The following is a 72,089-nucleotide window of genomic DNA, read 5'->3' as shown; positions in this document are numbered from 1 at the left end:
CAGGACCTGGCCGGGCCCCCCCCGAGCGGAGGTAGCGAGCGCTGGGGCAGAGGCGCTTTGAAGAGAGGAGCGAAGTGTAAATAGCCGGTGATTGATGTGCTGGCTTTGACTGCGGAGAAAGCGCTATTTGAATTCAAGTGGCCAGGTCAGATGGTCACGGAAGAAGGTTGAAAGGTAGGATTTAATGAGATTAATATGGAGAAAAACGCGCGTCGCCTTAAAACATTCCGTATAAAATAATTGGGGGGGGGGGGTGGTGAGGGCAGCGCGGCGCTCCGCGCTGGAGGTGCGGACCCGTCCCGGGGAGCCCTCGCACCGAAGGGCACCGCAAAAAAAAAAAACCCAAAAAAAACCCCCAAAAAAACAAAGCAAAACTTGTGTGGGTGCGTCAGGTCCCTGCTGGAAGCCATTCCGCCAGCTGCACTCCTGCCCTGCAGGTGGAACCGGGGAGGGGGGGGGGGGAATATTCCTGCTAATTACCGGTTTTCCCCTCCTCAATAAACTCTTTAATTGCAAATGGGAGCCGAGGCCTTTTCAGATGCTACCGAGGAGCCGGCGTTTCGAGGGGAAGGGTGGCGGGGGGGAGCAGGAGGCCAAATAAAATAAATCCGTTTGAAGGCAACCCGGAGCCACGTGTCGCCTCAAAATGCCGAAGCGGTGCCTGTGAATGAATTCCTGCCTCGAGGACGCCGTTCCACGGCGCGCCGGGCACCCCGAGGTCGGAAAAACAAGCTCTTCCCAGCCTCACCGGTGAAACAGGAGCTCGAGTGTTCCCCACTCACTGAAATATTTCTCGCAGCCATCCCGGACTCTCGCTGTCGCCCACCGAGCCGCTCCCGGGACGGGTTTCAGTTTGAAAACGTCGTCCCGGGTTATTTCTCCCGGGTAGAGCCAGGGGAGGATGACGAGGGAACGAAGGTCATGGAGGGCTCGGAGCACCGCGGCCGTGCCCCCCTCAGCCCCAGCCCCGCAGAACCCCGGGGTTTTTTTTGTTTTTCCCCCAGTTCCCTCCCATTTCCATCACCCAAACTCCCCCAGGAATCAGCTCCTGCGGGGAACCCCCCGCTCGGGGATAACTGGGGAGAAGCAAAACGCGTTTGGGGGTGCGCGGTTGGGGTGACTCAAGGGCTTCCACGGTTTAGGGGGTGATTCTGCAAACGAAGCCAGCGAGAAGCGATGGAAAGGCGCCGTGCTGGGGCTGCCCCGCTTGTTCCCGGTTGTTCCCGGCTCTGTCCGTGCGGCTTCCCCGGCTCCGGCCGCGTTCCTGCCGGGCCGAGGCGGCAGCGGCCGGGCGGGAGCGGGGAGCGGAGCGGCAAGGCCGGGATGCGGCGCTTTGCCGCCTCAGGAAAGGGGGAAAAAAGGGGAAAAACCTACCTAAAATAAAAAATTTTAAAAGGTGGGGGAGGAAAAAAAAATAAATAGAGAACGAATTTGGAAGGGCAGGCGCCGCGGTGTGCTGGCCGTGGGCTGCGCTGCGTGTGGGGAAGGACACGACACGAGCGGGATCCCTTCCCGCAGCCGCTCTGCCCCCGGGAACGGGCCCGGTGTGCCCAGCTCGGGGCTGGCACCGAGGGCACGGCCCGGGCGCTCCGGGCTCAGCGCTCCGGGACGCGGGGCTGAGCCGGGGCCGGCTCTGAGCCCCCACGGAAGGAGAGGCGTCCCGGGGCTCAGCAAACCCCGGCAGGGAGAACCTCGCACCCCCCGGAATCCCCGAAGCCCCCCCGAGCATCCCGCGGTGGGCAGCGGCTTTTGCAGCCTGCACCTGTTTGAGTGCGTGTTTGTTCCACGGGCAACGGGAAATTCATGAGCGTGGAGAACGGGGAGAAGCGCCAGGAAGGTTCTGGGCGCTGCCGGGTCAAGCCAAGGAGCCGGGGCCCTGCTCCGTGCTCCGCCGCTTCCCCGGGAGCTCGGCCCACCCTGGGCATGGCTGGAGGGGAAAATCACCCCGAGAATTAATTAATAACCATTAATTAATGACCACAGAGCCAAGCCCCTCTGGGCAGCACACGCTGCCAGGGGACCCGCGGGCAGAGAGGGGTCTGGGTGGTCCCAAAACGAGGGTTCACCCCTCCGTCCTCGCCCCTTTTTGCGCCTCCATTCTGGTGTCCGACAGATTTCAGCGGGGCAGGGGGGTCCCCGCGGCTCTGGGGAGTGGCAGCGATTTCCTTGGGTGGGTTCCTTGGCACCTCCAGCACAAGCCGTGAGCTCCCAGGTGTTCTATGAGGAAAACACGCTCCAGGTGGGAACTGCCCAGCGCGGGCACCCACGGGGGTAAAGACGCGACACCCTCCGTGCTCGGCGAGCTGTTTTGCACGAGCATTCTCAAGCAGCAAAGAAGATTAAAACGCTTGAGCCCGTCCAGCTTGTCCGCACGCCCCGAGTCACCCCATCCCCTGCGAGGATTTTGGCATCAATCACCCCTTGTTCCTGCGCGCCGCGTTAAACCGGGAATTAAATATTTCAAACTGCGCAAGAAGCCGGCGGCGCAGGACGGGGCTGCGCTCCGCAGGGGTGGCGGATCGGCCGCTGCCAATGTCACACGCTTCCCTGGGGGATTTTCCCCGCTAATCTGCCGCTAATTAGCGGCGGGAGCGCACCCAGGGCGGGATGAGGAGCGGCTGCCTCGCACCCAGCGCTGCTCCCGAGGAATTCCGACACCTCCCCGAGCCCCGGTCCCTGCGAGCAGCCGGCGCAAGGGGGCGGTTAAGGACAGCGGGGACAGCGGGGACAACAACGGGGACAAGGCGGGGAGCCCCCTCCGAGCATTACAACGGGGACAGCTCGTCCTCCCAGCAGCGGCGCTGGGAGAGGCAAAAATCATAAAAACAACAAAAATTAACCTCTGCAAAGGTGGATGCGCCCCTCCTCGCTCTGAGGAGGTGGCGAGACACCAAGCCAGGTGCTCCCACCCGGAGCAGCCCCGGGTGGCTCAGGTGATGGAGCTCGGTGCGGGTGTCACATCCTGCACCCGCCACAGCCTTTCCTGAAGTGACCTATTTACACGCTCTCATTGGTTTAAATTTTTTTTTTTTTTTTTTTTACCCGAAAACCTTTGAGAAGCGGCGGAACAAGCGCCAGTGAGAAAAGGGAGAAATGGATGCGTTTTGTACAGGGGGAAATAAAATGAAATTAAGTCGCTCTTAGCGATGAGATACAGAGGGGAAGATTAATATTGCAGCATAACCTGTGCCTGCATCCACTGTCCTGCAGCTCTTCCCTGATATTCCAGCTGCACTGAAAGCCGTCTGTGCATCAAAATGAGATCAAAATGAGGTGATCAGACTATTTTTTATTGTTGTTATTTCTAGAAGAAAACACTGGCTTCTCTGGCCATGAATAAACACCGTGTCAATTGGCATTTCAGATTTTTCAAAAAACATGTTCAGCCCTAAGAATTCCTCCGAATTCGTTACACTGCGCCTTGCTAGTCCCAGCGAAGGTAAAAATTCCCGTCCTAAAATAAGGAAAAAAAAGGGGGGGGGAAAGAAAAAGAAAAGCACCATTTACATTTGAATATCTAACTTGAGCATGATTATAATTACAATCGTCAGACATCGAGCAGTGTTGTCTCCCATGAACAGACAGTTTTGAGGATGTAAACACAATTTTCATCGTGACGGTCTCTGGGAATGAAGGGAAATTAAGGACTTACAGCAATTTTTTTTTAGACGTTTGATCAAAATATTTTTGCCCGGAGATTGCTTGCCAAATGAAAGCAGAATGGAAACGACGAGCGCTGTAATTCAGCAGAGTTTTATCACGGGAAGAGCCCAAGCCTTGGCTCTGTCAGGGATTCAATCTCTCCTTTCCCCAGGGGGATTTTGGGCAGCAGCGAGTGGGCAGCAAGTTCGGCTGGGGCAATTTTCGATGGAGCATTTTCCAGCCGAAATTCCCAATTCTGAAGCCACCACAACGACCTGAGTCGCGTTTTCCCTCGGAATTGACGAAATTCCCCCCCGATTTGAGGCTGGCAGGGAGATGCAGCCGCTGGCGGGGCCGGGGCGCGTTCCCCTCCCGCAGCCCCGAATTTCGGGGTTCCCCTGCTCGGAGCACCCCCTGATCCTCACTAACCCCGAGCCAGGCCCGCAGCTCCACAGGGCTCGGGCCATGGGGGGTAATTGCGTTAATTAAATATTGTGGGGGGTGGCGATTTGGACCCCAAAATCTCCATTTGCTGCCAAATTTGGAGTTTCTTGAAGCGCCCGCTTTGGGGGTGCCCCCACCCCCTGGGGACCCCGATGGAGCCCTCGGGGGGTGTCCCCTCAGTGTCCCCTCAGTGTCCCTTCCTTCCTGTGCTCCAGGGTGTGGGGACTGCAGCTCAGCCCCCCAAAAACAGCGAAATTCCCCAAGGGGACACCCAAGGATGTGCCCGCGGGGTCCGCGCCTCATTCACTTGCGCTCCCCGCTCTAAGGACGGCTGCTGGGGCTGGCTGGCTAATTATTAGCTATTAATCGAGTTCAAGACCTTTTCCGGCGGCTGGGAAATGAGGAGCCCTCGCAGCCACCCCAAGGAAGGGGCTGAGCACAGCCGAGAGCAGCGGCAGCACCATGCGGGCCTGCCCCAAAACCCCCGGGGGAGCGGGGGGACAAAAATTCACGAGGTGAAAATGATAGAAACTTCAGAATCGGGGCTTGATGTCCGAGACACCTCGGGGAGAGCGGGGAGAGGGCGATGCCCGGCGGGGGCTGCGCTGGGGTCCCCGGGCAAGGTGAGGAGAGGGGCCCGGAGTGCCCCCCGAGCCCCAGCGAGCTCCTGCCGGTGTCGCTTTCTTATCTTCGCATGCCTCCACCTTCCAATTAAAGTCCCCCAAATCGCCAAAAGGCTGATTTGCATGCAAGGGACCCCCGCTCAAAGATGCTAACTTATTGTCTCCTCGCAGAACTTAACATTTCTCTCTTCAGTTCTCACTTGAAAGAAGTTTTAGAACAGTATTCAAAGACTGTCCAAACGAACAAAACCTTCCCCTTCGCTCGGGAGAGAAATCCGGTGTATTCAATACCAGGGCATATTCTCAGAAGTTTGCAGATTTGGGTTTAAAGGCGGTATTGTTCGTGCCTTTTTCCTGAAACTTCTTTATTTTTTTTTTCTTCTCCCTCAGACCACGGCTCACATGCCTGCAAAGGATTATTAAAATAAAACATCATAGAGCATTTTCTCTCCTTTTTTCCCCCCTCCTTCTTTACTGTTTAGAATTACTTTTCTGGAGGAGCAGCATCCCCACCCAACCCCGCAAGTCATAATTAAGAACACTTTTTTTTTTTTTCCCCCCCCCTTAACAAACAGAAAAAAGACTCAAACCCTTCTCCGAATGTTCCTTTTTCTTTAAACACCAACAGCGTTCTAAAATCGGAAACATTTATCTGTTCCCAGAACACCTGAAAACATTCTCGGGGCTGGACAGATGCTGTTCTTGTACAGCTGAACAAATGAAAGCAGCGAGATTTTGATACCAGAAGCATCTGTGAGAGCAGAAAATAAACGCAAAGCTAAATTCTTATTTGGTTTAGGGTTGAAAAACCCAAAAAATTGTTTACAAACAGCCGGGATCTCTACGTTCAAACACTCCATAGACAGGCAGAGGGGATTTTTTAGGATTAAAAGATGATGATCCAATGGGCTGAGGATGTAAAACTCCTCTGGGGAACGCGCTAAACTGCAAAAAGCCAGTGGCAACTCATTCCTGATTAACTCCTTTTTTATAAAGGGGCGGAATGGAAGCGAACAGGGACCCGACGGGACAAGGAACATATTTTATTCATTTAATACAAAGCAGCTCCTTAAAAAAAAAATAATAAAAAAAAATCTTTAAAAAGGCAGTTTAGAGCATAACTCACGGGCCAGGGGGGGAAAGCAAAAAAACCCTGATGGGGTGTGATGTGATGTCGCCGTCATCCCTCATTCCCGAGGGAATGCAGCGGGCACGGGCGGGATGCGGGACCAACCCAGACCCCCAGAGACCCCCAAATAATGGGGGATCCCCCCCCTGCTGACCTTAAAGGCAGAATCAATGGTGTGAGAGCAGAGAGCACAAAGAGCTGCTGTGCTCGGCTCTGCGGATCATCAGCAGAGATGGGAAAAGTATTTACGGGACTCTCTCGGAGCGGCTGGTCCATCAGCAGCAAAAAAAAAAAAAAATATTTTTAACCGCAGGGAAGCAAGAGTTCACGTAGATTTACAAACGGGGAGAAAGTAACTGTAAGAACATGTGTTAAAAAAAAAAAAAAAAAGGCAGCAGAAAGAATTCCATCGATTTCCATGAGAGGTGGATCGGGTCCAGGAAGAATGAGTCAACTTCATTCCTCGGGCAGAGCTGGCCAAGCTGGGAGAATTACAGCAGAAATGCCTCGGGATCACCTCGTGTCCCCCTCTCCGTGTGCTGCTGTCCCACTAAGAACCTTTTCGGTGTGGTTATGGCTTAGAACGAGCTGGGAATTCTTTTAAAAAACGCTTTTAATCCCCCGGAAAATAATGTTTTGGGAGATATATTTGGGAGAAGCTGAAAAGCTTCTCACACACCGACAGCATCCATGGCAGGACAGGACAGCTCAAGGGAGGTGAAAGGCAAAATTTGCACATCACAGGGGTCTGTCTATCTGTTCTGGCTGCCAAACTCCTCTCCCCACAATTTCGCTGCTGAACCATGCAAGTTTTGGGTTTATTTGCACAATTTCTTGCAAAATTTCCTCCCCGGTCGCTTCTCCCAGGGCAGGGGGACTCTGCTCACCCCCTCAGGAATGAGCAGGAGGATGAATTGAGAGAGAAACCTTTCTCCACTCACAAATGCACGTTGATTGTGGCTTTTTTTTACAGGTGGAAGAACAAACCGCTCGTTCCTGTCAGAAATTTGGATTGAAACAGCGATGGACAAACACTCCCAGAGTGTTTGCATTCATTTTCTCCTTGCATTCAGACACCCCAAATTTCACATAGACCCCTCCCCATTCTTCATTAACACAAAAATAACATCTAGCAGGGAGTTCATCAGGCTTTTCTACCTTTCTGTTGGCTTTTTAGCCCAGAAATTGTCCAAATGAGAGCTTGTGGATGCCAAGATTTTGTGAGGCTCACCCTGTGATAAGCTCATCAATGAATAGTTAAAAAAAACCAAGCTCCAGAAGTGTGGTTAGAAAATGAAATGCAAATATATACAAAATAGCCAAAGGTTCCTGTGCATAGAAATGCCTGCCTACCTCATGAGTGCTATTTTCCAGCCAGCTTTCCAAGCAGAGCAGCCCTTGCCCTCCTGTATCTACAATTGTGCCATTTATAAGCCAGGAGCCCACCTCACCCAAACCCTGGTTCCTGCAGTGACTCATGTTCCACTGCCTTATTCCTGGGAAGATCTGCGCTAAAACACAGCAAAAAGAGCAGAAATTCAGGGGAGGAGTGGCCCAGATGGGAAAGCACCAGACACTCGCACTATTAATTGTCAAAAAACCTGAAAATATTGCTTTACAACCTGTGTGAGAGAAAGGCTTTACAGTAAAATATTCCACTGACACCTGGGTCAAACAATAATTCTGGCTCAGAGTTATTAATCAGGATAATTCTGGCTCAGGGTGTGGATGCTCCATGCCCAAGGCCAGCTTGGATGGAGCTCTGAGCATGGTGGAAGGTGTCCCTGCCCATGGGATGAGCTTTAAGGACCTTCCCAGCCCAAAACCATGCTGGAATTTTGTAATTTCCAAGAAAATAAAGCTTCTGGGTAAAGGATGAAGGGATTTATAAAACAGCGGCAAACTTGAAGGCTATTTGTTAAGAAGCTTGTTTTATCAGGCCTTCCCCTTAAAATGCTGTTTAATTAAATTTCTGTGCCCAAGCTGGGCACTCTGCTGCTGGAAAAGCAAATTCCAGCCTCCCTGGTGGAAGAATACAGGACTGAAACACATCACAGTTGTAAACAGGTGATTTTTATCCTCCCTGCAAGGTGCTTGGGCAGAGCTCCTTCTCACAGAACAAACACCCCAAAATCAGCAGAGAGAGGCCAGGTACACATCCCTCCCACACAAACCCACCCCAGAGCTCCTCCTGTTCTCATTTTACTCCTTCCAGTGCCCTGGCACACTTCAGGAGCTGCCTCACTGCCGCTCAGCTGTGGTTTTGCTCCCTTGGTAGGGATGAGATGGGGAAATGGTTTCATTTCTCCGAATTATAAAGTTAAATAGAGCGAGCTGAGAAGCTCTGTGAGAAATAATGGAGTGAGATCATCCATACAATGACTTAAATGTGTTCAGGGAACTTCTCTGTGTGATCTGGGGCCCCTCTGGCAGTCACACCCTCTTTTTCCCTTTTCCTTTTTCCTTTTTCCTTTTCCTTTTCCTTTTCCTTTTCCTTTTCCTTTTCCTTTTCCTTTTCCTTTTCCTTTTCCTTTTTCCTTTTCCTTTCCTTTTCCTTTTCCTTTTCCTTTTCCTTTTCCTTTTCCTTTTCCTTTTCCTTTTCCTTTTCCTTTTCCTTTTCCTTTTCCTTTTCCTTTTCCTTTTCCTTTTCCTTTTCCTTTTCCTTTTCCTTTCCTTTTTCCTTTTTCCTTTTCCTTTTTCCTTTTTCCTCTTCCTCTTCCTTTTCATCTTCCTTTTCCTCTTCCTTTTCCTCTTCCTTTTCCTTTTCCTTTTCCTTTTCCTTTTCCTTTTCCTTTTCCTTTTCCTTTTCCTTTTTCCTTTTCCTTTTTCCTCTTCCTTTTCCTTTTCCTTTTCCTCTTCCTTTTCCTTTTCCTTTTCCTTTTCCTTTTCCTTTTCCTTTTCCTTTTCCTTTTCCTTTTCCTTTTCCTTTTCCTTTTCCTTTTCCTTTTCCTTTTCCTCTTCCTTTTCCTCTTCCTTTTTCCTTTTTTCCTTTCCTTTTCCCTTTTCCCTTTTCCCTTTTTCCTTTTCCTTTTATTTTCCTCTTCCTCTTCCTTTTCCTTTTTCCTTTTCCTTTTCCTTTTCCTTTTCCTTTTCCTTTTCCTTTTCCTTTTCCTTTTCCTTTTCCTTTTCCTTTTCCTTTTCCTTTTCCTCTTCCTTTTCCTTTTTCCTTTTCCTTTTCCTTTTCCTTTTCCTTTTCCTTTCCCTTTCCCTCTCCCTCTCCCTCTCCCTCTCCCTTTCCCTTTCCCTTTCCCTTTCCCTCACCAAACAAACAAATTTAATATTTTGCCCTCCCATTAAACACAAAGTGATGTGAAATTGTTCATTTTATCACTCAGGTTGTTGGAAAGGCCACAATTCTGGCCATTTCTCCATTTAGCCATTTTCTCACTGCTCCTCCAAGCAGACATTCCACAAAGGAACTTCTGGATGCTTCTATAGTAATAAAATCTGGAATAGAAATAAAATATAACATAAAATAACAAAAAAAAAAAAAGAAAAATAAATATAATAAAACTCCCAAATTTATCATACATCTGGTACAGATCTCTGGGAAATACAACCTTAGGTTTATAAACTGTCCCAAAGTCACAGAAGTAAGAGATGATCTATTAAAAAATAACCAAAACCCAGCTCACATCACCCAAGAACAGAATCACAACTCACTAAATTATCCAGTGGATAAATTCAGTATTTTTTTGTCATTCATTCAAGTGGCTGCATTTTAGCAAGGAGGGGAAAAAAAATCTCAATAAAAGAATTTTATTCTGGTAGGATGAGAAAAATGCTAAACATGTTTTTATGGGAGAAACAGAGATAGAGCACTGGCTTGAACACTGAAAATCTCTCATGCCCTGATCTATAAATAAAACCGGTTGGACTTTTCTTTTGTACTAAATTTAAAGGAAAGCCTTTTCCATGGAGAGTTTTCTTTAAAGCAAACTCTGCCCCAGAAGGACTTTAAGGATGGTGTTTCCAGCAAGCAGCATGAATGAATTAAACCAGAAATGCAGGCAGGGAGCAGCTGGGTGTTTCTTTAGCAGAAGCAGATGAATGTGCAGCTCAAACACTGCTGGCTTCTCCAGAAAGGACAATTCCTGATGGTTCTCACCTTGTTTTTCTCCACTCTGCTCTCCAGGACCTTGCTCAGGTGCCATTTCTCCTCCAGCACCATAAAATCCTCCCAGATTGGTGCCTGAGGCCTTCAAGCAGAAATTCCAAATTTTGCGGCAGACACAAATTGAAATTATTCAGCTTTTCTGTTGTGGGAACCCTGCACAAGGAATATTTCTGTGTCTGCTCTGACCCCCAGAGAAGCACTGGCTTTGACCCTCAGCCACAGAGAAAGTTTCCAGGACTTCAGGATGGACTGGAATCCACAAAAGTGTGAAGTGGATTATAGAGAGTAGTGTAGGATGTCCCTTGGGTGAGAAAATTAGGGTTTGGGATAGTTAGTATCCCAAATTTAGAGGTTTTAGTATTTTTAGAATTTTGTTGTAGATGGGAGCAAGATGGAGGGCATGGGGTGTTGTCCTGAGCTCTTTCTTCTTCCTTCTTCTTCCTCCTTCTTCTTCCTCCTTCTTTTTCCTTTAACTTCCTTTATCTTCCTTCTTCTTCCTCTTTATTCTCCTTCTTCTTCTTTCTTCTTCCTCCTTCTTCTTCTTTCTTACTTCTTCTTCTTCTTCTCCTCCTTTCTCCTTCTTCCTTCTTCCTTTTTCTTCCTTCTTTTCCATCTTCCTCTTCCTCCTTCTTCTTCCTTCTTCTTCCTTCTTCTTCCTTCTTCTTCTTCCTCTTCCTTCTTCCTTCTTCCTTCTTCCTTCTTCCTTCTTCTTCCATCTTCTTCCTTCCTCTTCCTCTTCCTCTTCCTCTTCCTCTTCCTCTTCCTCTTCCTCTTCCTCTTCCTCTTCCTCTTCCTCTTCCTCTTCCTCTTCCTCTTCCTCTTCCTCTTCCTCTTCCTTCTTCCTTCTTCCTTCTTCTTCCTCCTGCCCCCCAAACCACCCAAAGATCTCAGAGAGGATGGGGAGCCCCCAGCTCAGGGAGGAGTCCACAGGCAGAAAAACTTCGCCTGAAAAGTCCAAGAAAAGAAAAAAATTAAGAAAATATCAAAGAAAAAAAATCCTCTCACTGTCCAGGGCAGCACCACACGTGGTTGTTGCTCCTTTGTCCATGCAGGGGATTTCTCCATGGATTTGTCAGGAGAGAAAAATTCTGCCTGAGAAACGTGGGAGAGTGGAAGCTGTCCCTGCCCATGGCAGGGGGGTGGAATAAGGGAGTTTAAAGCTCCTTTTCCACCAAACCATTCCATAATTCCATGGTTCTCCCAGTCCCTGGCTGACTGGAGAGGTCCCTGCTGTGTGTCCTGAGAAACTGAGATTTATTCCACGACAGAGAGACCAAACCCCACATGCTGGAACAGCTCACTGAGACCAAAGACAGACAATAAATGGATTTTAGCTGAGCTGCCAGTGATCCCAAAAGCTCATCCTGGCCCACTCAAGCACAGCTCCTCCTCTGTGTGTGCTTGTGGGGACTTGGGAAAGGGATTTGTGGCAGCTCCGGGGGCTGTGGGACAGCTGAGTGAACAATTATGGATCCCAAAGGGTCTTTATTTCATACTCATTAATGCTCATTATGCTTCCAATGCTCTGAATGTTCTGTGAGCACAAAGCTGAACTTCCTCCTGCTACCCTGGAAATAAATAAAACCTCAGGTCATTCGACCTGCTGGGGTTTGTATTCCAGGAGAGAGCAGGAAAACTGAAAAGAAATTAAAAAAAGAACCCAAAACAACAAAACCAAGGCTTTCCCAGCAAATTCTGATGTATAGGATGTGACATAATGGTGCAAAAACTTTTGGAAAAACCCCCAGGGGTTTTAAATTGCTGTGCTGGGGACTCACCTGGGTTCAGCTGATCCTTTTGGGGCTACCTAAAAACAGAGGCCAGACAAATTAAAGAGAATAAAAAGTGTATTTATTATATTTATTGAAGGCCTTAAGGTGCATTGAGGGCAGACAGAGCCCCCCAAAAATGGATCACAGGTTTTTATATTTTTATAAGTTTGGTCATTTGCACATTGGGCTTCAACCTTCCAATTACAGCTTCAGGTAATGAAGGAATTTATCCCAAATTTGCTTCCCCCAAATCACTTTATTTACTTTTCTGGGGCTTGAGGTGTCCTTGATTGCCAGCCTGGAGAGAATTGTTGCGTCTGCCCAAAATGGGGAAGCAGCAGCTCCACTGTCCATGGAGTTTAGAGTTTTACACTAAAGAACTACAGGACTACAAATACATGAAAAATATAAAACCACCGAGGGACAGGGATGGGGATGGAGGGACTGAACTGGGGTGGGGAGGCTGGGAGGTTACACAAAGCCACTGAGGCCTCTCATCCTCCCAGCTCCCTTCTCTTCATCCTCCCAGTTCCTTTCATCCTCCCAGTTTCCTTCATCCTCTCAGTTCCCTTCATTCTTCCAGTTCCCTTCACTTCATCCTCCCAGTTCGTTCACTTCATTCCCATTCCCTTCATTTCATATTCCCAATTGCCTTCCCTTTGTCCTCCCAATTTCCTTTATTTCATCCTCCCAGTTCCCATCTTTTCATCCTCCTAATTTTCTTCATTTCATTCTCCCAGTTCCTTCATTCTCTCAGTCTCCTTCTCTTCATCCTCCCAGTTCTCATAATTTCATCCTCCTAATTTCCTTCATTTCATTCCTCCAGTTCCATTCATCCTTCTAGTTCCCTTCCCTTCATTTTACCAATTTCCTTCATTTCATCCTCCCTATTTCCTTCCCTTCATCCTCCCAATTTTCTTCATTTCATTCATTCAGTTTCCTTCATCCTCCCAGTTCCTTTCATTCTCCCAGTTCCCTTCATTTCATTCTCCCAATTTCTTTCATTTCATCCTTCCAGTCCCTTCCCTTCATCCTCCCAGTTCCTTCATTTTATCCTCTCAGTTCCCTTCCCTTTATCCTCCCAATTCCTACATTTTATCCTCCCAATTTCCTTTATTTGTTCCCCCAGTTCCTCATAATTTCATCCTCCCAATTTTCTTCGTTTCATTCTCCCAGCTCCCTTCCTCCTTCCAGTTCCCTTCCCTTCATTTTACCAGTTTCCTTCATTTCATCCTCCCAATTTCCTTCCCTTCATCCTCCCAATTTTCTTCATTTCATTCATTCAGTTTCCTTCATTCTCCCAGTTCCCTTCTCTTCATCCTCCCAGTTCCTTCCCTTCATCCTCCCAGTTCCCTTCAAGGCATCCCAGTGCTGTGGCACAAATCTGACCCAACAGAACTGAAAGAACAATTTCAGCTCTTTTTTTTCCCCATCAAAAATCTCGCCATGACTGACAGCTGTCTCATCATGGCATTTAATTATTATTAAAAAGAATAATTGTAATTATTTCCATACTGTCTCTTGTGGTCACAGCTTTCCCAGCTTCTGATTTTTTTAAAAATTTTTTTCCTCTCCTTCCTTTTCTTTATTTATAAATATCAGACTGGGGACCCAGAACAAATCACCTTGCTGGGAAAGGTCCTTAAAGACACTGATAATATCCATGCTTTGTGTCCCACATGCTTTTCCATTTAAAATATTTGGCCTGAGAACGTGGGAGGTAAAGAAATTATATTTGGAGGCCTTTTTAAAACATCTCTTCCATCCCCTGATTTATGTTCTTTGGGACTCATTCTGTGTAAAACACTGAACTGGTTGTACTTTAGATAAAAGAAACATCTCAGGCATTGTTTTTTTGGAGTTTCTCATTCTTTTCTCCCATATATCTTCATAAAATTGAAGGGCCAGAGCCTTTCCTCCTGTTCCTGAGTTCTCTTTTTTTTAAGCAATGTTCTTAATAACACTTTAATATTCCCCTCCAGTGCTGGGCTCCTGGGTCCCACTTGCTTTTATGCTTTTTTAATGCTTTTATGGCGCTAAAAAAGTGGGGTTTAATGCCATAAAAACAGCTCAGGGCACCTGTTGAGGGTCTGGTGGTGAATTCCAGTCCCAGGTGAGGCTGCTCTGCCTGTCCTGTGCTGTGCTGTCCTCCTGTGTCACCCCCTGGGACACACACAGCTCCAGCAGGAAAATCAGAATTAAATCACAGCAGGGAAATTATATGATCCCAACAAGGAAATGGAATGATCCCAACAGGGAAATGGAATGATCCCAACAGGGAAATGAGATGATCCCAATGGGAATGGAATGAAACGATCCCAAAAGGAAAATGAAATGATCCCAACAGGGAAATGAAATGATCCCAACAGGGAATGAGATGATCCCAATGGGAATGGAATGAAATTATCTCAGCAGAGAATGGAATGATCCCAACAGGGAAATGGAATGATCCCAATGGGAATGGAATGAAATGATCCCAACAGGGAAATGAAATGATCCCAACAGGGAATGAGATGATCCCAATGGGAATGGAATGAAATTACCTCAGCAGAGAATGGAATGATCCCAACAGGGAAATTAAATGATCCCAAAAGGGAATGGAATGATCCCAACAGGGAAATGAGGCATCCCAAAAGGGAAATGAAATGATCCCGACAGGGAATGGAATTAAATTATCCCAACAGGGAAATGAAATTATCCCAACAGGGAATGGAATGATCCCAACAGGGAATGGAATTATTCCAATGGGAATGAAATTATTCCAACATGGAAAATAAATGGTACCAAGAGGAAATTAAATTATATGATCCCAAAAGGGAATGGAATGATCCCAACAGGGAAATGAGATGATCCCAACAGGGAAATGGAATGATCCCAATGGGAATGGAATGAAATGATCCCAACAGGAAAATTAAATGATCCCAACAGGGAAATGAAATGATCCCAACAGGGAATGAGATGATCCCAACAGGGAAATGGAATGAAATTATCTCAGCAGAGAATGGAATGATCCCAACAGGGAAATTAAATGATCCCAACAGGGAATGAGATGATCCCAATGGGAATGGAATGAAATTATCTCAGCAGAGAATGGAATGATCCCAACAGGGAAATTAAATTATCCCAAAAGGGAATGAGATGATCCCAACAGGGAAATGAGGCATCCCAAAAGGGAAATGAAATGATCCCGACAGGGAAATGAAGTTATCCCAACAGGGAATGGAATGATCCCAACAGGGAATGGAATTAAATTATCCCAGGAGGGAATTAAATTATCACAACAGGGAATGGAATGATCCCAACAGGGAATGGAATTATTCCAATGGGAATGAAATTATTCCAACATGGAAAATAAATGGTACCAAGAGGAAATTAAATTATATGATCCCAAAAGGGAATGGAATGATCCCAACAGGGAAATGAGATGATCCCAACAGGGAAATGGAATGATCCCAATGGGAATTAAATGATCCCAACAGGGAAATTAAATAATCCCAACAGGGAATGAAATGATCCCAAAAGGGAACAGAATTATCCCAGCAGGGAAATTAGATGATCCCAACAGGGAATGGAATGATCCCAATAGGGAATAGAATGATCCCAATGGGAATGGAATGATCCCAATGGGAATGGAATGATCCCAACAGGGAATGGAATGATCCCAATGGGAATGGAATGATCCCAACAGGACCATTTCATTCCTTCTTCCCTGTGAGAGCCCCACAGGAGATTCTGCAGGGCAAGAGGGATGGGGACAGGTGGGAAATGGATTTGTAGAGAATTCTTAATGGATTTTTTTGGTTTTTTTAGAATGGGGGTTCGGGGGGCAAGATGGAGGAATCTGGGCATGTCCAGCCTTTCTTCTTCTTCTTCTTGGCCTCCATCTTCTGGGTGATGTTGGCACTTTTGGATTGGTTTAGAGTAGAAGCTCACTGTCTGACACAGGTGATGGGTATTGGGAAGTTATGGTAAATATTGTACATGTAGTTTTTAGTATAAAAAGATAACACCAGTGTGCCTCTGTCTGTCCTGCTGAATGGATCTTGACAGGTCAGGAGAAAAGATTTTATAGATAAGGAACAATAAACAACCTTGAGACTGAGAAATTAAGAGTTCTGACTCCTTCTTTGACCACAAGGCTGGGGAAAGAGACTTTCTAACACACCTTGAGCAGCCCCAGGTGCTGCCAGCTCTTCCTGCAGTGCCCTCAGAGAAAGCAGAATCAATTCAGGCACCTCACCCTGGCATGTCTGGGGTGAACTGGTTTGGAATTAATCGAGTCCAACCAGGCAGTGAAAACCCCAGGAACGTGGGGCTGCAGCCCTGGGGATGGGAGGACAATGCATATTTTACACTGAATTTTTTACTAAGGGCTGGAGGTTTTTTTTTTTATTTTTTTATTATTGAATATGAATATTTTACACGTCCAAGTTCAGAACAATGCTTTTTTTGGCTGGCTCTGCACTTTTCATGGTTGTGTACCCTTTGCATTGCATAACTGAGAGAGATCCATTTACACACAGGGGGAAAAGGGGACTAATGAATCTCAGCAAAGCTAACTTTACTGTGTGCGAAAAAAACAGCGCTCTGAAGTTTTCCAAATAAAAAAAAAAATAAAAAAAAAATTACACGTACATAAAATCCTTGCATGGAATGGCTTCATAAAATCTGTGTGTGGGTGCACGTGTGGGTCTGGGGTAAGGGCTGCAAAGCTTCTGTCACCCTGAGGAGCTCCACCTGCAAAAGCTCTGGAATGTTCTCTCATTCTTCATCTCTCATTGGTAGTGGCTGAAATGTTCAATTTAAGGCAAATGAAATGTTTTTAGAAGCACTGAAAAAAAATCTGATGTGAAATAAAAATAATAAAAAATTGAGGGGAAGGGAAGGGAAGGGAAGGGAAGGGAAGGGAAGGGAAGGGAAGGGAAGGGAAGGGAAGGGAAGGGAAGGGAAGGGAAGGGAAGGGAAGGGAAGGGAAGGGAAGGGAAGGGAAGGGAAGGGAAGGGAAGGGAAGGGAAGGGAAGGGAAGGGAAGGGAAGGGAAGGGAAGGGAAGGGAAGGGAAGGGAAGGGAAGGGAAGGGAAGGGAAGGGAAGGGAAGTTCACCTGGGTTCACAGAGAGCTCTGTGAGTGCTTTTAATGAGATTTCACCCTCACAGAGCATTGCTGATGCAATCTGAGATGGATCCATTGATGCCAAACTCGTTTTGCATGCGGGGACCCAGGTCAGCTCCTCGCAGCAGAAAATCCTTCAGCAGCCCATCATTACTGCTCTGCAGGCCTGGCCTGGCTGCTTCCATTCCCCTCCCAGGCACGACTTTGCTCAAGGGCACACCACGAGATAGCAGAACTTGGCACACACTCCCTGCCTCCATTGCAGCCTCCTTGTGCTGCCAGGGCACTGGGAATTCATCCCCTCACTTTTATTTCAGGTTTGGTTTGAATGGGATGACGTCTCTCAGTCATTTGGGACTCAATTCCCTCGGTAGGACAGGGAGGGAGTTGCAGGATCCTCTGGTGCATTCCCAGCTGTGCTGTGGGTACAGGGAGGATTTAAATTGTGAATTTGTCCGGGCAGGGTGTGCAGAGTCCCTCCCTGGAAAACATTCCAAACCCTTCCCTTCCCTAAGAAAGGAAAAGAGCTCTTCAGGAAAGGAAAAGTCCTGCAGGAAAGGGAAAGAGCCTTGCAGGAAAGGAAAATTCCTGCAGGAAAGGAAAATTCCTGCAGGAAAGAGAAAGAGCCTTGCAGGAGAGGAAAAGAACCCTGAAGGAAAAGAAAAGAGCCCTGCAGGTAAGGGAAAGAGTCCTAAAGGTAAGGAAAAGAGCTGCAGAAGAGAAAAATTCCTGCAGGAAAGGAAAAGTCCTGCAGGAAAGGAAAAGTCCTGCAAGAAAGGAAAAGAGCTCTTCAGGAAAGGAAAAGTCCTGCAGGAAAGGGAAAGAGCCCTGCAGGAAAGGGAAATTCCTCCAGGGAGGGAAAGAACCCTGAAGGAAAGGGAAAGAGTCCTGAAGGAAAGGAAAATTCCTGCAGGAAAGGGAAAGTCCTGCAAGGAAGGAAAAGGAAAGTCCTGCAGGAAAAGAAAAGAGCTCTTGAGGAGAGGGAGAGAGCCCCGAGATCGCTGGCAGGGCGGCAGGAGGAGGTGCCAGGTGATGCTCGGTCCCAAGGCAGCAGAGGGCATCCCTGAGTTTGGAGATTCATCCTCGGAGCTGCAGGAACTCGGTGATGAACAAGGCAGGTTTCAGCTCTGTGCCTGCCGGTCCCGAGCAGATTCTCCAAATTCTCTTCCCCGAGTCGTTCCTGAGCAATTTGTAAATAATTTTTAGCCATTTATTCCAATTGATCCTTTATAGGAAACTCCTAGAAATTATTTTTAAATAGTTAGAAGTGACTTTGGCACTGATTATGGCATTCTAGAATATTTTTTTCCTTTCCTTGTTACCTCATTTAACCACTAATTTTTTGATAAAATCATGAAATTGTGAAATAATTTCATTTTCCTTCAAGAGAAGCAAAACTACCAAAGAAGGAAATCTCTCCAGCTTTAAAATCCAATCAGATCTGACAATCCAAATCCGTTTACTGAGGAAATTTCCTTTAAGAAAATAAATAAATTACTCTCTACCTTCAGCTTAAATCCATGCTGCTGGAGTTTAATTGCTTCTCCTTGTGGCCCTAAAACCAGGCCAGCTTCAAAGCAAAGGGGTGGCTTCTATTAAATTTAATTACCCTTTCCTGCAGCTCTCATGCAAAGGTGCTGCAGTGACTCCAGCAAGGTGCTGATGAATCAGGGGCAGAATCCAAACAAAAATATGGATTAAATATCATTTTCAACATAAGAAAAAGCTGTCTGTGCGCAGAGATGTTTGTACCCCAGGTAAATTCCTACAACATGGACCCAGGGGTTGTCTCTGTGGGTGTTATTTCCATTTTCCTTCAATTCCAACATGTGTTAAGTGTCAGCAATATCCCCTGTCCCCTCCAGTTGTGTACACCCTGGATTTCCCCCTGCTCTATTAATGCCAACAGGTGCCCTCAGCATTTAAATGTTGTTCCAAACATCCCCCAAGAAGCCCCATTTAATCCTGCCTGGCCTGCACATGGAGCTGTCAACACGATTAAAACAAGGGAATCTCGGCTGGGATGATTAAACCTGGACGTGGGAATGCTCATCTGTTCCCTCAGATTGGTTGTGTCACCTTAAAAAAGGACATGTGTGAATTAATTTGGGCTTTGCAATGAGGGGAATGGCTGTTGGTGTGTAGCTCAAAGTGCAGTAAATTGAATTTGTGGATGAGACAGTGTGAGGCATCAAAGCCACCCTGTGCTCACCTGGTGCTGATGTGACAGGATCGTTTTTGGGAATGGAGAGATGCTTCATTTTCTGAGAGCTCTGGAGAGTCCCAAGAGGACACAGACTGAAGCTGGGAAATTTAGGTTGGATGTTAGGAAAAACTCTTTTACAGAAAGAGTGATAAAGTGTGGGAATGGTCTGCCTGAGGAGGTGGTGGTGGCTTTCAAACATCCCTGGGTGTGTTCAAAAAAGGACTGGATGTGGCACTGGGTGCCAGGGTTTAAGCTGAGGTGTTGGGGCTGGGTTGGACTCGATGATCTTAAAGATCTCATCCAACCTGGTGATTCTGTGAATTCTGTGAGACGCCAGAGGAACAGGAGTGACAGGAGCAAATCCACCCCCCATGAGCCACTGATTCCTCCACATCTCCTCCTGAGGGACAACCCCTGCTCTGTGACAAGGACAGCACCCAGGGAATGGCTGGAGCTGGGCCAGGGGGGTTCAGCTTGGATTTAGGGAAGGGTTCTTCCTCAGAGGGTGCTGGGCACTGCCCAGGCTGCCCAAAGAATGGGCACAGCCCCAAGAGCTCCAGGAGCCTTTGGGCATCATTTCCAGGTGATGCTCAGGGTGGGATTTTGGGGTGTCTGTGCAGGGTCAGCAGCTGGACTGGATGACCTCTGGGTCCCTCACAGCTCAGGAGATTCCGTGATTCCACCGTGCATTGCCCATGTTGCTGCTGTTTGGGTGGAACATGAGCTCAGAGCTGAGAGGCACCTTGGGAATGCAGGAATTACACAATTCCCACAACATTCCATGCATGGATGAGCTTCATCCCATCAGTCCACAGGAACAACCCTCAACATGCTCCAGATACACCCCAAATCTGTGATTCCTGCTGGGACAGGGCCTGGGAATCAGTCAGGCTGTCTGGAGAAACTGTCTTGGGCTGGGGTGTGTATTCTATCATCATCTGTTGGAGATGGGGCAGTTATCTTCTGTTCATGGGGCAGTTTTCTTTGTATTTCCCACACCAATCCTCCCTCCAGGAGATCTCTGCTGTCTGTGGGCCATTAATTATTAATTATCGTCTGTTAATGGGCCACTGAGTGTCCCTGCAGGGCGGATCCAATCCCAGCATCCCATGGGGAGATGCTCCGCCCAGGGGAGGAGCCAAGCATTCCTGCCCGGATACAATCTGAGGGTTGGGACACCAGCACAGCCTTTTCCACTGCATTGCCAGAGGGAGCCCAGGCCCATCTCCAGCAGCCCTGGAGCTGCAGAGGAAAACTCCCCCCTTGTGCAGGATCCCTGCTGCAGCAGAGCCACAGCTGGCACTGCAGGAGGGCTGAGCCCCCGTGGGATGGGGCTGGGACACCGCCCTGACACACAGGGGATCAGTTCCTATTCTCACTCTGTCAGTGGATTTTCTTTTTGTACTATTGCATTTGTATTTTTTTTTCATTTTTGTAGTAAAGAACTGTTATTCCTATTCTCATATCTTTGTCTGAGAGCCTTTTAATCTCATAATTATTTTAATCTGGAGGGAGAGGGTTTGCATTTTCCCTTTCAAGGGATGCTCCTGCCTTCCTCAGCAGACACCTGTCTTTCCAAACCAAGACAGACGCAAGCCCAGCTCCAGAGGGTGGTGAGACCCAGCAGGTGGGAGAGCCAAAGCAGCAGGTCAGGCTGGGAGGGGAGGCAGACCAAAAAGAAATCAGGGGTCTGGGAGCTCTCGGAGCTGTCCACAGCAATAATCACCCTCACAGATGCTTAGCTCTAACAGCCTGACAAGATCCCTTTCTCCACAGAGGAGCTGTTTGATTGCTCCCATACTTGTTTCCATCCCGAATCCCCGGGTTGCAATGTCTTTGTGACACTCCAAACATCCCCAGAGCTCTTTGAAGTCGAGTTTTAATGTGTTTATTGACACCAGTTATGATATTTCAAAACACATGGGCTACAAATTGTTACCACGCACTGCAAGTGTTTACAGTAATCCCTGTATTAAAACAAACTCAGCCTTTCCTGATGATTTTATATCTTCTTACTGACTCACTTGCCTGTGTTTATTTAAACTCCTGTTGAGGGTTTTTTTAAAAAATATTCAACACTTTTAAAACATTAAAAAAAAACAACTGACCCTATCTGCAGATCTCAGATACTTTTGAAAGGTTTTGCCTTTATTTTATGGGTGCCCCATGGCTCAAATCTCCCTTTTGAATTCTAACTGCATGGAATAGTTTTAAACTCTCTGTTTTATTGTCTACTGCTCAGAGTGATGTCTTAGAAAAATTCCTACAGAGCACAAAGCTCGTCATCCTGCTCCAAGCTCCTCAGAGGGAGCAGGACCCACTCCCATCACTGCCCCCAGATATTCCCTCTGCAAAACAAAACCAAAAAAACCCCATAAATTGTGGCAGGAACAACAACACTGGGAAAATGAGGAAAATCAATGTTTGCTGAATGAAAAAAATCTAAATTAGGGGAAATATATTTCTTTAATAACTCATGAAAGATAGGGAGGAAGGGGCATGAAATTTGCAAACAAATTATAAAATAGAAATAATGTTACAGACATTGTTATTTAAAAGGAAACTCCAATTTCTGCCTGGCTAAATTGGACCAGCTCTGGGGACTCCTCCATGCTCTCCTTGTCTTTGGGCTCCCAAAGTCCAACCAGCGGTGAAACAGGGAAAAGCAGGGATCACTCACCCTTAATTCAGCATTAAGGAGGGGCTGAGCTGCTCTGGAATCTCGTTGTTGGTTCCTCAGCCCAGCTCTGGGCTGTTCCAAGGGCTCAGTCTGGGAAGGGACAAGTGGAAAATATTCCTAAATTCCCCAATTCCCCATTCCCATATTCCCACATTCCCAAATTCCCAGTTCCCAATTCCCACATTCCCAAATTCCTCCATTCCCATGGAGTGTGCAGGCCCCTCTGGAGCAGGGCCAGTGGCTCAGTGTGAGTTTTACAACATTTCCCTAACAGGTTATAAAATGGCTCTGTATCTATCTTTAAAAGGTCTTTTAAGGGAAAACTGTCTAATTAAGAAATGGCACGTGAATTATTTTTATTTTTTAACCTAATAAATAGTCACTCTTGTCCTGCAACGCAGACTTTTTTTGTCTAATTACAAAATACTAATTAAACTTATAATACTATAATATTTATATTATATGTATATATTATAACACTTATGTATTATATATACTAGATGTAATTATAATATATCATATATACTATATAATATATAGTATATAGTATATAGTATATAGTATATAGTATATACTATATAATATATTATATATTATATATTATATATTATATATTATATATTATATATTATATATTATATATTATATATTATATATTATATATTATATATTATATATTATATATTATATATCATATATTATATATTATATATTATATATTATATATTATATTATATATTACCTAATACATATAATATATTATATATAATATAATACACTATATATTATATAGTATATTGTATATAGTATATATTATATAGTATGTAGTATACAGCATATAGTATATTGTATATTGTATATAACCCAATATATAACCATATAATAATATATAATTATATGTAATATAGGTCTGGAGGAAGAGCTGAAACAATAGATATTGTATATACAATATACAATATAATTTACAAGAATGTAAAACTGGTGGAAAGTCTGGAGGAGCAGCTCCACACCCTGAGAAGTGCTGGCTGTTTGTACATCCCAACAATTCTGGGAGCCAGGGGAGCTGTCTGCCTGCTCTGAAGGTGTTTCCACTGCATTTCTAAAATTTTAATGACATTAAAAACAACTTGTCCTCCTCAGTGATTTTGTTCACTTCAGTTTGTGGGTGCAGCTCTTCTTTTGTAAATTAGAATTTAATCCAGCAAAGGGCTGGGAGAGCCCTGAGCAGCCAGGGAATCCTCAGCGCACAACTTTGCTGACTCTTAAACTCATCTTAGCAAATTTCTGTTGGTAAAAAACACCTTATTTTAATTTCTGCATAAGAAGCACTTGCAAACAACATTTTTTGTTGTTTGATCAGCGATCAGTCCAACCCCAAACAGCCACTCTGAGGCAGAAATCAGCGCCAAAATTGAGCTGACAGATGAGAAAGCAGCAGGTCCCAAGGGAATCTCGCTGCTCGTTGTTCTGCTGGGAGCAATTCCAGGCAGCTCTGCCAGGGCTGGATCCTCACTGGAGCCAATATTTGGGTGCAGCAGCAGAGCAGGGCGCTGTTTGTCTGTCTCCCAGTGCTATCCATCACTGTGTTTACCATATTTTCCTTTTTCTTTCCATAACTCCTGGCTTCACTCACGTCTGGGTGTTTTCTAACCAGCCTTGAGGTAATAAATCAAAGCTGTCAGCGTTGGAAGAAAATTAATGTGAGAAGTTGTTCCAAAGGCCACCAACCTTTTCCCTACTCCCTGTGAGCTGTGTTAATCCAGGATTCCTCAACAGCTTTCAAAGTTTTCCTATTTTCACAAAGTTTTGAAGCTCCAGATGCCTTTTTTTTTATTATTTTATTTTTGAAGGCAGGCTTTGTACCCTCCAACAGCCCAAATTCCTGGAGTTTTAGAGAGAAATGAGGGTGCTCAGCACAGCTCCAAAGCTGACCCTGAGCTATCTCCAGCCAAGCCACAAGCAAAACCCAGACCATGAGCTGGAACTGAAGCTGAGTTGAACTTTTACAGAGGAAAAGGCCAAATAATTAGAAAGCAATCCTGCTCCTGTGCCCTGTAGTGATGACGCCGGCTGAATTATTCATCGCGAGTTATTTATCCCAGGAATGTGGCTGGCATTTCTGCTGAATACATTACTTGCAAGTTTTGATTTCTGGTTTCATTACTCACCCAGCTCCAACCCCGAGCTCCTCATTTCTGCAAAGTCTCTTTTTTTGCAAGGCTGAGAAAAGGAACACTTGGGACACAACCTTCAGCTGATGTGATCCAGCGAAACGCCTCCCTGGGAACGGGCAGCCTGGCAGCTCCAGCATTTCCCTGGAACTCTGGAAAATCCAATGTTCTTACCCCATTCAGCTGCAGATGAACTCTGTAACCCCAGGCAAATCACTTTGTTCCCCCCCTCACCTCTGGCTGCACATTTGTAAAATGGCCAGAGTGTTTCACTGTAAGGTACTGTAAGGCCAGATATGTTAAATTGGTCAGTTACTATGGAAACTGGGAATGCTCCTAATGCAGATGGATGAGGGCAGGAGCAAATGCACCTGACTGAAAAAATCATGAGCAGTTGGGAACTTCATTAGGTAAAATCGTGGTGTAATCAGAGGATTGTGGGAGCCACCAAAAATTCCTTTATATAAAGTTCCTGCTTATTAATTCTTCAGTTTGGCTCTGGGCAGACACCGAAGGTTTTCCCTCACACATTTTCAAACTCTGACGTTGAATTGTTCTGTTGAAATTTCTTCTGAGATGTTTAGGTAGCAGCTGAAATTCTGTCCTACCAAACAAAGATCATTAAAACCAGAAGAGCAACTGCACAATCAGCCCAGAAGTCCGAAGACTGAGACATATTGAGAAAGAAGTTTAATTCCAAAACTGAAAAAATCTCATGAGCCACTTAAAGAGAAAGTACCAAGCAACTGCTGAAGGCAACTGTGGCAGCTTTCCCTCCACTGAGAGGCTGCTGTTTTAATTAAATATCCACAAAACATTGCTGCTCCCTGCTTTTGGATCAGAATTCAGCTGTCAGCTGCCTAGTTGAACATATAAAAGGTGCCTCCACCTGTATCTGAGGTCACCAAATTGTCACCAAATTCACCCCAAAAGTGGCTCCAGCTTTCACAGGCCCAAATCAGCGAGTCAGGCCTGGAGAGGAATTGTTGTGTCTGCCCAAAATGGGGGAGCAGCAGCTCCCATTCTCTATGGAATTCAGAGTTCTACACGAAAGAACTGCAGGATTACAAAGAGATGAAAAATGGAAAAGCTCAAAAAACCCCCAAGGCATCACCCCAGCTCTGCTTTGCCATTCTCCCACATCCTCCAGCACCCCAGAACACACCCCAGTGCCCAAAAATCCTCTTCATTCTCTTGCAAAGCCTCAATGAGGGCAAATTCTCCAAATAAAAGCCAACACGAGCCCACAGATTTGAAAACAGGCCCAGAACCATCTCCTGTTCTTTTTTTTGCCTGCAATTCCTCTTGATTTTGACTGAAACAGCATCTAATCCCTGCAGTCAGCCTCAAATATCTGTCTATACACATAAATATAAATATATAAATATTTTCCAATTCCAAGTAGCAGCTACTGAGGGAATATTTGCCTACCCAGACCAATAAACTAATCCTGAGTGCCAGGTGTGCCATAATAAATTTCTCTCTGCCTTGAGTGGTTTTGATATTCTTGCTGCTATCAAATATCTCACACATCCTTAAAACAAAACCGATTTGTTCCAGAAAAATCACACTACAGTTTTATTCTTAGCATAAAAAGCATTGTATTCTTTATATCTCTGACTTCCCCAGGCCACAAAAATAAAAATAAAAAAAGTCCAGGGCTGGGTTCTGCTAGAGCAGGTTCCAAAAGCAAGCAAATCCCTGTCTCACACACACATACTTAGCAGGATTGGGGGATTTATTTGTCCTAATCTAAGCTGAATGCCTGTTTGTAATGTGAGTGAATATCTAAACAGATTATTACATGTAACAGCAACAGCTTTCTCCAAAAATCACCCGGATTATTCAAAGCCTAGAAGGGAAGAAAGTGGAGAGGAGTGTTTGAGTAACGTGATCTGCCAAAACAGGACGGAAACTCTTTACCAGCACCTTGCCAGAAACAATGCAGGGCTGAGTCTGCTTTAAACAAGATGATTTTTCAGAATATTGTTACTGACTTTTTGTATAGTGTTAGTGAGGTTTGTGTACACTAATAAAAAATGAAAGCTGCTATTAAAAACAAATCAATGGGCTGGGCCTGGTTTTGATCACACCAGAGCTGGCCATTTGCATTGGTATTTGCAGCATCTGTTCCAATTAAGACTTGTTTTCTAGTTTAAAGATATTAGTGCAATCACTAGAGTTCTGTTGAGAACATGAATAGAGCATTGTTCTGGCAGAATGCAGTTAAACAGACTCCACAGACTCTATTAAACAGCTTTGCTGCCCAATTAGAATGGGAAGGAGTCAGGCAGACAGGGCTGCACTGGGTACCCTCTGTTCCACATGGATTTTTATGGATTCATACTCAATGAAAAGGGCTAACGTGGAACATGTGTGGGGAAAGCAGGGGCTGCAGGCTGGCTTGGGGCAGGGCAAGGGGAGCATCCAGCCCTTTATCTGCATTTAAAGGACACCAAATTTAATCATTGTGGCCGCTGGGTGTAAAACAAGGCCCAGGGGTGGCACTGACTGCAGGAAGGGAAAATGGGTTAATGTGGGAGTGATGCACCAGGGGCAGGAATCACTCCAGAGGCTGAATCCCAAGAAATGAATCCATCATCACCCCAAAGATTATCCCAGTTTTGTCAGAGCTGGGTGAGGGCACTGCCCACAACATTTTGGGTTCAACCTCCAACCCCACAGCTGCTTTCCGACCCACAGGAATGCTCATCCACCCTGGTGTGCCAGCAGGGATTTCCTCAGGGATCCTGTGGATCAGAATTACCCAAACCAGCAGGTTCTGGGTGCCTGAGCCTCCTGGGCAGCATTTAGGGGAAATATTCCCTGAATCCCTGCTGCAGCTTCCTAAAGTATTCCACATCCCAGCCCAGCTGCCCTGACTCCAGCTAATTAGCTCTTGGAGCTTTGATGGATGGATTGATTCCGCAGTTAAACAGAGATAAATTAACTGTCTGTCCATACAGAGTTTGAGGGAGGAGGGAATTCTGATTAGAAAGTTATTTCATGCAGTGCTGCTCTTCCTTCTCAGCCAGTGCTGAAAACCTCTCGCTTCCCTTGGGTGAGGGGGGAAACTCATGGAGCCAACTCAGATCTTCAGAGCTTCCACAAAATTCTGCACTCTCAGACCTGCAGAGCTCCCCAGGAATTTAACAAATTCAGTCCTGCACAGACCCCCAGGAATTCAGCAAAATCAGACCTGCAGGGCTCCCCAAAAATTCAGCAAAACCAGACCTTCAAAATTCCCCAAAATTCAGCAAAATCAGACTTTAAGAATTCCCCCAAAATTCAGCACACTCACACCTGCAAAGCTCCCTGGGAATTCAGGATATTCAGACCTGCAGACTCTCCAAAAATTCAGCACATCAGACCTTCAAAATCCCCCAAAAGTTCAACAAAATCAGACGTGCAGAGCCCTCCTGGAATTCAGGATATTCAGACCTGCAGACTCTCCCAAAATTCAGCACATTGGGCCTTCAGAATTCCCCCAAAATTAAGCACATTCAGACCTGCAGAGCTCCCCAGGAATTCAGAATTTGCTCATCAAACCCACAGGGGACACCCTTGGCTTTGGTGCATTGGTAAAACCACTGATTCTGCACTGATCTCTGCAGGTTGAAGACCCCACCTCTGGAATTTAATTTCCCCACACTTCCAGGAGCATCTGAAAGATGTTTTATTGTGAAACTCATCAAAACACCTCAAATTCAGCAAAAAAAGTTTGATTTTCCCCACACTCTAAAGGACTTTTATGTTAAAATGTTGCCTTTTTTTCATCCTGAAATGAGAAATACCCAAACATGTTTTTAAAAGGTGCAATTATAGAACTAATGAAAAAATCTTTAACAACTCTGATAAGGGCTTGGAGAAAGATGGGGTTTGTTAGAATTTAAGTACTTTAACGTGAAAATAGTTTAAAAAAACAAATGCAGCCATCACCTAAATATGTTAAACAAACAGGCATCGAGCAAGATGGATTGGAGATCATTTCATGTAAATATTAACTTTTAAAGCTTTCCAACTGACACAATTTGGGCAACAGAGAATGTCCCTTTGCTTGCATCCTCGTACACTCAGCAGTCCTGGAAGGGAACCAGGAGGGGGAAAGAAACAAAAACAAGCAAATGCAAGGTGAAAAATAGAATTTAAGGTTTCTGCAGACATGGCCAAGGAAAGCTGGCACAGCCTGGGCTTCCCTGGATGCCTCACCTCCTCAGAAAGGCTCTGGCAATGTTGGCCAAGTCCTAAACTCTGCCAGCCCTGTTGTCTCTTCTCTCGAGTGTGAGAACACATGGCCCCAGCAAGCAGAGAAAAGTGCCTTGTTTTGTGTGAAAAAAACCTTAAAAAGATTGACAAAACTCAATAACCCCACAAGGGTTTCTCCCCTTTCTCCTCCCCAATTCCACAAGGTTTTTTATCCACCTTTTCCCCCCGCTCCAAAGGGTTTTTTATTCATCTTTTCTCCCAACTCCACAAGGCTTTTCCCCATCTTTTCCCCCAACTCCACAAGGTTTTTTTTCCTTTTTTTTTCCCCCTAACTCCACAAGGTTTTATATCCATCTTTTCCCCCAACTCCACAAGGCTTTTTATTCATCTTTTCCCCCAACTCCACAAGGCTTTTTATCCATCTTTTCTCCCAACTCCACAAGACTTTTCTCCCACTTTTCCCCCACCTTCACAAGGCTTTTTATCCATATTTTCCCCCTGAAATCTTCCCTCCACCGTCCCCCAGGACAAATCCCTGATGCTCGCTCACTGTTGCGATGTCTCTGCTCTGCAAATCACCCCCAGCTCTGCTCTGCACTCTGAAGGGAGAACACTCAGAGGGACCAAAATGCTCCCCAAAAAGAGAAAAATGAGAAAAACGGGTAAAAATAAAGCAGAAAAAGAAGTCTCACCCTCATAAAAATCACATTTCTTTTTCTCTCTGTTTTTTTTTTCCAACTTCAAGGACCTTAATGAGGCTTAGTCTCACCAAGGAGAACCAAGGATATGAGATTTTTTTCCTTCTCTGTTGAAGAGGTTTTAGATACATTAAAACTAATTACTGCTTGTTTTATGCTCCAGCAGGATGAGAAATTCCCTTGAATCTGGGATGGGAATTAATGCCAGTGGGCGAATTTTTACTGTGTGAGAAGAAAGGAGCAGGCAGCATCCAGTGGGGAGCTCTCTCCACACATTTTTTGAGCAATCCCAGGGATGGTGACTCCAGCACTTTCCTGGGGAGGCTTTTCCAGTGTTTAACCACTCTTAAAGTGAAGAATTTTTTCCCTAAAATCCAACCTGAAGCAAACTCAAGGCTGTTTTACCTTGTGCCATCAGTCCCTTGGGGAGCACAGACAGGGCTGAGCATCAGCCTGAGGGAATCACTTTCATTCCTAGGGAGCTTTCAAAGAGAGATTTTGCCTTTGCCAAGTATTTCCAAGGTCTGAATGCAAATTATTATTATTAATAGGATATTTTAGCCTGTCTGGGTAAACTGTGCAAACAGCAGCAACATTACCCAGGGCTTCTCAAGTTTGTGCACTTCAAGCAGATCACCTTTCTCTCTGTAAGCAAGGAACTCTGTCTTTAGATCACATTTGGCTTTTTTTTTTTGGTCTTTCCAAAGCTGTTTAGCCTTTTGTTATTATTTTAACTGTTTATTTCTTTAACAGCTCATTATTTTCAGTGGGCTCCTGTGTCTCATTACACACAGTTCAGCTTTAAGGGGAAATGTGTCCTTTATACAGGTTTATTCTGCCTAAAAACATAATCAGAAGTGTTTCCTCCTCTGATAGTCATCTCTGTAAAGAGTGCTCTGGGCTTTATGTTGGATTCCTTTTGTAAGAAGTGCTTTATTTGCTTGAAGAGAACCAGAGAGAGTCAAAAAATCCTTCAGAAGACATCCCTTCATGTGTTCTGATTGAATCTATGGGCAAGAATTTCCACGAACTCCTATAAAGCTGAGGGGAGAAGATGCCTCTGCAATGCTCTCACCTGCAGAAATCACATTGAGTGAGAATTGGGGTTCCATTTATCAACGCCCTTGGACTGAGTGAAAGGCTGGGTGACAAATCTAATTTTAGGGTATTTCCAATATAAAAATCCAGAATGATTTTGGAGGGGAGGGTGGGATTTGCTTTACAAAAGAACAGATTTTATTATTTAATGGGTGACAGCAACACTCTCAGAAGGCACAGGATTTTCATCACTTGTGTCTGTCCCCCAGCAGGGTCTCTGAGCATCCCCACAAAGACATGTCCTCAATGTCACAGCCAGTGTCACACAGCATCATCAGGGACGAGTTCTTTGTCCTTCCCAAATCTCCTCCCTTCCCAAACAGCTCCCACAGCTGTGGGGTGCTTGGCACAGGCCCTGAGTGAAACCTCAGCTCACTCCTGTAAAAGCAAACTGGTCACAAAATGAAAGAGAAACAGCCCTTGAAGAATTTGGGATGCTGATTTTCAGCCCAGACAAATTACAGGGAGAAAGAGGGACTGGGCAGGGCACGAAGGAGAAAAAGAAGCCAAGCTCTGGAACCGCTGAGTTCCCCTCAATCCTCGGAGCGCGGCCAGCGCAGCATACGAAGGATTGCCCAGACAGTTCCAAAAATGACACATCACCCTCTTCCTTCCCTGCCTCACTCGTGGCAAACCCACACCAACCAGCTCTTTTATTTATTTTTTTTTCTTTTTTTTCTCCTTGTAATGCCCCAGAATTCCCATGAAAGCAGCGAAAGGAGCCAAAGCAAGAGGAGCTGAGGTGCTCCAGCATCGCAGCAGCGCCCCGTATTTAAACACCTCTGCTCCCAAACCTGATCCCAGCCAGACACAGCCCTTTGCCCAATGCCTTCTTTCAAAATACAAGCCCAGCAAAGGCTCTGACCTGTCAGCCTCACTAAGCATTAATTTATTTATTTATTTTTTTTTAATCTCTGCCATACTCAGCCCCTCACAAAGGGGGTAAGTCTCTGCCTGGCGTTTTTTTGGAAGGAAAATGTGGCATGCACCTATTTTGTTTCATTCTGTGCCAGGACCTATAAAGTTACTGTGGGCTGCAGCTCCTGCCAAGTTCTAAAGGTGACAGGGCAATGGGCACCCAAAGGACGCTTCTATCAATGCCCTTTTATTTCCCTCTCTTTCCCCTTCCACCAACTCTTTTTTTTCTAATAGAATTACTCTTATCTGCAAGTGATTTAAACTCTAAGGTTTACAGAAGATTTAAAGAGTGCGAACACAGTTGGAATGTTTTAAACTAACAGTACAAGTTGCATTTTAAGAAAATAATTAACTCCCAGGGGAGGTGTGGTTCTTGGAGTAATGACAGATTCAAGGCTGGCTTTCCCTATATGGAGTTTCCAAATAATAAAATATCTTTGGTTCCCTACTGGTGTCAGATGAGAACCTGTTAGTGTGCTAGTTGCTGGTGGACTGTCATGGGTTTGTCGGGGGTTTTTTGGTGTTTTTTTCTTTTTTTCAGTGGGCCCATTAGTGTTTTAAAGACACAGTGCACAGTAGGTAACCTCCCGTGCAAAGCTGCAGCACAAAGCATTGTAAATGCAGAGTTTGTGTATTTACAGCCTTCCCCCATCCCTTCTTCTGGCTAAAAAAAATAAATTTAAATACAATATTTTCTTCTTATTTTGCAGCTTTATTGTGTCTGTTCTTGCTGGGGGCTTCTCACAGGCCAGTGTAAGTCCCAGTGTCCCTCCTGCCCATTGGGAGGGGTGGCAGGGCACAGCCACCTGCCAGGGCACAAGAACAGATGCAAACCCTCCTTTTTTTAAAAAGTGAGTGCTCACTGTTGGAGGAAAGCCTGCTAAGAAGATCAAACAATGAATTTAATAACTCCTACTCAAAGCATGGCTCAGGTAATTCAGCAGAGCCTCAACCAACAAAGATCCTGTGTAGGACTCTGCCAGGAGCTGAGATGTTGGACAGAACTTAAAGTTGATTTTATTTTATTTTATTTTATTTTATTTTATTTTATTTTATTTTATTTTATTTTATTTTATTTTATTTTATTTTATTTTATTTTATTTTATTTTATCTCCTTTTGAACGGTGTTCACAATAACGGAAGGAAAATGCTGTGGCCTCTCTGGTTCCTGAAGGATGGCACAAAAGCTTGGGTAGAGAAGAGAATAATTTCACAGAAAGCAGAATAGTTGCAGGACAACAAGATTCTCTATGAATTGTGCACAGATCCTAAAATGATGGACATATTCACATTTTAGGTGTGGCCTACAATATACACATGGTCCATGCCTTCCTTTTGTAAAGTGTGAGTAACTTAATGGATAATTTACACATGAGATTCCCAACCTGAAACCCCCAACCTGAAAATGAAACCGTTTGCTGTGATGCGAGCTACATCTCATCTCATTTGTACTCATGTCATTTAATTTGCCCAAAGGAAAAAAACCCAGAGAGTTTTATTCATAATTTCATAACAATTTGTTACTAAATTCATGAAACAACCTCAGCAGTGTGTGTAACTCATGATGTAGATTAAAGGACTGGACTGATGAGTCTCAGCCCCATCCCTGTTCCTCACAGCTTTCCTACTCAAGTTTAAGATTACAGCACCACACAGGCACCAGCCTGTTCTCAGGAACACTCCCAGCCTCTCAGGGACAGCTCTTGCCACAAATTTAATTACTTGCAAAACCTTTGGTCATTAACACCCAACCTAAATTCTATTGCAGGTCACAGGCTATTAAAAAAATGAAGTGTCCATGCTCCCCAAACAATGATTTGTTTAACTGGAGCTTGGATTGAACCTGAAGCACAACAGCACAGGAATCCCATTGCCAATGTCCTCAGCTTATTCCAAAACCTGCTGGGAAGCTTGGGAGGGAATTATTTCTTCCTGAACCTTTCCTTGATGCTCCACAATTCCTCCTCCAAGGCCAGGTTGGAGAAGGGGTGGAACAGGCGAGCTTTAAGGCCCCTTCCAACCCAAACCATCCCAGGATTCCATGATTCCAGGCTGTTTTCCATCCCTCAGGCCACTGGGTGGATAAATGGGCCAAAATGTCTAATTCCCAGGAGGAAACAACATGGCCATTGCTAATGATGAGCTCAGAGGACACCTCTGCCCCCTCAATGTTCATTCACCACCCTGGCATGAAGCTCCCCAGTGCTGGAACAGCTGTGGAAGCCCAGCACAATCTCCAAGGTGTTTGTCACCTCCCCTGGGGTGGCACAGGCTCCTTTAGGGACACCCAGCCCTGCTGCCCCTCAGCCAGCCCATTCTCCTGGAATGGGGCTGGAGAGTGACACGTAACCAAATCTGAGTGTGTGTACTCACCGAGGCACGGACCCTGCAGCAGGGATGGTTTATTGCTTTCATAATATTTTCCGGGTTTTGAAACACAAACCACATGTTTAATATTTTCTTTCTTTTTTTTTTTTCTTTCAAAATTTACACATTGCACTTGCTGGAGAGTTTTTATTCCAGCACCCACAGTACCAGACCCTTCCCAAAAATGAGGAGAGGGAGGAGAAAGAGACTTCAAAATCTGCTGCCAGAGCTCTGGAACAGCCCAAAATCCCTGGGTGTGCTCCTCCCCTACCTTGATTTTACAGGGCAATAAAGAGGTCGTTTGGATTATCTTGTCATCAAGGAAATCATTGACATCCAAACAAAGGGGAGAAGTTTGACAGCTTGGAGCACATGGAAGGGGAGTGAGCAGAGAGTCAGGAAATTCTCTCAGCCAAGTCCACCTGGGGTGGACTTAAAATTCCTTCAGTTCCACCACAGATCAGCTTGACCATGGACAGAACAAGCCCCTCTTAGTGGGAGTAGTTGAGTACTTGAGTCAAGCCCTAAATTTTGACTATTGTTCCAGAAGGCAATGGGAGAATTCCCAAATTTTTGAAGGTCTCCATTAAAAAATAATGCAAGAATTTTTCAAATTCCCTTGGACCATCCCTTTGGCAAAATTGAGTGTGCTGATGTTGTGGGTGTTGTAAAAACAAAGGAATGATCTAGAATCATGTCCTGGAAGTGGAAGCCAATTCCCTCATGTAAAATCAATGGGAATTAGACAAAAAAGTGCTTTGGAAAATCCTGTTAAGTAGCTGTGGCATCAGTGGGTTCCCTTTAAAATCTGTCACTCTCCACTTGAGTGGAAGGGGTGTTGGAATCAAGCTGTGGATGTGAGAATGAGGGGAAGGTCCCAGAGCATCTCATGAACACCCACAAAAACAGGCTCCATGCTTCAGAGTCCAAAGGGAACACAGATCATGGGGTAACATGGAGTGTCCCAGGTAGGAACAGGCCGGGAATGCTCCTGGAACCCTTTGTGAGAGTCACTGAGCCCCTCCCTGATGCCTGTTTATTGGTGCCAAACAAATCCCTAAAGACACCTATTAATTGTAGAAAATGCTGATATTGGACATGCAATGATCAATCAAGGGACCAGGGAGTTCAGGCTTTTGGGACACATTTTAAAGAGCAGGAGCTCTGTGTTCCCCAGGCACACACTCTGCTCTGTGTTGCCCTCATTAGGACTCATTTTAATGGGATAAAAGGTTAAAAATACACATAAAACTCCCTCAAAGGGCCTATATTTGTGTGTCAGGGCCACTCCAACGTGGCACTTTCACAGCCACCTCTCTTCTCTCTCATTTCCTCGCAGGACAAAATGTAATTGATGGTTTTGACTGAACTCCTGCCACCCTGCAGCATCCCCAAAACACTGCAGTTGTTGTCAGAGGCACTCTTGGATGCTGACAGATGAACAGCATCATCTAGGGGCCAGAGATCAGCACTGGGAATCACACACAGCCATGAAACCCAGGGGATCTGCTCCTCAGCAGGCAGGGCACTCAGCAAGGAGAGGCCACTGCTTTATTCCTATTTAAAACAACACCCTGTGCAACACTCCAAAGCCCAAATGTAGCTGGGCTGGTTTAGTGTTACAAATCATCTTTATTTTGGTGGGTTTCCAGCTGGGTGAAATCACCCTGGGCCTAAGGAAGCAGTCTAGAGCTCTGCCCTTAGAGTTGGAGGGATGCACAACACCTTTTTCAGGTTGCAAAATCACAATAACATCACTGGAATCACTGAAAAAGCATCTAGAAATTAGCATGAGTATGAGAGATCCAAATTGGAGTCGGCACACTGTGTGGGGCTCAGTCCCTAGGCCACCAACTTTGTCCCTAAAGGAGACATCGAAATCACCAAGCAAGGCTGGGCCTAAAGCCTTCTATAGACATATATATGACATAAATATAAATTTATATGTGGTCAGGGTGAATATAAGACACCCAAATTGGAGCTAGAACATCTGTGCAGCTGAGTCCCTGTGCCACCAACTTTGTCCCTTGAGGGGAAGCCAAAATCACCGAGCAAGGTCCAGTCTGGGCATAAACAGAGTCTCAGAGCTAGAGGGATGCACAACACCTTTTTCAGGATGCAAAATCACAATAATATCACTGAAATTACTGAAAAAGCATCTAGAGATGTGGCCAGCATAAGATGCACAAATTGGAATTGGCACATTCTCTGTGGCTCAGTCCCTTTGCCACCAACTTTGTCCTTTGAGGGGATGCCAAAATCACCGAGCAAGGCCCAGTCTGGGCCTAAAGGCATCCACAGACATAAATATGGCATAAATATAAATATAATTTATATAAATACAAATATCAGGCACTGAAATCAGTACAAATTTCCCCTCCTAGGGTGAGCAGGGCCCAGGGTGGCTCTAAATGAGGCAGAGCAGGTTATGGCCACCAACCCTCAGTGGCCCTTTGAAATTCTCACCTCCTGCAAGGTGGAGTTGGACTTTTAAACCAACAGGTTTCTGTAAAAAATCAAAATATCCTTAAAAATGGTTATTTTGAACCCTATTGTGGCCAGAGGGGAGCGATGTTCAATGAAAATTGCAAAAACAAATAAATGAACGAGCCATCTCCAGGGGGAAATTCCAGTTTGTTGCTCTTATACTCACACCCCATTCTCTGCCAAGGAATTTGGGCTCTCAGGAATTGTGAGTGGAATAATCCCAGTGGGGCAGGGATGTCCTAAATAATGGCCAATTTTATTGTATGAAATTGTGATTTGGAGCTGAAATTCTAACCCTGAGACCAGGAACTTATGCAAACTTCTGCTGACAGGGATCCCATTGTCACAACTGTGAACTGAGCCACTTGTCTGCCATCACCAATTTGAGATATTTTATGAGTGAGCGCTTTTATCACAATAACATGATGAAAAATGTGATTTCCTTGTCTTGTCACAGCAGGGACAAAAGATTTTTCTGGGTAGATAATCACACTTTTGAAGAACAAAAGCCTCTCAAACATGGTTAATTGACATGTCATGAAATGTGGTGTCCAAGAAGCACAGAAACAGAACAAACCAATGTCAAAATTACTTTTAGAGACTTAAAAATGAGCATTTTCTGTAAAGTGCTCTCAGCTAGAAGCAAAAATCAGCAAGGAACCACACAAAGGAGGGACCTGGGCTTGTGTAAAACCCATCCTAACTGTAAACGCTTTGCTAAACTTGGGGTTAACAGAAAAGAATCTGCTAGAAAGTGACCCCCCCACTAAAATAAAATGGATGGGCAAACTGTGGCAAAGCTCTTCCCTTCAGATTCCCAGCCTGGCTATGGAGAGGCTGAAGGGGGCACTTGAGCTGCTCCAGACTACAAAGACACCCTGGGCACAAAGGAAACTGCACCAGAAGAGTGTTTAATGTCCCTAAAACCCACCCCAATAGAAAACAAATGAATGATGAAATAACAGAGGGCCCGACAGGCCCTGCTCCCAAACGTGGAGTTTGGGGCAATCCCTGGCTATTATTTTCACAATACCTTGCATTCATTACTTTATTTAAAAATGGTGTACTGTGTCTGGAAAACAGGAAGTAAGCCATAAATCTCTAGTTTAAAAGCCATCTGAAGCCTGTGGACCAGATATGTTCTCAATCAGTAGTCAGGCAGTAAATAAACATTTATATACAGCAACTGCTCTCAAGCAGCCTGACCTCCGGCTATTACAGGGCACATAAAGAGGAAATTTGTTTAGTCCCATAAAAGCCCAGGCAATATATCAATAGATTATTAAAAATGGAAACAAAGTAGGCTAATGGATTATATTGATTTTAATAAACATAAGTATATGGGATTCAAAGATAAGAGTCAGATATGACATCCTTGCAAGCTCACCTTTCGGGATATCTCCTAAAATCAGCCAAACTGCAGCTGTCAAGGATAGCAGGGGCGGCTATTTTTGCTTTGCAAATCGACATATTTTTGGCTGAAGGACTTAAATTGGAGGGTTTGCATTTTTATTTCGGTTTGTGAACAATGAGTGCAGTCAAAAAATAAAACTTGCACATCTTTTAATGTCGTAAATGTGCAGAAAAACAATAAAAATTAAAGCAATTGCAGGGTCTCCTCAGGCATCTTGGCTGGGAGTGCACAGATGCTGCTGGGCTGGGATTTTTAGGTTTTGCTACACTTTTTCTACAGCAAATATTGTTGCAGACACTGAAGGCAGAATTTCTGATGCTCTGGAAGCCTCCAGGATGCTCAGGTAGCCCCAACTCGTCCCTCTGACTTCTTCCAAGGCTGAAACTTGTCTTTTTGTTTTAACTAGTTGTTGTGTGCCCTGAACATGTGGTTGGTGGTCACAGTCTCAATATTTTTCCGCTGCTAGAGTCTCTTTTCCCTCCTCTCTCTTTTCTCTCCTCTGTTTTGGGGAGGTCCCTTCATTCCCCATGAGTCGAGCGTCGCTGTGAAAAAACTCTTACTTAAGTAGGAGTTAAGTTAAAACTCCTGAAGTTTTTAACTTCAGGACAAGGTTTGTGGGACAGTCCAACTCTCCAGCCAGGAGTTCTCAGGGATGAGGGAACAGAGAGGGAAAAATCAGGCCAGGGCAGATCAAGTGGCATCAGTGACTGTGACACCACTGTCACAACTGGAGAGAGCTGCGAAGTCACAAGTTCCAAACCTCAGAGGAAGGGAACAGAATGTTCTGGATGATAATTGGGTCAATGTGATTAGGAGTTTAATTTACCTCAGCAATCAGGCTACGTTAAAGCAGCTCTTGGAGCTAAAGAATGGAACAACAGTTTAAAATCTAAGCTGTTTTCCATCATTTTTTCCTTTTGTTTCCCATCAGCAGCAAGGCCTAATTGCACACCTCCCAATTCTTTACCTAAATTCACCCCTCTCAAAGATCCTATGAAGTAAATTAAAATCCCTAATTATGAATTTCCTTAAATCTTGGACTAACTCAGCTGTCACCTCTGTGGAAGGTTAGGACACTTCCCTGGTTTAGGGTAAGAACTTGTGCCCTGCCTTTTATCAGCCAAATGCTGCATGAAAGCAAATGAGCTCAGGGCTGAGCTCAAACACTCCTGAGTTTGGATGCACCCCTAGACACAACAAAAAATGGTTACAAGAAATTATTTATTAATAAATTATTTTTTTAAGAAAGTATTTATTATGTAAAAAAATAAAAGGAAAATCAAGGAACCAAATGAGTTCCTTTCGCTAAAGAGATGAGCAGGAAGTTCTGATCCAAAGGACAGGCCCATCCTCCTCTGGGCATCACCTGCCTTTGTGATTTATACAAATATAAATATCAGGCACTGAAATCAGTACAAAAATTCCCTGAAACTTGTCTTTATGTTTTAAATAGTTGCTGTGTGCTGTGAGCACATGGCTGGTGGTCACAATCCCAATATTTGTCCACTGCTAGATTCTCTTTTCCTTCCTCTCTTCTCCTCCTCCACGCAAAACCCTGAAGGAAGATGCCTCATTCTCATCCTCCACATTTTTTTAATTAAAACAAACAAATCCTCAGGAAGGGTTTGGAGCAGGAATCTTTGAGGAGCAGCTGAGGGAGTGGGAAGGGGCTCAGCATGGAGAAAAGGAGGTTCAGGAGGGACCTTGTGGCTCTGCAAAACTCCCTGAACAGCCTCAGGCTGGGCCAGGGCAGGCTCAGGGTGGATATTAGGACAGATTTTCTCATGGAAAGGGCTGTAAAGCACTGGCACAGACTGCCCAGGGCAGTGGTGCAGTCACCATCCCTGAAATGCTCAAAAACGTGTGGATGTGGCACCGGGGGACATGGTTCTGTGGTGGCACTGGTTTGATGATCTTACAGGTCTTTTCCAACCTTAATGATTCCATGATTTTATGATTCCTTTCCTTGCAAGAGGAGGGACTGAAAACAGGACCTAGAAAGGTCTGGGTAACCCCCAGCTAAATTTAGGGTAATATTTACTGGGGTGCTTGTTCTGATCACAAACCAAAAGCTGAAGTCTTCATTTGGTGTCAATTGGTTGCTAAAGAAGAAGAAATGCCTAAACTTACATAAATTTTTCCCACCACTCATTAGCCCCCAACAGCAGAAATAACACCCTTGAAATAAATCCCGAATCCACCACAAATTACAGCAATCTGCAATTATAAACTCCGGCGTTAATGAGCTTTGATTGCCCCTTCTTTGTGATGCCACCTCTAAATGCCGCTTACATTTTACAGCACCTTGGGGTTAACAATCTGCCTGGGGAAGAGAGAACTCAAATGGACTTTTAGGAACACCTTTGGTGGTGGCAATTTGTTACCTGGAAACCAAACACAGCCTCAGTGCCCTCACCCTCCCCAGGATCCACATCCCCTCCATCCTCCCATCCAGATTTGGGACTGATTCTGAGCTTTGTGCAGGAGTTTTATGCTCTCTTCATTAAAGGAGAGCAGCATTTCAATTTTTTTCTGCTTGACCTTTAATCAGTTGTGTTTTGGGAAGTCTCTGAGAGGCCTAATTGTGGCATTTGTGCCCTCACAGAGCAGCACTGAGAGCAATAAACAGCTTTTACAAGAGATTAAACGCCCAAGCAGAGCCAAAGCATTTAGATAACTGCAAAAGCCATTTATTGACACTGCTCTGTTGCCCAAACCCACCTGTCTCAGGCAGAAAAAAGCAGCAAACCCCTCACACAACCATTCCTTGTCTCCCTTCCTAGGTTCTCTCTGCTTTTGGCCCAATTTTATTTCTTCAGCAAATCCAAATAACTTTTTTCGAGGTGGATTGCTTGCGAAAAAAATATTGTTGGCTGAGAAATGTTATTTTCAGACAGTGGATTCAATTGCCATATCATGGAAAATATTTGATGAAAATTAAAGCTGGATTTGTGTTTCCTTGCTCAGCAGCACTGATCTAATCCATCAGAACAGAACTGGAATGTCCAAACCAAGAAGTGACAGCAATATTTGGGGTGCTTGGGGAGCCAATGAACCCAATTATTCATGGATTTGGGGAGTAGTGTTAAAAAATTGGTGGGAAAACACGAAGAGAAGCTGCTGTGGAAAAGAGGGAATAAAAGAGCAGGAAAATCTGAAGTTTGATTTAATTTCTGTGTTTTGCCAGGCTGGACTCCCAGCAGTTGTGGGCAGCAGTTGGGGATCCCTCAGAACTCCACATTCCCTTGGGATCAGGGGTCAGGGAAGTCTCTCAAAGAGCTTCAGCACCTGCAGTGTCACACCTTGTGTCCCTACAAGATCTGGGTCCAGTTCCTTTGGGTGTCATGAATCAAGTCTAAAACAGATGGAAAAACTGAATTTCCTCCCTCCCCCAAAAGCTCTAGAAAAAAAAAAAAAAGGATTTTTCCTTTCCCCCCTTTTCTTTCTTTCTTCTCCTATTTTATCTCCTCGTTTTTTCTTTTCCTCTTTATTCTTTTCATTTTTCTTTTTTTTCCATCCAGACTTTAAAACTGACAGCTAAAAGGTCTGCACAGCCATGAAAGCTCAGCATAAAATGTTCCCAGTGTCATCTCTCCAGGAGTTTTTCTCTAAATAAAAAGGAACCTTTCCTGGTTGGGAGCAGGAGACCCAAGGCAGGCAAAGATGTTGAGGGTGTTTGAAGTTCAGAGGGAAGAATGAAAAATAAACCATTTGTGCTGTGTGTTATTGTCTCTGCCGTGACAGATAATTCCCAATAAACACCAACACAGGGAATTTAAACCCAGCCCTGCTCCTAGAGAATTCCCAGAGATGTCCAGAGCAGACAGGATGGAGAAGAGTCAGGAATCACCTGGATCCTGCTTCCCATTGAGATGTTCCCTGTGCTGCTAAAAAAGAACTCAGGAATGAGAGGAAAGGCTTTGAGACTTCACTTTTATGGAGATACATGGGAAAAAAATTTTAGAAACTCCAAAAAACTAACACCTGAGATGTTTCTTTTATCTCAAATACAACCAGTTAACCCCAGGGTGGGATTGCTGGGGTGTCTGTGCAGGATCAGGATTTGGTCTAGAGGATCTTTGTGGGTCTCTTCCAGCTCAGGATATTCCATAATGCCTTCTCCACCAACACCTGATGTACTGGGAAAACCAGGATATTGCTGAGTCCCACAGAGGAAAATCTCTCCTGTACATGGCAGAGGGAATGAGGTGCTCAAGCAAATTAATTTCTTAATTTTCCTCCCACAAACGCCGTCTGCATTTACCCTCCAGACCTCTGGGAAATTTGTGTTCCTCTCACAGGTTCCTGCCAGTCCATCACAGCCAGGAGAGGAGAATTAATGTGTCTCCCACACGAGTTAAGTACATAAACTGTCACGAAATATTAACACAGATATGAAGCTATTAGAACAAACCCCACTCCATAAACGGACTCCAGATAGGGGCAACCAAGATAACAGCAGAATAAAAGGACGCATTAAAGTTATATCCCTTTAAAAAATTAAACAAATCACTTTGATAGTGATAGGCACTTCAGAAAGCTTAGCTGGGCAGTCTGAGGGCAGTCAATAAGGCAGAGCTAATTGGAGAACAAATTGACATTCATAAGCTGGCATTGAACAAACAAGGTAATAGAGAGTTAATGCAGGGAACAAGGGCGGGGAGCAGGAGGCACCCAGCCTCAATAATGGAAAGGGCCCAATTGAGCAAATTCGAAGTGCAAACACTCTGATCTCAGCCTGCTCAGCAGCTCCCAGCCCTAATAGACTCATTTGGGATGTTGTCTTTAGAGAATGAGTGTGTCAACTGAGAGCAGCCACCAAATCTCCATAATGGCCCAGGGATCCGGGTTACAGAGAGCAGGCTCTGATAAGGCTCAGGTGGGTAAATACTGAGGGCTGCTTGGCACTGAGGGGTGCCTGAAATGACAGCAAGCAAGCAGCCACTGCTGGAATAATGGGGCATTAGCCTCAGGTCAGAATTGCAAGGAGCCAAATCCAAAGGAGTCATTGGAGTTCAGCTCTTCCTTCCACAGAGGTGTTTGGTTCCCCAAAGGGAGCTGCTGTCTGCAGGACAAAGTGAATCTGGAAGGGTTTGGGATCTCTTCCTCAGCCTGGAACAGATATGAACACTGAAAAGTTCAGAAAAATTGTGTAATTTAATATTTCACCATGTCCTGAACTCTCCTAATGCTTCCCACCAACATCATTCCCTCTGGATGCATCAGTGCCTAAATTTCAGCATCACAACCAAACTCCTGAAAAGCGGTTTTGTGGGCCAGGTGCTCACCTCAAGTTATTGTGACACTGCTGTTGCACAAAACCGGCCCAATTTGACCCTTAGGAGCTCTTTAGAGCCTTTTCTTTCAAGTGCTGGGAGGATTTGAGAACATTGATGGAACAAGCAGAGAATTTTTTTCATTTTTCACCCATCTGGTGGCACAGCTTTGGGTCTAGGATGGGCCAGGAGACAGAAAATAGGGAAAGCCAAGGCTGGAGCTCCAAGGTGAGTTTAATTCTCTGTCTACAGGCCTTCAGATATAGACTGTGTTCATTCTAATCAGTTATGAATAAAAAGTAATTCAGTAATCAGTTCTTGATGTCTCAGCAAGGATCATCTCTCCCACATCTCACCAGAAAGTCAAGGCCTGATTTGAGAATTAGAGGTGAAATATTTTCTGTTAAAGTTTTCATCAGGTTTCATGCTCAAGAAGACTCAACCAGCTTTGACAGTGGTTCCAAAAGGGGCTCATTACCTGCTCCTGTACAGCCAATTTTGGGCACTTTCATGAATTTCACATCAACCAAACATCTTCCTTCCAGCATTATTCAGGTAAGAGCTGGGAATTCCTCTGCCCTCCTCCCCAGGGGTGCTGGGATGTCCCTAAAATCTGCACCAAGGAGGGTGGAGGAGCAGGCCCCCACTCAGGGAGGGTGTGCAGAAATTTACCACCCAGCAGCTACTATTGGGTTACTCCTCAGCCAGACCTCCTCATCCTCAGCCACTCCTGCAACAAGCAGTGACATTTCCACAGCGTCTTAGGCACTTGGGCTGAAATTAATGAAGTTCAGCCATCACCAGTTGTGCTTTTTTACTCCTTTTTAATCCATCAGTGTTTAAAGCCTCCCCTGGCACATCAGTGATTCCCTGTGCCATCCCAGTCTGGACCAAAAAGCACAGCTGATCCTGGCTCTGCAGCTTCCAAGGCTTTTTTGGGATTTTGGCTTTTTTTGGTGATGATCCCCAAGTGACAGGGCCGTGATCTCCAATTCCCTTTGATGCATCAGCTCCTCTCAAAGTCAGGAGAGCCTTGGAGCCCTCAAGGATGGATTTCTTGGGCTTTGTTCCATCCAGAACTGCCAATATTGGCCTGCACAGGATTTTCTGCAGTTACCTCCTGTTTCCTCCCACAGAATTATCTTTGTGGAGCTTCTCTTGATTTCCTCTCAACTCTGAATTCTACACCCAGATTTCAAGACAACTGTGACACAAATAAGCACCTCTGCTGCTAAAAGTAACCCATTTTTATTTCTTCCTATGCTTCATATATCAAACCTGTTTTTTATTCCCATTACTCTGATTTCAATCACCATCTTCAGTAGCATTTTCCTTGTTTCCACCTCAGGTTTTTTTTTGTTGTTGTTTGATTTTTTGGCTTTTTTTTCAAACCTGCCATATTTCCTCCTTGCCCTCCCTGCTACACATTGTACAAACTGTCTTCCCCAATGCACAATCCTGGCTCCCATCCAATCCCAATTTAGCTCTTGAAGACTCTCAAATATACCAACAAGCCACTTTTTTGTCATCAACGAAATATTTATGCTCAGACAGCCCTCAAAATAGATCTGGGAAGATTTTTAGCTATGTCTATATTAGGGGCAGCAAACCAGAAGGGATATAATAAGCAGCAGCTTTTTGCAAGTGAATAGGAAGATTTTTTATTTTTTACTTTTCCCTTCAAGCAATTCAGAGCTGCATTTGGGATATGGGATGAGCAGGCAAATCTCTGATAAAAATAAAGATTTTTCCAGTGCTGGAGATGCATTTCCTCAGTGTGAGGAGACTCCTCTGTGTGTCCATGATAACCTCATTTATTTTTGCTGCCATCCAAGGTGCTTGCAATGATATTGATATTTTTGTGAGTCTATTAAGGCTCAAATGAACTGACTGAACATGATTAAACCTTTGTCCAACAACAAAAATAATAATATTATTATAGATATCTAATATATAATATATTAGATATAGTATGTAATTATAATATATAGAATTTTACAAATTATTATTAGTAGTAGTAGTAGTAGTATACTTTTTATTTATACTTTTTTAAGCATACTTTAATATATATACTTTTATACTTTTATTTATACCATATTAAGTTGAATTTATTACTTTATGCATTTATACGTTATTATTCATAATAATACTGTTTATTTATACTTTATTTTATTTATATTATTTTATTTATACTTTAATAATAATAACTATATAATAGATAGCTAATATATATTATATATTAGATACAGTATGTAATAATACTATATAGAATGACACAAAATAGTATTAGTATTAGTATTAGTATTAGTATTAGTATTAGTATTAGTATTAGTATTAGTATTAGTATTAGTATTAGTATTAGTATTAATATAATTTTGTTTCTATTTTATTAAGTATACTCTAATATCGATACTTTTATACTTCTATTTACACTATATTAACTACACTTTCTTATTTTATTTATTTATACTTTATTATTTATAAGAATACTTTTTATTTACACTTTATTTTATATATACTTTATTTTATTTAGACTATTTGATTTATACTTTAATAATAATAATACTACTTTATAATAGATATCTAATATATCTAATATATTAGATATAGTATTATGTTGTTGTTGTTGTTATTATTATTATTATTATTATTATTATTATTATTATTATTATTATTATTATTATTATTATTATTATTATTATTCCTCACATAATTGATGGCAAGGTTTTCCCTTTTCACCTGGCTGCTGTTCCATGAGTGGGAGCAGCAGGAGTTGTGTGTCCTCCATCGCTAAGTGACAGCCAAGGCTCAGCAGATGCTCGCTGGGCTTTGATCCCTTCTGCAAACAAAGATCATTTCCTTGGAAGGAATGGTGTGGGCCTGTTGGACTGAGCCTTTTTCTGACCCAGAGATGAGAGGTGTTTAAACTTTTATTCCATTTTCAGTCCCATATGAAGGGGAGACAATACAGGTGTTATAATTCACTCCATCACAATCAGAAATTAGCTATTTCCTAATTACAATACACTATAAATGTTTTTTTTTGGCCTATCAACTTTAGCCACACCATGCTATAGATGTTCACCATTAAACAATGTCCCCAAGTGTCACATCCTTTTTGGACACTTAGAATCTCTTGAGCTGGAAGGATCATCCTGATGCCTCAGGATTTGAGCTTTTCCTGTTTTTCATGTATTTGTAACCCTGCAGTTCTTTAGTGTAGAACTCTAAACTCCATGGACAGTGGGAGCTGCTGCTTCCCCATTTTGGGCAGATGCAACAATTCCTCTCCAGGCCTGGCAATCAAGGAAACCTCACTGACTCAGGACCCAAAAATCTTAAACAAAAATGAGTTTGGGGTGAGCAAACTTGGGGTAAATTCCTTCATTACCTGAAGCTGTAATTGGAAGATTGAATCCCAATATGAAAATGGACCAAACTTATAAAAATATAAAAACCTGCGACATGTGGTCCGTTTTTGGGTGTAACCCCTGAGGGGCTTTGTGTGCCCTTTCTGTGTAGACTTTTTTCCTAATATCTCATCAAAACCTCCCCATCACAAGCTGAGGTAGTTGATCAGCCCCAGTTTTGTAAGACAGCTTCTCTCTCACCCAAAACTTGAGGAAAAAAAATCCTCCCAGTGCTCACCCTCAACCCATTGCAATGATGGGACCAACTCAGCTCCTGCCATCTGCACCTTCAAATGGGGGAAAAAACCCCAATATTGTCAATATGAGCAAGGAGCCTCTTCCCTCAGAGCCTGGGCTGAGACAAAAGGCTTATACCCCAAATAATTTTTAATTTAGCAGACTTCCAGATGGGCTTGGGCACTGTAGACACCCTGCCCCAGCTCGAGGCATTAACGAGTTTTTAAAGACAGTTGCACACAACAGACCTGGCACTTAATGAGCCTGTTTGCTTCAGGGGAGGGGGAGCAGAGAGAAAACTGTTGGGAAAGAAAGAAATGCACGGGGATATAAAAGATGTCGAGGTTTATTTTAGCCAGAGTTGGAGTCAGGGCTGCATAGGGGCAGCTCATTGTTCTGTTTTCATAAAGTCATTTAAGTAGCAAATGGCCCCTGAAACTGATACTCTGATTTGAGTCATGTTGGAAGACATATTGAATTAATGATGCAGGTGTGGGTTGTTGTTCCAAAAAACTTTTTTATAGCAACGGTGGGAGAGGAGAAGGTGGAGGAGGAGGGGGGAGAAGTTAAATGAAAAGATTTGGTCTATGTTATGTTTTTCTAATATTTGAATTTTAGCTAAGATTACTCTTTCTCCTCTCTTTAATATATTGTTTTAAATAAAAAATGCTAATAAATCTTGAGAGAAATATGTCATAGCAGAGTTTAAAAACTGTAGTGCAATATATAACAGTTCATAAAATATTCTATTCAAATAGCCAAAATTGTAGTGCATTTGGACCAGAAGTAGTTAACTGCAGGAACAGCATTTTATTAGCTACTAAAATTAAGAAAGAGTACTGCTGTTTCACAGCCAGATAATTAAGTACCGTTTTCTCTTTTTTAATACTATAAAATTAAACTTCCTGTTTAAATGGCCTGGTGGGGACTGTAGGCAAAGGGTCGTCTGATGAGCCCTCGGGGCAAATCCAGAAACACAACATAGCACTTATTCACACAAGGCTTTAACAGGGTGGAAAACACTGATTGAGGGGGGAAAAAAATGCTGCAGTAAGCGAAAAATTGCAGGTCATAAATCAGAGATCCATTTTTTCACATCATTTTGGCTAATCCATTAAATCTCAGTGCAAAGGAATCTATCAGAAACAGAAGCCACGGCCTTGGGTTCCCTGTCTCCAGATGTTATTAAAAGTGTATGAGCAGTGAAAGAACTCAATTAAAGCCAGAGCATTGATGAGATGTTCCAGCCACACCAGGCCCACCAACCTTTCTTTGCTGGCTCCTCTTTTGTCAGGAACAAAAACCCCTTTTCCCAAAGGGATTTCGCTCCCCACTCCATCAGGGGACATGGCTTGCTCCATGTTGATCTAAAACATGGTTTTTTGTACTCACACTCTGAAGTTGTACACCAAATTAATAATAATTAATATAATTAATATATTATAATTATTATATAATAATAATTAATAATCAGGAGCAGAATAATACACAGGGTGACAATCTGGAGTTGCTACACCTCTTATATTCATCTTATCTTCTTGTGGATCTGTAGGCTGCAAAATTCCTCCTGTTTTGGCTGAGGAGCACAAATACCACAGAGAATCATCCAAACTCTACAAATTTTAACCCAAACACACCCATCAGGATATAAATGAAGGATTTCTCACAAAGCAGGTGAAACTTTGCCCATGGCTTGGGTTCCCTGTCTCCAGACGTTATCAAAAGTGAAATAACTCAATTAAAGCTAGAACATTGATGAGATGTTCCAGCCACACCAGGCCCACCAACCTTTGCTGGCTCCTCTTTTCCCAAAGGGATTTCACTCCCCACTTCATCAGGGCACAAGGTTTGCTCCATTTTAATCTAAAATATGTTTTTTTGTACTCAGACTCTGAAGTTCTATCCCAAATTCATGTCAATAGCAGAATAACACACAGGTTAACAACCTGGAGTAGTTGCATCTCTTATGTTCATCGTATCTTGCTGTGGATCTGTAGGCTGAAAAATTCTTCTGCAGGTTCCTTTTTATTTAAGGCTTGAGGTTGAAATCACCTAGGAAGGCTTCTTAAATCAGAAAATATTATCATTGGTTCCACCAAACACAAGTGCAGCTGCTGCTGCTCTGCTCACGTCTTTATTAATTACAATAAAACCCTTCCAAACGCCACCAAAATAAATATTAATGTTGTGGCTGAGGCTGTTCATTGGGATTTGGAAGATTCAGGATCATTCCTTCCTTTGCAGGTGAGTTCTTTGGACCTGACAAAAAATTCTTGGTGGGAATTCATCCCCACCACAGGTGAGCAGGTACCAGGTGTAAAATACTCACTGAACTACTCAAAGATTTCTGTACCACCTCACAGGAAGGGAAAATCAGGTCTGTGCAGAAAAGGGGCTTTCAATTCATAAAGAATTCTAGGATTTTTAAATTTCGTGGGTTTTTAGGCAAGAGCAAAATTCCAAAATCAATTTGGTCATTTAAAACCTGAGTGGATGGAAATATTCCATTACATCCAAACTTCACTCCAGTTTCAAATTTCTAACAGTGTTATGTTCATTCTACAGAAAAATTTTAGGAGAAATCCCTGAAAATCCAGAGTAACACTTGATAACAGCATGACCAGGATTTATTTTATCTGCTGCAGCTTTTATTTTTTCCTTCTGAAATAAAAATTCAGGAAAATCTGACTGAGCTCTGTGAAGCATTTGGATTCAGTGTGGTTTGGGCAACATTTTTGTGTCACATTTGGGTGGCAAAAAAAAAAAAATTCTGAGCAGAATGTGGGATTTGTTTTGCTCAGATTCCCCCACTGGAGGGAATTTAGGATCCACTGGAATGCCGCAGTGCAGAGATCTCCAGAGCCTGGAGGAAAGAGTAGATTTGGGTTTGGGCAGAAGAAAACTGGACATAATTTGTGTCAATTTTGTTGTTTCCCTGTGGATCCCTGAGATTTAAGTAGAACTCACCTGGCCAAGCATCACTTAACTCCCTCAGGAGACCCAACAGAAAATTTTCATGGCTCTTTTCTTCAGAGAAAGTGACAAATGAAGAAAAACACTCAGCATTCACCAGCTCTGCCACAAGCCAAACAACATTCAGATCCCAGGGAATATGTGCCCTTGGCAAGCAGCAATTCCTGCTGGAAGGAACCAATTTCCAGTTTCCCAAACAGACAAAGCAGAGACAAAACAAAAACCTCCTCCTTGCAGAGCCTCATCCCACACACTGAGCACACACAGCACTGTGGATGCCCAGAGAGCTCTGCCAAGTGTCATTGCCAGGGAAGCTTCAGCACTACCCAAACTCCTTTTCCTGCTTTTTAGGTGGCTGTTTTAGGTTTTTGGCCCTTCTCAAGCATCACCCCAATTCCTCAACGCCAACAGGAGCTGTAGAACTTTATTGGGGGGCTTTGCTTGCAAAAAAATCCTTTCGGTGCGTTCTGGTAACACAACACCACATCTTCATGGTGAAATCCATCTCAGTCCTTAAAGGGGAAAATCAAGCCTTTTATGTTGCTATTAAGTCAGAGCAAAGCCCAGCTCTAGGGTTTCACCCCTCAGTTCTGCTGGGGCCGTGCATCAGATTGCTCTGGAGATAAGGCCTGAAATTCCGGGATCCCCTCGGAGCATCCCGAGCTGGGGAAAGACTAAACACAGCAAAGTCTCTCCAGCAAAGCAGTGCTTTGCATTAGGGCAATAATAAACCTCTGGGAGAAGGGAAAAATCACCCTCTGTAGTGTTTAGTCTCATTTAATCTAATATTGGTGGCTAATAGGCTCTGATCTCCTGTGTGTACAAGGAATTCCTTCCATGTGGAGCACTCAGCACTTGATACCCGAGGAGCTCCCTGAGAGCTGCTTTTAAATCCAATATCCAGAGCTGGAAATACACAGGTTATAAACTGTTGGATTAGGTCCTTTTCTGACCCAGAGATGGGGCAAAAAACTTTTATTCCATTTTCAGTCTCATTGAAGAGACTGACTCTCTCTCTTTTATTCCATTTTCAGTCTCATTGTCTCATGAGACAACAGAGATGTTATAATTCACACCATCACAATCAGAAGCCAACTATTTCCTAATTACAATAGATTATGTTTCTTGGCCTATCAACCATGCTGTAAATGTCCTAAAGTTAATAATCTGAAATTACCCCTCGTGGTAGTTTTACCCCGCCTACAATGCATCTTTCACAGTTCTATTTCTCCAAAGTACCCAGTCTTTTTTACAAAACCATCATTTGAAACTTGTCTCTAGTTCCATTTCTCGCTCAGAAATATCTGTCCCATTCCATGGCATTTCTAAATCAGCATTTCTTATTTCAAAATTTGCATACAGATGCACACACTGTGTGAGCTTTCTGTCAGGCTTGGAGAATTCTCTACAAATCCATTTCCCACAGCCTGAGATTTTATTTATTTCCTATTGACCTTAAAAATTATAGGAAGCATAAAAAGATGGACACAGACACACCATGCAAGGGGTAAATGTTTGGGAAAAGGCAGCTTTAAGTTTTCCTGAACTATTTATTTATTTTTAGAAAACCTCTGGACACAGCATAAATATAAACCCTGTGTTAAGGAGGTCTGTGAGAATTAATAAGTTGCAGATTTTTTTTGCTGAATTTCAAGGGTTTTAGGCAACATTAAAAAACACTGACTTAAAGAAAAATAAATTATTTAGGCTTCTTACTAAGGGCCACAATCCATAGGAGCATCCTACAATCACAAGTTCAAATGAGACCAATGAATGAAACTCTCTCAGATTTTCCTCTCCCACAATTCCACACATTTATTTCACTCTGCACTCAGATAATTCCACCCCATTTTAATTCCCACAGACCTCAGCTGTATTGAACTTGGTCAAACTGCAGTTCCAATGCTGCACAGTGTGTTGAAAATCCAAGCTGGTGATATTCATCATGTTTGTAATTCTTAGAGCAGCCTTGTGGATGGAACAGGTCACGTGGAGCACTGAAAATGCAATATTGGGAAATTATTGCTGAAATTGCCACAAAGATCAAGGACTAAAAATGTATTAGAAGTAGTTTAAAGGGATTCAAGGAATCCTGTTTGATATCACCCTAATTTTGAATGAGATTACCTAGATTTGTGACCAATTTGATTTAAATAATGGATTAACAGCAGGAGGAAATATCAAACCCGAGGCTGGCTGTGCTTTACAACGCTGGAAATGTTTGAATCTCTTCCTCTCCTGTCTCCACAGTTGTCAGTGCTGCTGTTTTCATCCAAAAATTCCCCGAAAATCATTTTCTATCACCATTCCCCAAATGGTTTCAGAAGCCAAACCCTCCCAGGCAGAGGGGCTGAGCTGAGGTTTGGAGGCTGCTGAAAACTCAAAGTTTCTTTCCAATACACCAAAGTTCAGACAAACTTCCAGTGCACCCCAGACAAATTTCAAACCCCCCAAACCACACAGGCTGGGGAAGAGTTTCAGTGTGGAATTTTTGGGTTCATTAACACAGCAAAAAAACCAAAAAATGGGCTGAAATCCCTGAAATTTTGTCCCACACTGCTTCAGTCCCTACCTGGTCAGGTGAAACCCATTTCCCTTTTTCTCCTGAAACTTCCCAAAATGCCTGTTTTTCTCATTAAATTCCCCCTAAACACCCACTGTTCTCCTGAAATTCCCCAAAATGCCCTTTTTTCTCTTGAAATTCCCAAAAATGCCCATTTTTCCCCTGAAATTCCCCCAAAATGCCCGTTTTTCTCCTGACATTTACCCAAAATACCCACTTTTCTCCTGAAACTCCCCCCAAAATACCCATTTTTCTCCTGAAATTCCCAAAAAAGACCCATTTTTCTCCTGAAATTCCCAAAAATTCCTATTTTCTCCCGAAACTCCCCCAAAAATGCCCATTTTCTCCTGAAATCCTCCAAAACACCCATTTTCCTCTTGAAATTCCCCAAAATTACTGTTTTTCTCCTAAAACTCCCCCCCCCCAAAAAAAAAATGCCAATTTTTCTTATTAAATTCCCAAAAATTGCCCGTTTTTCTCCTGAAACTCCCCAAAAATGCCCATTTTTTTTTCTCCTGGAACTCCCCATCAGCAGTGCCAGGCAAACAGAGCAGGAATCTCTGCATGAGCCGCCCTAATTGGCAGCAGAGCCCTGGCCTGGCCGACATCTGCAGCTGGTTTTGGTGATAATAAATCAGGGCTGGGGGGTTTCAGTGTGGCAAACTGCCAGGGAGCTTTCCTTCCCTCAGTTAGCAAGAAATGGGAAGACGGAGCGAGGAATGGCACAGCTCTGGGTGGTTAAAAAGAGGGGAAAAAAAACCAATTTTGTGTTATAATAATGATTTTGTATTATCCATAACCAGCAGCGAGCATCCACTCTGAGCTTTCCAAGAAGGACCAACGACAAAATGGCTTTTGAGGAAAACTCAAAATCATCACTGAAACAAGGAGGAAAGGCTGCAGCCTGCAGGAATGAAGGTTGCTGCCCCAGGCCTGGGAGGATCTGGGCTCTGTGTGTGCTGTGATCACCCAACACTCACTGCAAACACCTCCTCAGGTACGTTTGCAATCAGCAGGTTGGATGCTGCAGCACTGACAGCTCAGCCCCTCGCTGGAAATCTGGGGCACACAGAAAGCCTGGAGGTGAGGTAATCCCCATTCTGAACGGGGGAATTCAGACTGGGAAGGAAATCAGAATCCAAGGTGGAGGAGTTGACTGAAACCACGAGGAGAGCAAAGTTTGTAGCTGGCAGAGCTGTTAATTCAAATGTTGCTGAGTTTTTCCTGCCGAGCCTGGCAGCACAGCTTAGTGCTAGAGTTTTGGGGGGAGCTTTTTGAAAAATCAGATTGCTGTGGCATTGAGGATGGAGCAGAGGCCAAGGCACTGAGCTCTGCTTGTGGCACATCCACAGCAAGCAAGGAGCAGGAATTGCAGGCTCTGCCCTCCAGGCTGGCTGGTGTTGAGTTTGGCAATTGATTTCCGACCTGATCAGTTCAGTCTGGGAGATGATTTCCAAATGGATCAGATCAGTTTGGGAGATGATTTCCAAATGGATCAGATCAGTTTGGGAGATGATTTCCAACCTAATCACTTCAGTTTGGCAATTGATTTCCAACCTGATCAGTTCAGTTTGGCAGCTGATTTCCAAATGGATCAGTTCAGTTTGGCAGTTCATTTCCAACCTGATCCGTTCAGTTTGGCAATTTATTCCCAAACTGCTCAATTCAGTTTGGCAGATGATTTCCAATCTGATCAGTTCAGTTTGGCAGATGATTTCCAATCTGACCAGCTCAGTTTGGCAGATGATTTCCAATATTTCCATCCCCAGAACATTCCAAAGCCCTGCCTCTCCAGGCTGCCTCCCCTCCAACCCTTTCATTGCACTGGAGCATCTCTGCACCCTCAGATATTTAAATCATTTTTGGATCTCCATTCACCCATCACATCCAGCTCCCTCCCAGTCCTTCCTTCAGCCTTTCCCACTTCCCAGTGCTGTCTCCTGTTGTTAAAAATTCCCTTTCCAGCTACACCTCCCTCCCACAGCCTCCCCTGCTCCAAGAGTTGTCTGCCCTAGGAAACATCCACCTCATTTACAAGGTCACAGTTATTTTAGCCTGAATCCAGTTATGCAAGAAACCACTTCCCCTCCAGTGCCAAACCCCCAAAGAACAGTGACAAGTGATTATCTTGTGTGAGGCTTCAGTCCTTTAAAGGCAACAATAATAATTAACACAATTAAGAACGTCTCTAATGCCATTTTCAACAACCACAGGCACTGTCAGGAAGTGGTGATCCACATTTGCCAACAGAATTATCTGGCAGCAAGGATTTCTGGAGCTTATTTAAGCTTTAAATCCTATGGAAGGAGCACAATATCCTGTTTGAAGGCATTTCTAATTTAAATTAATGACCTGAAGGCCATCTCGAGGTAATAATGATCTTCTTGTACCAAATCCCACCATGGCTGAGGTGAATTATAAATTCCTCAGGCTGATTCTGTGGTTAACATTCCAAATCCCAGCTATCCAACGTGCTGGTGGCAGTTCCAGGAGCAGATTAGAAGAAACCACACAGGCTGTCTTCAGCCTGGATTGGAACAGGGGGGGAAAAAAAAAAATATTCTCCTCAATCAGTGGGAAGCAGAGAAGCCCTGAGGGGTGATGAGTTTGGAGTTCTCGTTTTCTCCAGGTGTTTTATTCCTAAAATTTGGCTTGGAAGAGGTGCCAGAGCATGCAGGTACCAGGTGGGAATGTGAACTCAGCACCAAGCTGAGAGCTGCTTCCCCTAAAGGCTCCTGAGGGTTGGCACTGACTTTAAAAAAAGCACAATTGGGATAAATGAGAAAAATGTCCATTTTTCTCCTGAAATTCCTCCAAACCACCCATTTTTCTCCCTAAATCCACCAAAATGCCATTTTTTTTCTTCTGAAACTCTCCAGAATGCTCATTTTTCTCCTGAAATTCCCCAAAATTCCAATTTTTCTCCAAAATCCACCAAAATGCCTTTTTTTTTTTCTTCTGAAACTCCCCAAAATGCCCATTTTTCTCCTGAAATTCCAAAAATGCTCATTTTTCTCAAGAAATTCCTGGAAATTCCCATTTTCTCCCAAAATCCACCAAAAATGCCCATTTTTCTGCTGCAACTCCCCCAAAATGCTGATTTTTCTCACTAAAATCCCCCAAAATTCTCATTTTCCTCCTGAAATTCCCCAAAAGGACCATTTTTCTCATGAAACTCCCCCAAAATGCTGATTTTTCTCCTGAAATTCTCAAAAATGCCTGTTTTTCCAATAAAATTCCCCTCAGACACCTACTTTTCTCCTGAAACTCTCCAGAAATCCCATTTTTCTCCTGAAACTCTCAAAAATGCCCATTTTTCCTCCTGAAATTCCCAAAAATGCCTGTTTTTCTCCTGAAATTCCCAAAAATACCACATTTTTTCTCCCGAAAAGCCCAAAAATGCCGATTTTTGCCCCAAACACACCTTGCACACAGCACCGCTAAAGGCAGGGTCACTGTGGCCCTGGTGACGAGTTGCACATTTGTAAATCCATCTGTCACCTGTAAACAGAACCCAGGGAAAAAAATCAGGTGGATGAAATTTCCCTTTGAAAAGGCAAAGAACCAAATTACCAAATAGAAAGGGGCTTTCAGCGGCTGAGAAAAGCAGGCTGTTATTTCACTCACCCAAGAGCAGGGCAAAATTTGCATTTCAGGCACAGATCTTCCTCACTGAACGCTCCAAGGGATTTCTGTACAAAATTTTTAACTTTTATCTGCAATTTTCTCTGATTTTGCCATGTTTTTGGTTCATCCAGGATGCCATAAACAAAGTTTTCAGTCTAAACACAGCTCAGTTTTAAGCTTTAAATATATTATTAGCTTTAAGTTTTGTGCTCTGTTGGGATGTTAAATGACATGGCAAGCTGTAAAAGGGACTCAGTAAAAGTTTTGGTAAATCCACAATCCATTTCCAAGCGAAATCTCCTCAGGTTTATTGTTGGGATACCTGAGTGGGAGGAAGTCACTGTTTCCTTTTGGTTTGTTTGAGCCCCTAATTCAAACCACAGCCTGAACTTTCTCAGTCTGCGAGGCGAAAAAAACCTAAAAAATGAAAACAAACAAAACAAAACCATAACAAAAACCTCAGAGAAACAAACAAAACACACAAAAACCCAAACAAAATTAAAAATCACCAAACACACAACAAAAAAACTCAACCTCACTGGTGCAAGTGTAAGTAAATCACAAGATTTTGATTATTAATTATTAAAAATGAGCTTAAATAGAGGAATGGCTGAGCTGGGTATCATCATCCTACAGGATATTCCAAAATTAAGTAGAAACTTCATGTCCAACACGCTCCAGCATGGAATAAAGTCAATATTTGGGGACACTGGTCCCTGCTGCTAATGGGCAATTTATTCCCCTCACCCCTCTCCTTCCCAGGGCACACTTTATTATTTTAAGTCCCTTTTCTCAGGGACAGACTTTGCCTCCCATTATTTCTAACTCGTACACGGTGTTGAAAGCCCGAAAAAAAAAAAATGATAAATTAAATGAGAAGGAAATGTTTAAGGGTTCCTATTCATAACAAAAATACTTAAAGGCAGCCCAGACCATGAATCTTCCCCCAGCAAGTTGAGATGTTCATAAAGGCCCTGATTCAGAGGAGAAGCTGGTGGATGTCTGCTGCTCAGGGGATTTATGGCTTTGGGAGCTGGGATGGGGGAGAGCCCAGGTGAATAATTAATTCCTTGCAGAGCTCAGGATGGGCTTGGCTTTTCCCTCACTTGTTCAAAGGCTTTTCCCCCAAATTGGAGAGCACCAGGCAGGGCTGCTCCACTCTGCACCCCTTGCCTCTGCTGGGTGAAGATTAATGAGGGCCCGGGTCCCCGTTTCTGTCAGCACAGACACGTGCATCCAATTAAAGGATCCAGAAAGCTGGCACACGAGTCCCAAGGTGTTTTCCAAAGCCACCCAAAGGTTTTTTTGCTGGGTTTCATTTCCCAGTTCTGCCCAGTTAATAAGGATTACCGCGCAAAACTCATTTGCCTTTTGGTGTGCGTGTGTGTCAGCTCTGGGGTGGACGTGGTGGGGAAAGCTCTGGGTCCATAAATCCTGAGGGTTTGAACGCCGTGTTTACCCAGGGAACAGGAATGGGCCTGGATTGTGGCCCAGAGGTGCCCCTGTCATCGTGTCTCAGTGACACACAGCACCTCCTTTGGGGTTAAATCCCCATCCCTGCCCTGCCAGCTGTGGGAATTCTCAATAAATATCAATTCCTGCCCACAAATTGATGTTCTGGGGCTTTTTTAGCCATGAACTGGACCAGGATAACCCATTTTTTGCAATAACAAACAAAATCGAACAGGGACTCCTCAAGAGTTTCTGGGATGTGGACAGAAATGTCTAAACTTTGTTTTCCAGGCTTGGTTTTCAGCAGCTTCTTTCCACAGGTGCATCTCCAAAGATCAGAAAGGTTTTGCTCCCACAAGAGGGAATCTCCCTTCCCTTGGCACAATTCCTTCCACAACAATGGAATAACATTTCCATGGATTATTTACCCTGAACTGCAGCAAAATTAATCCTGAGAAGCCAAAGTGCAGCTCAGGAGAGCAGAGCTGTGGGTGACAGCCTGGGAGTGCTGCAGAACCAGAACTGGGAATGAATTAAGCACAAGTTAATCAGCCACGTCTGCAGAATAAAGCAAACATTCAAACCTTACATTAAATACTGAAATATATTCATATATTCATCCTCAATTTGAGCCACCTCAACACTTGGGAGCTCCAAGACCTTCTTGTGCAGTGTCTCCCCAGCATCCAAATCTGCCTGGACTTTCAATTATCCAGACAATAATGAAAACATGTTGGCCAGGCGAGCACTCAGGTTACAATCACAAATTCTTACTTCAATACCAGCCATAAAACAGAGACCTAAAGCATGTTTTTTGCTTTTTTTCCAAACATTAGCAACTCATCTGATACTTAGGCCAAGGATCCAGTTTCCTGCAAGCTGATGACATGTGAGACCACAACCCTGAGGCTGATATTAAATTATACATATATACATATATAAATATACAGAGAGAAAACCTGTGAAATTACGGACACAGATGTGTTATTGGTGTCATAATTTTTTCCCATTAAACACCATATTAGGTTTATCCCCTCTCTATACTCGAAAATCTTCACATATAAAAGATGAATGGCGACTTCTCCAGGGGATCCTTGTGGTTTAACCTTGTTACAGGAGGTCAGACACGACACACAAACTCTGCTGGTACAAAAATGGCTGGAAAATGGGATTATTCCTTGGCTCTGCCTTCCAATGGAGAGCAAGGCAACTCTCCCAGCACCCCAAAAAGGACCTGTGGCACTCAGAGAAGCTTGGGGAGCACATTTGGTAGAGGAAGAACCAAGCAGAGCTTGCCTGGCAGCACAGACAGTGCTGAAATGTTGTCCCATGACGATTTGGGATGAATTAGCCCAGATTTCCCCCTATTTTCAGTTTAAATCCCTCCCTGCTCCTCTCCCACAGCCAGACTGAGCTGTTGGACTGCTGGGGGTACCAGTCCTGCTGACAGCTCTCTGCTCTTCTGGCTGGAAAAAGAGAAGTCCTTTAAACCTGAAAATAAACAAATAAATCACCAGAATCAGCAGAGGTGGTCAGAAAAGGTGTTAGAAAAATAATTCAACTCTCTGCACTTCTTGGCCACTCTGCCAGCTCTATTTTCTCCCCAAACACAGCCCAGGGTGGAGAATCTCTCTTTTTACCACCCCATTTGCTCAAAGTCCTGCTCTAAACCTGTGTTCCAGCTCTTACATCTCTACCAGGAGCCCACAGATTCACACAACACACCAGGACAGCTGAGGTGCTTTGGTTTCCAGAGCAGCCCATCCGTTTGCTGGAGCCTTTTGGGATGAGATTTTTGAGGTTCTAGAAATAAACTGATGGGAAAGGAGCAGACAGGAGAATTTCCAGGAGGGTTCAGGGTTGATTTTCCAGGTGTGCAGCTCTACAGCTCATCCCACACCATCAAGATCAATCAAAAAATCCAGATGTCCTTGGAGGTGCTGGAAATTGTTGGTATCCATCAGCTCTGGGTCCCATCCTGGCATTTCTGAGCAGTGTGAATGCTCTAAATCCCACCTGAAATGAGAAGAAATGAGAATTTTACTTAAACTTTCACCCTCCTCATGGATCCACACCTTCCTTCCCAGTCTTGTTTCCCTGCTGGGTGCAGACCTAAAGCTGCAGAGGGGAAATTCCTGGATTCTCAGGGGGATCTCCCTGGTTTTCCTCATTTTGCTCATCAGGATCTCTTGGGTTTGGATTCCATGTGGTGCCATCAACCCTTGGAAACTTTCAGGGACCAAAATCCAGCTCAATCACCTTCAAACCCAAAGCCTGAGGTTGTTTGGTCACCATCCTAAAAAACCTTTCCCATGCCAGTTCAAGCAAACAGCCCATGACTCCAGACACGTGGAATTCTGCACACTGAGTGTTTACCTGCACATATTCCAGAACCTTCCATGGTTTGCTTTTCCATTCCTGCCACAAACTGTATGGAATATGATATTTGAGCATTCTGGATGCTCCTGCCTGGCTCTGCCCCCTGCTCTGCAGTTTCCAGTGGGTTATTTGCAGGGCTGTGGGTATTTGCAGTTATTTTGGATCTGCATCTCCTAATATGGGGTGGTGGGAACAGAAAATCCCACATAGAACAGTCCAGCCAGGGATGTATTTATTAATCTGATGCCAGGCCACTCCTAAAAATACTCATGTGCCCATCAAGGCACCCCTTAAAGAGAAGAAAACCAAAGCAAAATCCCCACAGGGGGATCTTCACCCTGCTGAGGCCAGGAGCTGCTGCAGCCTCGAGGGTCCCCAGGTCAGCCTGGCTCACAGGGACCAAGGAAGGAGCATTGCCCTGCCCCTGAGGTGGCTGTGCCCAGCACCTGAAGGCCAGGCTGGGCTTTTTCTGCCTCACACATCATCACCCCGGGCCTGAATGGACTGGCAAGGCTGGTGATGATGCGTGAGGCCAAACGGAATCCAGCCCGAGCTGCCAGGGATGCCTTGGCTGAGGGTGCTGACAGGGCTGGGAAAGAACTGCAGGACAGGGCTGGGAGGGCTGGACGTGAGTCCCTGCAGACAGTGTGAGCTGCAGGAGCTCACCCAGGGCAGGAACAGAGATGGGACAGGCACAGACATGGAGCAAGAACAGAGAGGGAGCAGGAGCAGGCCCAGGGCAGGGCCAGACCTAGGCCTAGGACAGGACCAGGATCAGATCCAGGGCAACACCAGGACCAGGGCAGGACCAGACCCAGGGATGGATTAGGACCAGACCCAGGGCAGGAGCAGGACCAGACCCAGGACAGGACCAGGATCAGATTCAAGACAGGACCAGGACCAGACCCAGGACAGGACCAGGATCAGATCCAAGACAGGACCAGGATCAGACCCAGGACAGGACCAGGATCAGATCCAGGACAGGACCAGGATCAGATCCAAGACAGGACCAGGACCAGACCCAGGACAGGACCAGGATCAGATCCAGGACAGGACCAGGATCAGATCCAGGACAGGACCAGGATCAGATCCAAGACAGGACCAGGATGAGACTCAGGACAGGACCAGGATCAGGCCCAGGACAGGACCAGGATCAGACCCAGGACAGGACAGGACCAGGATCAGGCCTAGCACAGGACCAGGGCAGGACCAGGATCAGATCCAGGGCAGGATCAGACCCAGGGCAGGATCAGGACCAGGACCAGGACCAGGGCAGGATCAGGACCAAACCCAGGACAGAACCAGGACCAAATCCAGGGCAGGACCGGGCTCAGGGCAGGACCAGACCCAGGGAAGGATCAGGGATCAGACTCAGGGCAGGACCAGGACAAGAATCACGGCAGGACCAGGCCCAGGGCAGGACAGGATCAGACCCAGGACAGGACCAGAATCAGGGCAGGACCAGGCCCAGGACAGCACCAGCACTGCACAGGAGGTGCTGGAAGCCAAGGGATGCACCAGCCATGTCCTGGCAGGGTCAGTCATTGAAAAGGCTTTTCCTGCAGCTTCCCCTAGTGTGAGGGGACAGGAGTGTCCCTCAGCTGCCTGGACACCCCTTTCCCAGCCCCTGCCTCAGCCCCTTTCCCTGCCATACTCATGGCAGGCTGTGTTTGTGCTCAGCCCTGCCAGGCAAACCCTGCTCAGCTCAGGGCTGGGGTGGGCAGAGGTTCTCCCTGAGCCTGGCCCATGTGGGAATGCACATGGACACGGAGGAGACAGGGCCTGCCATGATGCAGGAGGAGGAGAAAGCTCCCAGCCTGTCCTCAGTGCTCCTCAGCCAGACCACAGCACTGGAGCAGCATCCCTGCAAAGGAGGGACATTCCCCTGCCATCCCCAGTGCCACCAGGTTGTCCCTGAGCACTCCAGAGTGGGTAATTTTATCCCAAATGTGCCTGTCTAAAAATATCTCACTTCTGTGTTTTTTGACCATATGCCCAGGACCATGAAAATTTTTCCATAGGAAAAAAAGCTGAAAAAAACCCTTAAACCCATAACATCTTGGAATGATTTGACCACTTTCTTCTCAGGACATTCTCTCCTTTTTTTATGCCATGATGGGGTTTCTCCTGAATTTAAAACATCAATTTGGCCTAACATGAGGAGAGTGTTCATTCTTCCAAACCATAAAGATCAGAGACTATAAACTGTTGTTCCTTAAATGTTTCATGGCAAAAGGCATTCAAAGCGTAACATTAACACAAAGTTTTCCTGTAAAACAATCTGGGAAGTGTAATCTCTCTAAGAGGTTTTTTATGCACCATGCCTAATTGTTCCTGACAGTATGATTTTACATCAGGCATTTTTTTTTAAATTCAACACCATTCGAACTTTATGGCAGGTAATATTCCTTACAACTCCTCAAATCCTGCCCATGTCTAAATTATTGTTGCAGAGTGATGTCTGGGGGGCTTTTTTTTGGTTTGTTTTTTTTTTTTTCTGCCAAATATTAGGAGAAAATTCTCTCTTGTCTACAATTGTGGCACTGAGAACAATTTTATGGAATTCTTCCGCTCCTGTCTGTGGTGTCAGAAGGGGTTTTCACACCTTTAGCACAAATCAAAGTGCAAAGAGTTTGTGCCTGGGGGCACAGCAGGATTGTGGCCACCTCTGGATGGAGGAGGATGGAGATGTTCCCAGCCTGGGAGGCTGAGCCTGTCAGGCTTTAAAATTCTAAATTTGTTTGAAATGTCAGGGTTTTACAGAGCCTGGCTTGAGGGTTTTGCCTCACCTGGTGTTCACCTGAGCAGGAGCCAGGTGCTGCCATTCCTTAGAACCATGGAATTTTTGGGGTCACAAAGGCTTTAGAGACCAACCCAACCATGGGCAGGACACCTTCCACTAGCCCAGGGTGCTCCAAGCCCTGTCCAGTGTGGCTTTGGACACTCCTGATGCCTCTCCAAGCAGTGCTGTGCCATTCCCAAGAGTTTTTACCTCTCATCCACACCTTTGGGTGATATTTCCACATCCACTGAGTCTGTGGTCCAGCTTTCTTTGACCTGTGCATGAGTCTGATCCATGTGCACACACACACACATGAAAAACCTCCTTTTGACCAACTCATTCTACCTTATAAAAGATGGGTTATAAAAATTTTATGGGGCCTGTTGCTGCGAGGGGCTCATTCCAAAGCTCACTACGCAAAACCCCGCTCTCTTTTATGGCATGGCAGAAAAGGGGCTCAGTCTGTGCCCCCCCAGCATCCAGGGATGGGGTTGGCCTTCCAAATGGACCACACAGCCTTGCCAGGGTTGCTCTGAGGGCAGCAAGTGAATTTGTGCCTGGGGTTCGTTGACAAGTGAGGAAACACTGGTTCTTTCTGCTGGAAATTCCCCCTCACCGCAGCCATGAGGAGCTCCACAAGAAAAGCTCCACAAGAAAAGCTCCACAAGAAAAGCTCCACAAGGAAAGCTCCACAAGAAAAGCTCCACAAGGAAAGCTCCACAAGGAAAGCTCCACAAGGAAAGCTCCACAAGGAAAGCTCCACAAGAAAAGCTCCACAAGAAAAGTTCCACAAGAAAAGTTCCACAAGGAAAGCTCCACAAGAAAAGTCAAAAAGGAGGTGATGGATTTGAGTGTGGGCCTTCAGCAGGTACCACAGAAATCCCAGAAAAACCAAGCTGGAGCTGCTTTAGCCAGGGACAAAGGTCCTCCCTGAGGTGGCTTCACCCAGTTTGGGTCACTCAGAGGAGAGAAGGAAGCTCCAGAAGGTTGGAGGAACACATGGACTCATCTCCTCAAAATGGGAATTTGACTTCTGGCACTTCCTGTACCTGAGGGCAACAATAATAAATGTCCAGAGTGTGACATTTATGAAAATTAGAGACTAAATCAGATTCAATGCTGTGAATATATAAAACACTTCATGTGGAACCTCAGACCAAACCAAAACAGCTTTCAGTCCACCCATCCCCTCAACACTTGAACTGGGGTTCCATCTCCTGCCCTGCTCTTTGTTCTCCCTGTAACTCCCCCACCTCCTGCCCTTTGATCCTGCCCAAGGATGACCTTGACCTGCTGGAGAGACCCTGCTGCCCTCCCTGCTTTCAAGTTTTCCCCTCAGCCATTGAACTCCACTCCTGGTTTGAAGATCTAACAAGGAGCTGTTTCTGCAGGTGCAGCTGCTTCCAAAACGCCCCTGATTGATTCTGCAATAATTTATTGAATTAAATTTTATTTCATTCACAGTATTATCTGCTCAGTGAAACAGAGACTCACTCCTGGCTCGTGTCTTGGGGTTATTCTGGGATAACTGAGGCATTTCTTTCTGAAGAGAACAAATTGGGGCCCTGTCCTATGGCAAAGCAGCAGCAAAGCTCTCCTGGCAGAGAATTTAATCTCCACTTTTCATGGGGCTGCAGCTCACACTTGGCTTTGGTGGGGAAGGCTGCAGCAGGTTCTGAGAGGAGAATTTCTGACTCTGAAGTGTGACAGAAATAATAAATAATAAATAATAAATAATCCATCCTCTTCTCCAGGGCCGCCTGACTGTGCTCTCCACAAAGATTAAATAATCCTGTGGAAAATTCTTTAGGCTAATAGGGACAGAGTCCCAAAAGCTGCTGAATTCTGGGGCTGTTCTGGTGATTTTTGTTTATTTTTTTAACTGAATGTTGATGTGAACCTGCCTGTCTGACCATGTCCCACCACCTCAGAGCTGCCAGCCCATGGGTGATGCTCCCTCCTGCCCCATCTCCTGAGAAATGTTAAAAACTTTGCTTTCCCACAATTAGCAACATCCTGTGCCACCCTGATCCTAAATAGCATCAGTGATAACAAACACCACTCACAACAATATTCCAGAGACCCTCATTCTTTACTCTCATCATTTTTGCTCCAAACTCTTTAATTCAGGTGATCTGGACCAGTTCACCCCCAGATTTATTCCATGGGTTCAGCAAATCAGTTTCCTCAGCACAAGGCTGAATTATTCATTATACTTTTTCTTCCTAGGATGAAGAAGTTACTAAAAGGTTCCTTTCTTCTATAAAGCATTTTCATGTTTAAGTATTAATTTTTAAAATCTCCTGCAAACCCTGAGTACTTTGCAGCTGTTTGCTTTAGCCCTTTCCAAATTTGTCATTAAGGCTGGTGAGTGTGCACACACAGATGAACTTACCCAAGCAGATGGGCACAAATTTAATGCTGTTTTTTCTACTTTGGCTCCCTTGAAACCTGGGTTTGGGTCTGTGCTTGATGAGAAACCCAAAGGCTGCTTTGGGTTTGAGAAACCCAAAGATTTCTGAGCTGAAGGTGGACAAGAACTCTGTAATTTAAGTGTTTAATGGAGGAAAAAGCCCTTTACAAGCCCCCAAGTCCATTCCTCACCATGAGATGAACACATTCACCCATCCCACCAGGGCCGCATCCTTGGCACCTCATTTCTGAAGGACACAACTCCATTTTTGGTGGTGCAATTCCAAAATCCATCAAATATAACATTGTGTGTAGTGTGATTTCCATGCTTCTATCTGCTCCTTCTGCTTTGTGTGCCCACTTCTGCTGGGAAATGGAGTATTTTAAAAGCTTCAGCAGCTCCATGAGGTCACTGCAGCTACAGAAAGCTGTAAAAACTGCCTGGGTTGATGGCTCAAGCAGCCACAGGTCTTTTTCATTACAGAACAGATATAACTCTATGAAATTATTATAATAATAACATCATTTATTTCAACAGGACTGAAGCAAAAAAGCTTTATGATAGTGTTTTATATGCAACATGTGCACCATAAATATTTCCATAAAAACATGCATTAAAATATAAAGTTGGCAGAAAGAAATCAAAAGTCAGGAGGAAAAAAAAAAAAATCCAGTTAAAGAAGCATTAAACCATAAGGCAGGGAGCAGGGAGCCCCTGCCAGTCAGGGCAACAGGCTGCTCCTTCTCTGGTTTCAGCTACTTCCCAGCACAAAGGAGAGCCAAGTGGTGCTGGAGAAAGCCCCTGACAAACTCCCTGTCACTGCTCCCTCCTGGGAAGCTCAGCACAGCATCCCAGAATCCCAGATTTGGGACTGGGTCGGGTTGGAAGGGACTTAAAGATCACCCAGTGCCACCATGGCAGGGACGTCTTCCACTGTGCCAGGCTACTCCATGTCCTGTCCAGCCTGGCCTTGGGCACTGCCAGGGATGGGCAGGAGGCTGAGGTGGTACCCAGAGCTCAGAGACCCCAAAAAGCCCTGCAGGGCTGGGTTTGCACCCCCTGGCTTGGGGCTCTGGGGGCTGGGGCCAGGTTCTGTTCCTCACCTCGGACTGCAGCCCCACATTTCTCCTCACAGAGAAAAGCAAGGCACAATTCTGGGATTCACGTTCTCTGAACCTCAGAGAAAGGAAAAGCAGTTATTATTTGCTGTGCTGTGTTTGTGCAAAAGTAGAATGCAATATGGAGATTGTTCAGCCAAAATGACGGAGTTCTGTTTCCTTGGCCTATCATGGCCAAGTGTGTAGCCCCACATTTCTCTTCACTGAGAAAAGCAAGGCCCAGCTCTTCCCAAGAAATTTCTGGGTTTCACGTTCTCTGAACCTCAGAGAAAGGAAAAACAATTCTTATCTCATTTGCTGTGCCGGTGTTGTGCAAAAGCAGAATGCACTATGGAGATTGTTTGCCCAAAGTGATGGAGTTTTGGTTCCTTGGCCTATCAGGGCCACATGTGTAGCCCCACATTTCTCTTCACAGAGAAAAGCAAGGCACAATTCTTCCCAAGAATATTCTTATCTCATTTGCTGTGCCTGTGTTTGTGCAAAAGCAGAATGCAATATGGAGATTGTTCACCCATAGTGATGGAGTTTTGTTTCCTTGGCCTACAAGGAGCTGGCATGTGTGTGTGGGGACTGAGGGTGACAGTCACCAGATTCAGAGTTGTGTGCAGAGTTGAGTGCTTGGCAGGTTCAGATTTGGATGTATAGAATAATACATCCTAATAAAGCCTAATAAAGTAATTAATTAGCCTTCTGATGTTGATGGAATCCTCTTCATCGTTCCTCCTTCATCGGGGCTCTCACAGCAGCTATACAGGACCTGAGGGGGTTCCTGTCATCTCTGAGGGGGATGATGAGGGCATTTTATGTTCCTGAGCAGGCAGAGAGGCTGAACATAAAAAAGAGGCCCTGAGAGAGGCTGGCACTGCACCAGGGCTCCCCCAGCTTCTCTTCAATCACCAGTCTAAGGGGGAACAGTTACAGGCTTCAAATTTAGAATCACAGAAGGTCCTGAGCTGGAAGGGACCCTCAGGATTGTTGGTCCTGCACACACACCCCAAAATCCCACCCTGGGCACCCCTGACAGCTCCTGGGCCCCTCAGGATCATTGATCACCCCCAAATCCCACCCTGGGCACCCCTGGCAGCTCCTGCAGCTCTGGCAGCCTCTGTGCCCATTCCTGGGCAGTGCCCAGCACCCTCTGGGGATGAACCTTTCCCAAAATCCAACCTGAACCCCCCTGGCCCAGCTCAGGGGTTTCCTGGGGGTGTCCCTGTCCCAGAGCAGAGATCAGAGCTGTCCCTGTCTCAGTCTCCTCCTGGATCCCCAAACTCCAGCACATGAATAACCCAAATAAGTCCACCAAAGGGCTGAAAAGCATCCTTGGATCCTCTGAGAAAACCCAGGAGCTCTCAGGTGCCAGCCCAGCCCCAGCTCCCAGCCCTGCTGCCAGCCCCAGGCACTGTTTACACCACGAGCACCCACACGACAAAATTCTGCTTCTGAGGCCAATTCTGCTGTAATCCATCATCCCCCAGCAGACTTGTCAGATTGGTTTGTCTACAAATATGTTCACACTTGGAAATATCTCCCTTCTGTGAGCAGCAAGCCATTAAACATGCATTTCTCTGGTTTTCCCATCTTGCTCTCTGTACATAAAATCAGTTCTCTGCTTTTGTCCCCAGTAAATGCCTATTCCACATTTTTGCATGTTTTAAATATTCACGCATACGAAAGAAGCTGTAAAAACATTGCATGGCTTATTTATTATTTAGTGCACACACTTTTTGCTGCAGAATACCAAAATAAAAAGACATTTTACTCATTTTTTTTTTCTCTCATTCCTTTTGTATTTCATTTCCATTACTCTGCTCTTTAAAGTTTAAAAACTACTTTGTTTCCTGACAGAGGGGATTTATAGAGTGGGGAAATACATTTGTACTTGAGTGGGGGGAGATCTCAGGGAGATTTTGGCTCATCAAAAGGTACCAGGGAAGATCCAGAAGTGGGGAATTGACCCCATCCCTCAGGACACAATCCCAGTTTTAAATTTTCTCCATCCTTAGGCACCTGCATTTCAGTTTCTTTTATTTTTGTAACTGCTCCAAAGTGCACATATCCCTCATTCACTGCAGAAAATGAACAGGGGATGGATTTGGATTTTCCAAGTGTCCCAAACTTCTCTTTCTCTGCAAGGAGCTGCATCTTGTAGTTGTTGCTGTAAAAACTGATTTTTTTTTAGATAATTTTAGAGATTCCTTGATGCTGGATCAGGTGCTTGCTCCCAGGGCCTCATTTCAGCACTGCAGTGAGACATGGGGAAAGGCAGAGAGGCAATACAAGAAGCTTTTAGCATATTTATGTGCTATTTTATAACACACAAGTTCAACAGCACATTGTAAAAGCCCTTAAACGTGCTACACAAACAATATTGTGTTTGGTGGGATATAATCTTGTCTTGCCAGTGAGCTGTACTGGGGAACTTAAAATACACTTTATGTTGGTCGTTTTCATGGTTTTTTCACCTTTTTTTCCCAAATATTTTGAATATCCTTTCTGTTTCTGCCTTTGAGGTGGGCACACATCCCTCTGGAGCTGTAAATATTACAGCTGGGATATTGAGATAAAAAGGAGGCTGCATCCTCCAAAAATTGGAGAGACCCCAGGGGAATGCTCCATGGCCTCTCCCTTTATTGGAATAAAGCAAAAAGGGACACCTCTGTCTCCTTTTTGGACATAAACCTCTGATGTTTGTAGATTAATTTTCCTAACAGAAATATATTAGAAATAAAACTATACTAGAGAAATAAAGGATACAGACAGGAGGCTTAACAAGAATGAATAATGAAAACTCCTGACTGACTCCTCAGAGTCCGACACAGCTGATGTTGATTAGTCAATAATTGAAAACAATTCACATGAAACCAATCAAACATGCACCTGTTGGTAAACAATGTCCAGCCACATTCCAAAGCAGCAAACACAGGAGAAGCAGTCAGATAATTCTTGTTTTCCTTCCTCTCTGAGGCTTCTCAGCTTCCCAGGAGAAGAAATCCTGGTGAAGAGATTTTTCCCAGAAAATATGACAGTGACACAGATCCACACATTTCAGGGAAATTGTGAATTCCGTTGTGAAACCCTGGGAGCTGAGCCTGGAATGAGGAGAGATTTCCACATCTGCTCAGAGCAGAACAGGAATTTTCTGCGGATATCCCTCATTTCTGCCTTTGGAATTCACTGCACAGCTCAGGACTCCTCACACTGTTGTCCCCAAACTGTGGGGACAGAATCCTGCACAGGGCTAATTGCTAATGATAATCACATCCCAGAGATGATGTAATTACATCTTAATTAATGCCCTGGGGTTTTTAGAAGGTGGGATGTCAGGGATTCTGGGCATTGCTGCTGCCAGACAGTGGAAAGAGACCCTTCCTTCAACACCCTTGTAACTCAGGGGTTACTCTGAGGTTACTACAGATCAAAGCAGGAGGGAGTGACTGTCCCTGTGCCTGGCAGCCCCCTCAGCCCTTGTTCAGAAGCTCAGAGGCACATTCACACCCTGCTGCCTGCTCTGGGATGCAGAATTCAGGGGTTTATTCCTAATTATGGGTTTGTGGTGGTCAAGGCAGTGCAAAAACCATAATAAAATAGTAAATAAAGCTGAAATATTGTTATGAGTGTGTGTGAGTGTGCTTGGAGCAGCTCAGAAACACACACAGACCTTGCTACCCACTCTGGGGTGCACAATTCAAGAATTTGAGGCAGGGTTTGTTCCTAATTACAGGTTTGTGGTGATCAAGGCAGTGCAAAAACCATCATTAAAAAGAAATTAAACTAAAATATTGTTATGAGTGTGTGTGAGTGTGCTTGGAGCAGGTCAGAAGCACACACAGACCCTGCTGCCTGCTCTGGGGAGCAGAATTCAGGGATTTGAGGCAGGGTTTGCTCCTAATTATGGTTTGTGATGGTCAAGACAGTGCAAAAAACCATCATTAAAAAAAATTAAAAGGCTAAAATATTGTTATGAGTGTGTGTGAGTGTGCTTGGAGCAGGTCAGAAGCACACACAGACCCTGCTGCCTGCACAATTCAGGGATTTAGGCAAGGCTTGCTCCTAATTATGGGTTTGTAGTGATCAAGGCAGTGCAAAAACCATCATTAATAAAAAAATAAAGCTGGAATATTGTTATGAGTGTGCTTGGAGCCCTAAAGGATCAGGTAATCCTGGAAGACAGAAGGAATAGAACACACCAGGACTCTGGAACATTTCAGTGTCCTGTTGACTCACAAGATTGGAGCAGACAGGTACAGCCCAAAGACAGCATGATCTAAACGTGGGCCAGGCTCTAGCACACAGCAGGAATGTCTAATTTTAGTCTGTCCAGTTCTGGCAATGTCACCTTTAATTGCATGGCTCATTTGAATTGTAAAACACCTTTAAAAGCTAACTAGTAAAAGGAAATAGGCCATATTTTCTGGACTAACAGTCATATTCGATTTTAACTGCAAGCAAAATTGGGTTTAAACAGTTAATGCAGGTTAGGACTTGAGTTAGCAGAGGGAAAGGATGGCCTGCAAAGGCAGAATTTGCAGAGTTTGGGAGCTGCAGGGAGTTCTTCAGACTCCCTGCTCTGCAAACTTTGTGTGACACACAATTCCCTGGGATGGATTTTTCCTGGCTAAAAAGGTGCAGATTTCCATGCTGTGTGTGCTGGGGTGAACTGCATTTCAGGTTTTCTCACACAGGGCTAAAATCATCCTCAGGTGCTGAGGAGCAGGAGAGCCAGGCCAGTTCCACCCCTTGCCAAGGCCACACAGCACTGAGCAGTGTTCTGGAGGAGTCTAATATTCAATAAATTATTTTTAATAATGCACAAGGTCTCAACAGGCATGCAAGTACATTTTAAAAATTGGATATTAATTAAAATCTATTTACTAACTGGGTTGTTGCGCCAGTTAAAAAAAAAAAACACAACCAAAAATGTTGCAGAAGAAAATATTTTCTCAAGTTTGGGCTGAAGCTCCTCAACTCCAGCAAAGCTGGATTTTATCTCACACTGAACATGGAGTGCAACTCCTAAAAATTGTGGATTTGAAGCCCAAGAAAGAACCTGGTGGAATCACTGAGTCCATGTGGGAAGGCACTCCCAGCAAACTGCTCCTGGTCAGGAGAGAAAGGAGAAATATTGAGTGCATTGAAAGAGATATAGATAGATAGAGATAGATATTAGATGATTGATAGATAGATAGATAGATAGATAGATAGATAGATAGATAGATAGATAGATAGATAGATAGATAGATAGATAGATAGATAGATAGATATTTAGAGATAGAGATAGAGGTAGAGATAGAGATAGAGATAGAGATAGAAATAAAAATAGAAATAGAAATAGAAATAGAAATAGAAATAGAAATAGAAATAGAAATAGAAATAGAAATAGAAATAGAAATAGAAATAGAAATAGAAATAGAAATAGAAATAGAAATAGATGTAGATACAGATATAGAGGATATAGATTATATAGATTATAGAGATGATATATAGATACAGATACATAGATTATATATAGGTATAGACATAGATTAGATTTAGATATAGATGATATTAATAGATATATATAGATGATATAGATTATATAGATAGATATAGATTAGAAAGATATCAATAGATATAGATATAGATATAGATATAGATATAGATATAGATATAGATATAGATATAGATATAGATGATATAGATATAGACATATAGATGATATATATAGATAGATTAGATTTAGATATAGATATATCACAGGTGTGCTATAATTACTCCCCATCCTGGGAGCCCAGCTGTGATACGTGGCACCACTTTGTTATTACTTCCACTCCTGATTAGCCCCAAATTCAGCTCCCCAAGCACCCCTGGTCCTGCCCCGCACGGGCTGCAATCCCGGCAAAGTGCTGGCCAGCACAACCCCGCCGAGCAGTGATGGAGCTCAATATTTCAGCACTTTGCCACCGGCAGAACCCGCGCTGCCACCCGAAACACGCTCCACAAAGAGCATTTTGATTTCTTTCCCGTGCTGCTGATTGTGCTGCTGACACAGCCCGGGGGTGGCTCCCGGAGCAGCGGCGCTCTGCCTCCCTCTAGAGCGGCTGCGATGGTACTCGCAGTGCAAACTCCTTTTTCTGCTCCTTTTTCTGCTCCCTGCCCTGCAGCCAGGGGGATTGCAGCGCTTTTGGGGCTTCCTGAAAATCCTAAAGCGGTGCAGGGTTGGCGGTGCAGCTGCTGAGCTCTGCCAGCACATGCAGGGACAAACTTGGTGTCCTCAGAGGATGCCCAGCACAGCCAAATCCCTGTCCCTAAACAAATAAAAATAAATATAAATATTAACATTTATAATATATATAATAATGAAATTTAATATTCTATTTTATTGTCGTATATTGCATATATTAATAATAATATTTATTATAACTATAAATACAAATAGAACTATAACATAGATATAAAATTATATAAAATTATATAAAATATATAAAATTATATATATAATATATATAATATATAATATATATTATATATATTATCTAATATATATTATATATATAATATATTATATATAATATAATATATTATATATATTATATATTATATGTATTATATATATTATATAATATATATGATATATATGATATATATGATATATATGATATGATATGATATGATATGATATGATATGATATGATATGATATATAAAATATATAAAATATATAAAATATATAAAATAATTAATATAAATATAGATATGAAGATATAGATATAGATATAGATATAGATATAGATATAGGCAT

The sequence above is a fragment of the Melospiza melodia genome, chromosome 26 (assembly GCF_035770615.1).
Source record: "Melospiza melodia melodia isolate bMelMel2 chromosome 26, bMelMel2.pri, whole genome shotgun sequence".
NCBI lineage: Eukaryota > Metazoa > Chordata > Aves > Passeriformes > Passerellidae > Melospiza > Melospiza melodia.
Note: the sequence above shows the minus strand (reverse complement) of the source record.